General features: G+C 45.3%; 5 protein-coding genes across 10 annotated transcripts in view; 3 read left to right on the forward strand and 2 right to left on the reverse strand.

Moving 5' to 3' along the window:
* Positions 1-6,530: 6,530 nt before the first annotated feature.
* Positions 6,531-25,170, reverse strand: SNX5 (sorting nexin 5). 3 transcript variants are annotated; one of them, XM_027696947.1, is made up of 13 exons: positions 25,040-25,170; positions 17,374-17,478; positions 16,784-16,894; positions 16,069-16,190; positions 15,625-15,748; positions 12,307-12,402; positions 11,381-11,486; positions 11,227-11,302; positions 10,372-10,411; positions 10,191-10,277; positions 8,955-9,114; positions 8,104-8,189; positions 6,531-7,099 (listed from the first exon to the last, which is right to left on the reverse strand). In XM_027696947.1, exons 1-13 carry the CDS (start codon positions 25,070-25,072, stop codon positions 7,052-7,054), a joined length of 1,194 nt encoding a protein of 397 aa, XP_027552748.1. In that variant the 5' UTR covers positions 25,073-25,170; the 3' UTR covers positions 6,531-7,051. The 3 variants fall into 3 exon arrangements, with proteins under 3 accessions (XP_027552748.1, XP_027552751.1, XP_027552750.1); XM_027696950.1 differs by lacking the exon at positions 25,040-25,170 and adding an exon at positions 24,154-24,174; XM_027696949.1 differs by lacking the exon at positions 25,040-25,170 and adding an exon at positions 23,327-23,426.
* Positions 25,171-25,428: 258 nt separating this feature from the next.
* MGME1 (mitochondrial genome maintenance exonuclease 1) lies at positions 25,429-36,633 on the forward strand. 3 transcript variants are annotated; one of them, XM_027696951.1, is made up of 8 exons: positions 25,429-25,508; positions 26,400-26,451; positions 26,638-26,801; positions 28,218-28,264; positions 30,122-30,722; positions 31,855-32,077; positions 32,525-32,657; positions 35,196-36,633. In XM_027696951.1, exons 5-8 carry the CDS (start codon positions 30,200-30,202, stop codon positions 35,328-35,330), a joined length of 1,014 nt encoding a protein of 337 aa, XP_027552752.1. In that variant the 5' UTR covers positions 25,429-25,508; positions 26,400-26,451; positions 26,638-26,801; positions 28,218-28,264; positions 30,122-30,199; the 3' UTR covers positions 35,331-36,633. The 3 variants fall into 3 exon arrangements, with proteins under 3 accessions (XP_027552752.1, XP_027552753.1, XP_027552754.1); XM_027696952.1 differs by lacking the exon at positions 30,122-30,722 and having other exon boundaries at positions 25,431-25,508; XM_027696953.1 differs by lacking the exons at positions 28,218-28,264; positions 30,122-30,722 and having other exon boundaries at positions 25,432-25,508.
* Positions 36,634-37,844: 1,211 nt separating this feature from the next.
* On the reverse strand, positions 37,845-47,099 carry OVOL2 (ovo like zinc finger 2). Its single transcript, XM_027696954.1, has 4 exons — positions 46,976-47,099; positions 46,130-46,320; positions 43,793-43,982; positions 37,845-40,094 (listed from the first exon to the last, which is right to left on the reverse strand). The coding sequence occupies exons 1-4, from the start codon at positions 47,073-47,075 to the stop codon at positions 39,784-39,786; spliced, it is 792 nt and encodes a 263-aa protein (XP_027552755.1). The 5' UTR covers positions 47,076-47,099; the 3' UTR covers positions 37,845-39,783.
* Positions 47,100-59,249: 12,150 nt separating this feature from the next.
* PET117 (PET117 homolog) lies at positions 59,250-64,510 on the forward strand. The gene is made up of 2 exons (XM_027697065.1): positions 59,250-59,363; positions 64,339-64,510. Exons 1-2 carry the CDS (start codon positions 59,268-59,270, stop codon positions 64,486-64,488), a joined length of 246 nt encoding a protein of 81 aa, XP_027552866.1. The 5' UTR covers positions 59,250-59,267; the 3' UTR covers positions 64,489-64,510.
* KAT14 (lysine acetyltransferase 14) overlaps positions 64,459-69,059 on the forward strand; it is an 18,113-nt gene continuing 13,512 nt past the window's right edge. The window contains exons 1-2 of one of the 2 annotated variants that reach the window (XM_027697057.1): positions 64,459-64,999; positions 67,419-67,537. In XM_027697057.1, the coding sequence (XP_027552858.1) occupies positions 64,744-64,999; positions 67,419-67,537 (375 nt within the window). In that variant the 5' untranslated portion in view covers positions 64,459-64,743. The remainder of the gene's footprint in view (positions 65,000-67,418; positions 67,538-69,059) is intronic. The other variant, XM_027697058.1, reaches the window with a different exon arrangement.

A 69,059-nucleotide genomic window follows, 5' to 3' on the forward strand; every position in this document is an offset into this window, starting at 1 on the left:
AAACTAGTCCTAACCAGATGCTTCCACTTCCTTTGTCCAGCTCTTCTTAAACCCACAAAGCAGCCCACTAAGAAACAGAGCAAATATGTGCAAAGATTTGCAGACAAAAATAGAGACCTTTGGAAAACACCCCATAGAAGCAAGCTCGCTTCTCCCAGCACACAGGCAGCTGTGCTTTTCAGTAGGACAGTTTCCAATGTTTTCTTACTCTGTGCAGACGAGGGATTTCCTGTCCTCCATGGCAACAACCTCGCATTTACTGAAGGAGGCTGTGCCAGTAATCTCCAGAGCAGAATGAAAAATTTTAAAGTGGCACTGCCTGTTAGCTCCCAGCTTTGACTTGCTGATGTTTTCCACGCCCATGGTCCAAATCCACTCTGCTACCCTCCTTAAAAGGTTTGCAAGTGGGGGTAAATCTCCAGTGCTGCACTGCCCACACAAGGGAAATTTCTCAACCACTTCTTTCTGAAGAAGTCACTAACCACCAGCACCTTCCAGCAAGAGCTGTCTATGCACCTTCCAAAGGACAAGCTTTTTGCCTTTTCCAACAGGTAACAGTTCCCAGTTCAAAGACAGTTCCTGTCATGCAGACAGCCCTGGATTTAGATGTCCCAGGTCTTCCTGCTGCAGGTTTAGAAGTAATGACTGCCGCTCTTTCCTGAAAGGGAAGCACTCACTGGACCAGTGCTGGTCCCACAGTTCCAAACCACAGCTGAGCTAAGCTAAGTGTCCCTAGCAACGTGTCCCCTCTCCATCCCCTCTGAGTCACCCTTGCACAGGTCAGCATGCTTCTCAGCTCCAGGAACACAGATTCAGTGCACTGACTTGGCAAAAAGCCTTTTTTTTGTTTTGGCCCACCTCCATTTTGGTCCATCTCATGCCATTTTAGTGAGTTATATCAGCTTGGCACAAGGCCACATGAACATCAGGACCAGCCCAAGGGATGTAATAAGAACAAAATAGGAGGGGAAGTGAGGCCATCCCCTTTCAGTGGCAGAAGGCTTGTGATGAAACTACATCCACTGCTATCTCAAATTTTACTTTACTAGAACATTACTGCTAACCTACTCATTAACCTCTTATGCTTAAAGAGGTTTTGTTCAGCAAAGCTTTCAAGGAGGAGCAGTTCAAAAGAACCAGAAGCCCCTGACTAAATTATACTAACCTGAGGTAAATTTTCAAGCTGAGCCACAGGTGCAATCTAAACCTGTGCTGTTTCAGAGTCAGGCTTTCTTCTTTCTACTTTTTTCTTTTAAAATCCCTCAGAGAGGGAGCAGAACAAAGTTGATCATAACTAAACCAGACAAAATAAAGCAGTATGTTGTTTCCAAAGCAGGCAGTAGGCTAGCATTAAACAGGAATCTTAAAGTTCTTTTTTACTCTTATTTTATATCAGTCAGTCAGACTCTCAAGGGCATTTCCCCACACAGAACAGGCTTAGGAAAGTTTCTGAGCAACAGCAAAGCAAGATTAAACACAAGGAATGAAAAGGGAATAAGAATCTCTTAACTGATAGGGAAGAATTCTACAGTCTTACCTAAAAGAAGTTAAGGTGCTTCATGTGATCCAGCCACTGCACTCTACCTTTGAGCGCTGACAAGAAGCCAAAGCACCAGCACAGCAGCTCTCACAATGCATTTCTACCTGCCTAGGACTTCACCACCCTCTCTTGCAGAAAGTGAACTTGCAATTCTGCCAAGTAAAACAGACTCACAGAAGAGAACACTAAAAGTCATTTAAAACTACATGTTTTACTGCACTGGAGCGAAGGCAGAACGGTCACACTGGCAGTTACATCTCCATAGAAGAGCAGTAAACCACAGCCAAGGGACAGCCAAACTAAAAATCACAAGCACTAATTCGATCGCTTTCAACAGCACCTGATCAAGACAGCAGGAGCCCTGGAGTGGAATTTCAGATTAAAGTTAAATTCCCGGCTCTGAGAAAAACTCCCTGTGGAATGACAGGCAAGTCACCTTTTCCACACACTACCTGAATCCCCTCCCCTGTAAAACAGACACTGTTCCTACTTGTCTATTTAAGTTACAAAGCACTCCTGCCAGGGATTACTTTTAGAATGCAAGCACATAAACCCAGCTGAGCTGAACTCTGATCTCAGCTGGGCCTTCTCATTGGCTTTGTAATATTATAAAGTAAAAAAGTTAGGCTGAGCCTACACCATAATTCAGCCACCAGACAGCATTTTAGTAGCAGATGAACCATAATTTTTGGGAAACAGTGAGCTGCAGGTCCAAAGATGGAGCCAGGCAACAATCTGAGGGATTAAAATGAATCACCAGTGCCTGCAGTCCTTCACTAGTGACTAGTGAGCTGCAAATGGACATATTTCAAATCCATTTCAGATACTCCACCAAGTGATGACGCAGGTGTTTAGGAGTACAAATTAAAATAACTCGTAACTGTGCTCTCAACCATAGCATCAAGTGCAGGGAGTGCAGGAAACTACTGAAAATTACATCCAAGAATAGGAATTCTGCAGAGCTCTCTGCTTCACAGCATAAACAAGCAGTTTCTCCCAATCTTTCAAAGGAGAGGGCAAGTGAAAAACTATCAATACCTGCTGAGAAAACTTTCCCATCTCCATGTTTTGAGAAATTCACATTTGTTATCAGAAGCGTAGCACAAGGCAGGGCCTCAGATCAGAGCTCCCCTACAGAGTGTGCAGTACAAAAGAAACAGAGTGGAATGGAGAGGAGCAGAATAAATTGATAGCATGTGAAAAACAAAAACAAATAAAGAACCCCCCCCAAACAACTAGTCATGTGAATTTCTAATTAAAACATTCATAATCATCCCAATGATTATTTGGATGGCAGCTGAATTTCTGCCCCCAGTCTGGCTAGAGTGTTAGCAGAGTTTCTCAGGCTTGTAAAGCCAGTCTCAGCTGCAAAACCACTGCGGGAAGCACAGACCAAGCAGCAACTAGCATAAACAGTACAGGCCCACAGCTCTTCCAGGCTTTCTGTATCTCAAAGGCACACAGAATGTTCTTTGTTTTGTCTTGCATCAGGGATGTGTCTTCCTAGAACCAAGTACTTTCATAAAGCAGGGCAGACCAGTTCTTTCTTGAAGTACACTCAATCCTTAATCATTCCCTTTCTATGGCTACAAACCTGTTTTATTCCACCACCTGGAATCACAGTTTTGTGCAACAGGACACATTTATGAGCCTCTCTTATGTGATCAGGTTGGTTTCCCATCTGCAATTTTTCAATATCCAGATACTACCAACTCCCTAAGTACAACCAACACCTGTTTCACTCACCCCAAAAGTGCTCTTGTTTTAGTACACCTGACCTGCTACAAGCATCATACCAAGACTGCAGCCTTCTGCATCCAGCTATCATGCTGCTACTCTCTCCTGGGTTTGCACTGCAATCCAGATCTACTGCTCTGTGCCCATCTTAACTGCTAGCTCTGCTCCGCTGGAGACAGGCAGCCAGATACCTGCAGCTCGGTTCTAGCCCATCTTACCCGAACCATCACAACAGTCATCATTGCTTCTCTGAAAGTAGATATATGCTACTGCTGTCCAGAGACACAAATCATCTCCTTACTCTCTAATGGAAGATGGAAGAGAAAAAGCTAGACTCCAAACTCATCCTGTGGAGAAGGGAGCACAGTATGCTCTAATACCCTCTACAGCCCAGCAGCTGCATGCCAGCAGGAGCATTCTCCCTTGGAGGGCAGCTTCTCTATGCCATTTCCTGTAACACAGGCCTCAAGCATAGCACCAAAGTGCAGGGGGATGCACCTCTGCTACCAGCTGCGTTAAAGATTATACCTTCTTGTCTCCAGGATGGAGATTTGTACCTTCTGTGCTGCTACTGGGAGAACTCCTAGCTCATTTCAGGCAAGGCAAGCTGACTTAGCAGAGACCTGCTACTTATTGGAAGGAACATGGCTGGAAGGGATTGCATAGAACTAAAACAAGCACTGGTGCTGCAGGCCATGGCATGCTGAGCTCTAGACAGTAGCAGCATCTGCCTTAATCATCAACACCATGGATGGATGTCAAACAAACCTTAGTAACCTAGACCAAACAGTAGATTTTCTTCTGACCTCATTCAAACAGAGGAAGGAGAATTGACATCTGTGGTGTGTGGCTCTTCACATCAGTTACCACCAGAGCAGCAAGGCTTATGCCTGTTCTCAAAAGCCAATTTGCAACCCATAAATTAGAGCAACAAGCTTGTAAAGGTATGCTGCTTTAGAGATGGGATCAGTAAATGTACACTAGTCAGCCTTTGTTTGGGACATCTATGAAACTCTGCTCTCATCCACCCCAACCAGCCTTTTAAATTAAGCCTCAGCAACATTTCTAAAAAAAACTTACTTTTATATTGACGATAACCTGTCTTATGACACTGATCTGCCCATGCTGATTTTTGTTCTGCTAAGGCTTTATTCAAGGCCCTGCTATAAGAAAAGTCAGGTCCAGTGATATTACATTAGTTAAAGGAAGATTTCTGTCCTTTCCTATGAGCAGACTGCCCACATAGGCAGCTAATTTCTCTTACATATCAACATATGTCCATCTACCAGGTAAGAAACACGTATGCAGCAGCCTTTCTAGGACTTCCTTACAACTCGGTCTGAGGGTAAATGTCGAGAGTAGGTTACCAGTGGCTGTTGCAGCCTGCCACCCACTGGCCTCCAGAAGTGTGATCTGTGCTGACTTATTTTCCAAATCAACACACTGAAGGTCACTGCAATGCACTCTGCTAGCAATAGCTGACACACAACAACTTCCTTCAGAGCAACAGTAGTATTGTCACAGACTGCTTTATAGCTACCGTTTCTTGCAGTTATTGTAAATTACCTATAACTACAATAACTACAACATCAGTATAAAGCCATAATTACATCCACTCAAAGTATTTTACATACTTTCAATCTGTTCAGACTAATGCTCTAATTGAGATATGTCAAGAATTTAGAGTGCAAACCATACAAGAACAAACATCTCACAAAAAAGCTCTAAAAGGATATTTGAAAAAGGGGGTGTCAGCTTCAAACACACTGTTAATGGCAGTGCATGAAGCCCAACATAACCTGGACTGCTTCTGGAGTAAGGACAAAGTATTGCTTGCCATGTCAAAACCAGCTGCAGCCTTTCTCTGGGAGAAGTAAGAAAAGCCTTTGAACCAAGTTGAAGTAGTTTAGGATAAACTCAGAGCTCAACTTCTTAAGCTGAAGACAGTTAGGTGCATAGGCTACTGACTGATTCACAAAGATCACCCAGCTACTGGAGCTGGTTCAGAAAGACCCAGTATAGAACAATATTTTACTGAAAAACAGCATAAGCAAGGTGCTACTTCTCCCATGTAATAGGCAGTAAGTACAAGAGGACATGAAGCAACCATGACTCCAACCAGTCACAGCACGCTAGGAGAAATTCATCCTGGCACAGCTGGCATACCAGCAGAGCATAGGGTGAAGCAGTCAGAAGTGAGAGTGTGAGGCACAGCATGCCTCTTTAGAAAAAGCCAAAGTTTTGCCAGCATAAATCGTTCAGTTTGGGTCCAGTAATTGCCCCAAGACAAGTGGCTAGGAGCTTATAAGAGATCTGTCAGCTATCAGCTATATAGAGGTCACATATGCACAAGCAATGTGTTTATGGCAAGCAACCACAAGTTGAAACTGTTCCTGCCAAACAAAGGTAAAAGGAGACATTTCAGACATTTTTCAGCGAGACCTCTGCAGGATTGTGTGGCTGGTAAGAGCTGCTCAGTTTTCATGGGATACCAAGAAGAAAAAGCAATAGGTCAGAGGAAAGTAAACTATTGAACAATCCTTAGATACTGCCACTGAGGTGCCCATTCTCAGAGCTTCTCTGGTTGAAGCTGCTTCAGGCAGTCTGCCCAGAGCACAAGCACAGAGCCTACTTTCAGCACGATTAGAAGTTTAGTCACATGAAACTAAGCAAGGCTGAGACACTCATGTAACTCAAAAAGTTGCCTTTAGAAGGATATGACTCATTGACCTATATCCACATATGCAAATGATAGTAAACTGTCAAAAGACGACCTTGGGGTTTACAGCCTGAGCTGCCTCTGCTATGGCAGTGTGCATCCATTTAGCCATGCAACATTTCGAAAGATTTATCTTATGGATGACTGTCTAGGGCTGTGCTTCCAGAAGCCCTGAAGTTTTAAACAGCCTCCTGGTGCTAGCAGGAGATGTAAAGACTACTATACAATACTTCATTTTTTGTCAAATGTGAAGAAGTTCAAGCTATCTATATGTATCAATGCTTTTGAAAGGTTTGGTTTCCTCATGTACAGCATACTGGAAGTAAAAGCTACAGACACCCACTCAAACAGCAACATTACTGGAAGTCCACACATTTCATGTCAACATTCATTCTAAGAACAATCCTATTGTGTCAAATATTTATCTCTAGGTATCTGAAGAGCTCCAATTGATGAGCAATTTCTGGTAGTTCTGTGTCTGAAGCCTGTTTTGTCATTTTAGATCCCACACAAATTCTTGCCATACAACAACAGTTTGTTGTATCAGACATCTTTATTTGCTGTATTGCCCAAGTGTACAAATAGTGAATGCAGTTATAGAAATTCAAAATATATTGTAGTAGAAATCTGTCTGGCAAGTGGAATGTTAAGATATTTACTTTATAAAATTACTACATTTAAGTCACTTCCATTTGCAAGTCTTAAATATATCAGGGCCATGAAGAGGCAGATAATGACCCTATCAAAAAAAAAAAAAAAAAAGAGTTCACAGTACACTTTTTCTGCTAGATGAAGTCAGTCAACAGCAAATTAATTTCTTACACTTGACTCATTTTGAGTTATCAGCCAACAGGATGTTAGCTACATCCAGACAATTCATACATAATTCAGCTCTCATTTATAAAGTCAATGTATTGCTATCAACATATTTAAGTATTAGTCAAACAGAATCTCAGTGACAATATTTATTTTAAGCTAATGAAGTCAAGCCAATAAGTTGCCCCTGGCCATTGAGTGCAATTGATGCTTTTGTCACATTTTCAGAATAAGGCGCCTTAGCTCTTGAACAAGTCAATACAGCTTTGCAGGAGAGAAACATTATTCTGGAAGGAAAGAGAATTAGTTTCAAATGAGTATAATTAATAATTTAAATCCTGCCTTTCACAATGAAGATGCTTCCAAAATAGCAGGTCCATCCCAGATTCTGTAGCCTGTGCCAATGCAAAAGATCTTCTACTGCAAAGACAAGCGTTCAAGCAGTAAAAAAATCAAAACCAGATGATAGTTTGCAATCTACCTCTTCCTGCAGGCCTTCAACCATGACTCAGTTTGTGATAAGGAGAGGGGCAAGAGGCAGCGGTAAGCTTTTAAAGTGGGCCAAACTGAGCAGTAATGTCAAGTTGTTGGTGTCACATTCCAGTTCAGCACTGAAGTAGCTACCTGTGGTAAAGTCCAGTACTCTTAGGGAGTGAGACATTAGATTTTTGTTCTTCAAAAGAAGCTGAGGATGCACAGTTACCTCTTCTTGCTTTGTTCCCTACACTAAGTTAACAAACCCCATAACTTGTGTATATTTTCCTAGATTAAGCTGTGGTCCCCGCAGCAACCTTCAAGCCTGCTCAGTGAAGCTTAGTAGAGGCTACTACAAAGCCAGTGTCCCCTTTCAGTGACAAGCCAAAGTGAGAATGATTGACAGCTGGATCACAAGCTGCAGGATGTGCTCTCACAGTGCTCAGGAGCACTGGAAGCAGCAGCTGCCTCCAGACACAGTCAAACCCACAGACGAGGCTGCCTGATGGGAAGTCAGGTGACCTGTTGTGTACCACCAGCAAAACTGAGACTTCTCACTTACTGTGGTAGGCTAGTGTCCTAGGAGTGACAGCTTGAATGCAGACTTTCTGCATGGGACAGATAAAACTGTCAGCATTTGTTCTTTCTATGCACTTTGTATCCACTATGCCTACAGCTTCCTCTTAAGATATCAGCTGAAGAGCCTAGCTGTTCTATTTCACACTTCCTAGTTTTAAAGGGAACCCAGCAAATCGTCCAAGTTACACAGTACTTACTTCTCTGAACCTATGCCTGTTAAATTCCAAAAAGAACACACCTTTGCATGTTTTATTTCCAGTTCTGCCATTTCAATTAAGTTTTTGCGGAATGCTGCTATTCTCTTCTGCTTGAAGCTCATCAGTTCTGTAGAGAAGAACATAGGTAAGACATATAGAAAATGTGACAAGTTTCAGTAACGCCCCTTATGTTTTATGAGTTCTGTTATGCAGCTCTAGTTACAATATTTGGCAAAAGAAAAAAAAGGTTCAAGAGTTAGTCCTGCTGTTTTCTAGACAGAGATTCATTCATCACATGACACCAACATCTTGGTGAGGAAACAGGCAGCCTAAGAGAGAAAAGCTTTGTAGGAAGACAACTGGAGTAAAACAGTAATAAGCCACACAAGCTCTGTTGAGAACACAGAGCATTTAAAAGCCAAATACACTAAAGGAAGAGCACATGTGCCATGAAAGCACTTTTCCTCTGCTTTATATTGTCCATATATATACATATATGTATATTCTTCTACAAAGAACCAATGTTTGAAACTCTGTATAAGTCACTCAGTTATACGAGGACAGAGCAAAAGCCTGTTTGCACAGTTCTGACAGGACAATTAGAAGCCTGAGTAGTTACCTTCAGGTGGAGGCCGAGATCAAGAGTTCAACCTAGAAAGCAAATACTAGGGGCTTATAAATAAGGCTGGTCTAGCACTGACACTGCTTTGCTAAAGAGAATGGTTTTAAAAAATGTTTAGCTGTTTTAATTTTACAGGCATCTATACTGCCATGCAAGGTACTACTTGTTTCAGGAGAGTGTTCAGAAGCCTGCAGTAGTTGAAGGGCAGATGGAGACCCAGACTGCACTAAGATCTCCTTTTAAGCATAAATACAGCAACGCCCGTTTTACCTTGTTTTGCAGATTCTGAAATCTTTTCAAACTTCTGACAACAATCCTGTTGATGTGCCTCAGCCAGCCCGACATCCTTGCTCTTTAGTCTGGCTTTATCTAGAGCTTTGTTCGAGTTTTCATAGTCAACAAGAGCCCTTGTTCGTCTGTACAGAAGATCCTGAATGTAGACAGAAATAGCACACCAAAGCCTTAAGAGGAATACTTCCCAAACTGAGGTTACAACTACCTTAGCAGCAAGAGGTTTCATTTCTTTCAGCACCAGACTCTGCTTCCTTCAATAAGCTATTACAGCCTGCCACACTCTTGGCATAGCAATAGGAGCCTTTCACCAGTGTAGTACTAAATTTTCAGGACAGCCACTTACACCTTAGTCAAGGAATTCTGATGGCTACTGTAGGCATAGTTTTTTACCTTAAAGTAGTTTATCTTGCTACAAGGTGAGTTACTCCACTAAGGAGGAACAGCATTTTCTGAATTCACTCAGTCCATTTCCAGTAGACATTTAATTTGTTGGAGATCTGACAGTTTGACTGGAGCACTGCACTAACCTAGACATGAGAAGTAGTACAGATCTGAGTCAATTCCTTTCTAATCTAGCAGCAGTGTAGTCTTGATATCTAAATAACAGTACACCACACAGTGGGAGCCTGTAGTGAATGTTCTAGGATTTCTGACATTAAAGGTAAGACACTAGATGAAGAAGCCCAGTAAGTTACACCTGGATACCTTTTTTCAGCATAGACACCTCCGTGTCAAATGAAGTATTGATTAGAAAAGAGTTGTTGGCAAGGCTTTTGCAGTCAATCAATCTACCAAAGCGCTCTTGGAAGTCCAGGTTCCAACAGCCTTCACGTGTTACAGCATATTTGTGCTAAGGTACTTTAAAAATCCTGAAGCACATCCCAAGTACTAATTAGTCATCATTGATTTTATGACAAGTCCATGAGTATTCAGGCAGGGGATGGGAAAGAACGCTGCTGCAGACTTAAATTCAGTTTGCTCTAACTTACAGAAATTTAAGAGTTCTTCCACTACAAAAACTGGTCCAAGACCTCCTGTAAGTGGCTGGACTCCAGATAATATATAGTTTCTATATTCTGCTGTGGTTCAAGAGTGTCAGGTTTCTTAGGCAAAACAATGGCTCATCTTCCTGTCTTCTTAAAGCACAAAGAATACCATGCGTGAGTCATGATGCCTATAACAAAACAGCTTCAAAAAGAAAACTGTTCTCACCTTAGCAGCTTCTATATTGAGCATGTAGTATCTCAACAGTTCAGAAAGTTTTAAGTCTTCATCAGATGAAACTCTGCTCTCTACCTTCTGCAGAAGAAATAAAAATAGTTGGTATGGAACAGGTAACAGCAACATACATATTCTTTCCCCCTACTCCACCCCCTGCCAAAGTTTCCCTTACCCTGAGTTTCTCAAAGAGCTCTGCAACTTTCAACAAGTACCTAAGTGGGGGGAGGGAAAAAAAAAAAAAGCATAAGTAAGGCTTAGATACTTCTTAGTCTGAAAAACACCAGGATCAATTGTCAGGAGACCAAAAAGCTGAAGGTTGGAGTTTTCTCCTGCATACAGATCCAGACAAGCGCTTGAAAAGAATTTAGGTCTGGACAAAAGGTTCAATATGCTGGATTCCAGTCTAACAGCTGAGCAGCTAGACACCATTTAAAGTAATAATGCTGATCTTCAGAGCATAAAGGTCTTGTGGAGAATTTCCTTGCTGCTATCCTCCAAGAAGGATGAACCAACTTGTTTCTTCAGCTATACACTGTTTTAACAAGGTCTTGGTAAATTGACAGCAAAGTTGAAAGATGGAATTCACCTCAGAAAAGGTAACTAGGTTTCTACAGCTTAAAAAAAATTTCCTACTATGCTGGAACTGCAAAGGTCTAGAAGATAGTACAGATTTAGTGTAAGCTGTGGTTATATTTAACAGCACATCAGAACACACATGCATAAACCCTTACTCCAATAGTCTCTGGGAGTTTATGACCTGAAAAAATGCAAGGAAATTTCTGCTAAGAAGCTTTGACAACCAGCACAATTCTACTCCAGGGTACAACTGGCAAGAGATCAACTAGTTAAGTTGCAATTGATAACATTAGGTTTGCCGCACCAGGAGTGCTAGAGGAAAGAGTTTTAATGCTGCTTGCCTGCAATTCAAGAAACTCAAACCAGTTATGATTCAATCCTCTGGATTTTACAGAAGAAACTTGGTATTCCCAGACTCATGATATGTTTATGAACAGTTAGAATTACTTACTTTTTGATAGCTGTAGGTTCTTCCAATGCCAGGCTGCTCAAGCAAGCTGAAGTATAAATATAATCATCTGCAACATCTGCAAGAACAAGACAAGGTTTTCAGGCTGAAATCAGCAAAACTGCATGATTTCTCAAAGGTCTTTGAAAAAATTCACTTTTATGAGATCTTGTCATCTTATCTGCTTTTGTACATGCGTCCTTGATTCTGTTGTAGTAGTTCACAAGAAAAGTCTTCTCTTGCTCAAAAAAATCTTCTACTTCCTGAAAAAGAGTATGACCTGTTAAGTTAGTTCCTGCAGAATACAAACTCTTCCCTATTTTGGGAAGGGCCAAAGAAACAACCATAGCCTGGACCTGAGCATAGGCCCACCAATCGCTACTGAAAAACTGAGTTCAAGGCAAGATCCTGAGACAAGGGTTTAACACACCAAGCCATTTGGCAAGTTTCTTTTTCACTGATGCAGACTGTCTGAAGCAACCAGTACGTTACTATCGGACAGCCCTCAGGGCTACCAACTGTTGGAATTTTATTTCCTAGGCCTGCTGCAACACAGCAGCTCAGGAGTAAACAGTTTACAAGCTTGCTTCACATCCACATCAAATATGATACATATCGTAACATTTCGTGACATTGTGTTTAGGACAGCAAGCCTATTGGGAAGAGCTACCATGGCAATGTGACAGAATAAGCTGAACCTGGACCAGTTACAGGAGTTCTTAGTATTTGATCTTGTCTAGTGCAAGCAGAAACCCATAAATTCAGAACTCCAAAGTAGACAAAAGCCACAAGCATGTTTGCTGAAGGTGTAATTCCTTCCTCCCCACCAGAATCAGGTGTTAAGGCAACTCTTTTGCATCCACCAGAAACCTGAAGTATACACTGAAATTTAACAGCCTGTAGCTCCAATGTATTATCTTTACTGAAGTCAAAATTAATAGGCTAGGACAGTAGTAACAAGGCAGGCTGACATTAGTAACTGAGCCTCATGCGCATCAAGCCTGAAGCAGACATGAGTAACTGGAGCAGAAAGCACAAAACAATCAAGACTGGGGTAAGTAAGAGGTTAACCAACAACCTTACCTTGACTCCAGAGAAAAGGACCTCATCAGCACTCTTTACTACACTTTTTAAAAAGCCACCAAACATCTCTTTAGTGTTTTTCCTCCGAACACTCAGCTGCAACAGAGAGGCAAAAACAGCTTTAATGTCATCCCCAGCGGTGAAAAAGTGACTATTCCCACTCTTGAAATGTAATAACATCACTTACACCTAGCATATATCAGAGCAGATTGATTTCCAAGCCCTCCACAGTAACAGCATAACGAATGTAACAGGTAACAAAACGATTGGCTAGAAGAAGTTCAATTATCCTGTGCCACAGATTTGTTCTCATTCCCAAAAACAGCTCAGTTCCTCCTTACATATTTTGCTGGTTTTAAAAAACAGCTAAAAAGTTAAATTCCAGTCAAGCTGCTCCCTTTCCACCTCCCAATACCTCTCCTGGTGAGAGGGAGATAAAATCCACAGATTTTTTGAGTTGAGATAGGACAAATTTACTTGAAAAGCAGCAGTGAAATAACAAATAGTAACAGTAACTATATTAATAACAAAAGATACACAAAAAGATTTATATACAAACAAGATGTTCACTGACTGAGGCCCCGCATGGCCCAAGACAGACAGAAATGGCCACAGACCCTCCACACGGCCCCCTTTTTCTACCAACCTCAAGCCAATGCCCCTTTTTCCACAGGAGTGAGAATCCCTTACTTTCACCCCCCAGCAATGATATGGCTGGTTATAGAATACAACCTAGGTGCCCCATGCAGACCTCCACCAGCCCAGCCCCTTCCCTGCTCTCCCCCACTGCTACCACAAGAAAATTAACTCTGTCCTAGCTTAAACCAGGACACTATCCACCCCTCATTCTATACCATCTATGTCATGCCTAGATCTGACACCTTCCAACTACATACACATATATATAGTCAAGCACAGATATTATTCCCATAGTCAATGGCCATCCCCGCAAGATGTCTGTTGAGTTCATTTAGTCCATGACTGTGGGTTCTATCCATCCCATTTGTCTTCCAGGTCAGGAGAGCTGGTGTGTTGTCAGCTGGTTGTAAGCTGCATCACGAGCTCCCAACTGGTGTACTGGGGGCAGTCCATCCTCATTGTCCATGGTAGTTATGGCACACAGTGGCACTGTATTTCAGCAACCAATATAACATATACAATTCAACATTACAGGTGGTTCTTCCACAAAAATCAAATACCCTTGAGGTACACATAGTGTTTCCCTGTCTCTCCGCATTATCCACCAAGTGCATCAAAGTCCTAGAGCAAATACAAGCCCTTGCTTGAGGCAGGACTAATCCAAGCTGTCTTCCTTAACACATTTCTCATATGCACCACAAGGACTTTATCTCCTGATACAGTACATAGCAGTTCTGATTGGGCAGAGCCAGCTCGACCGGTGGAGCCTCAGGTGTTAACTAATCAGGTGGCACCTGCTAAATGTAGATCCCAATGTTTGAAGGTTCCACCACCCATTGCTTTCAATGTGGTTTTTAACAGTCCACTGTACCCTTCAACTTTCCCAGAGGCTAGAGCATGATAGGGAATATGATACACCCACTCAATATCATGTTCTCTGTCCCAGGTGTCTATGAGACTGTTTTTGAAATGAGTCCCATTGTCTGACTATATTCTTTCTGGGGTGCTATTCTGCCACAGGACTTGCTTTTCAAGGCCGGAGACGGTGTTACAGGCAGTGGTGTAAGGCACAGGATAAGTCTCCAACAATCCAGTGGCTGTTTCGACCATTGTAAGCACATAGCACTTGCCTTGGCAGGTTTGCGGGAGAGTAATGTAATTGATCTGCCAGGCCTTCCCATATTTATATTTCAACCATTGTTCTCCATACCACAGGGGCTTGACCTGCTTGATGGCAGCACGTTTCACAGTTATGGATAACCTAGGAGGTAGTGTCCATGCTTAAGTCCACCCCTCAATCATGAGCACATCTGTATGTTGCATCTCTTCCTTGGTGACCTGAGGCAACACAGGCCCACTGCACCAGAAATAATTCACTCTCGTGTTGCTAGTCCAGATCTACCTGAGACACTTTAATCTTGGCAGTTTGATCTACCTGATCATTATTGCAATGCTCCTCAGCAACCTGAGTCTCAGGTACATGTGCATCTACATGATGGATTTTCACAGTCAACTTCGCTACCCAGGCAGCAAAGTCTTGTCGCAATTCAGCAGTCCAGATGGATTTACCTCTGTGCTGCCAATTGGTCTTTTTCCATTGGTCTAGCCAATCCCCGAGAGCATTTGCTACCATCCATGAGTCAGTGTAGAGTGTTGGTCATTTCTCTCCTTCGGTGATATCTAAAGCTAGCTGGACGCCTTTCAGCTCTGCAACCTGACTCAATCCACCATGTCCCTTGATAGCTTCTGCGACTCACTGCGTGGGACTCCATATGGCAGCTTTCCATTTTCAATTTGTCCCTACGATACGGCAGGGTGAGAGCGTGTCACTTTTCATTTTTGGGTAGCTGACTATATGGTAGGGCCTCCTCAGCAAGTGTCACCTGCTCCTCTTCCTCTTCTGATGATAGTCTGAAATTTTCACCTTCAGGTCAATTTCTGATGATCACCAAGATCATCATTACAATGTTTATAACAAAAGGTATGCAAAAAGAGGGTAATTTACATACAAACAAGGTGTTCACTGACCAAGGCCCTGCGTGGCCCAAGACAGATGAAAATGGCCATGGACCATCCACATGGCCCTTTTTGCTACCAGCCACAAGCGAATGCCTCCTTTTTTCACAGAAGAGAGAATCCTTTACTTTCACTCCCCAGTAACGATGTGGGTGGTATGGAATACAACCTAGGTGCCCCATATGGAACCTCCCCCAGCCCAGCCCCTTTCTTGCTCTCCCTCACTGCTACCACAAGAAAATTAAGTCTGTCCTAGCCAAAACCAGGACATACATCTTGGATCAGCATCCAATACTCATAATTAGGTGTGATAAAACAGATGCAGGACTAACTTCAATATACCTCCATTCTTCAATTTTAGGACTATGCAACACAGCACAGCACAGGTACACCTGAACGTGTTGGTTGTTCCCAAGATAAAGGCATGCAAAGTTGGCTTCCTAACCAATTTGACAAGGATTTATAAACACTGAGATTTATAACAGAAAAAGGTTTAAAGGTCAGGCTTTCATCCTTTCATCTCACAGAAGTACTTACAATATCTACTTGTTGATGCTGCATATAGATTCACATAACATTTTGACTGTGCCCAGAAAAAACAACAGTACTCCTAACAATTTGCCTCACTTGGAAAGCAGAGAGGAAAAAATAAAGAAGTCTTACATCCTGGTCATACTCCAGGAAAACATGAAAATTGCGATCTTTGCTGAGCACAGGATGAGAAGAAATCCGCTGAAGGAAAATTTCATGTGACGATACAGTCTTCTTGAAGACAGCAAGGTATTCGCTGAAAGGAAAGAACAGATTGAGATTCTCTCTTGTACTGCCTTCTTCTAATACAAAGAATTACTTTAAGTTATCCAGTGAAAATATTTGACAGCAGGCTTCTGAAATAGCTACCTAGTGATAGTGAAGGTATTTTCAATCTCTTTAGCCAGGAAGTTTTCTAGTTTGAAAGAAACTTTTGTCAAGTCCTCAGCTCCAGGATTTTCAAGACATTCTTCAAATCAGTCACACTCAAGATCAGTTATTACCAAATAAAACAGAGAAGCCTCCTAGGAGAGCAACTTTAAGTGCAGCTTTTGGCAATAGAGTCATTTTACTTACGCTTCTAGTTCTTGCTTCATTTTGGCAAATTCTTCTTTTGTCATAGACACTTCTCCTTCTCCTAGCTTCTGCATCTTCTCTCTGGGACCATCAAAGTCAGGCTTTGAAGGTGCTGGAGGTATCTAGCCAAGGAAATGGTTAGTGATAGATACTAGCAAATACAGTTTTCCAAAATTACTTCTAGCCTTCTCTGGAAGGAGGCTCTTTTGCCTCATCATGGAAAAGTGTGGTAAAGAGTGCATGAACGAGGAATTCTAGAGCGTGTTGACAGCTATGTCCCTGTTTGCCCCTCCCAGTTCTGTGCTATCCCTGCCCCAGGAGGGAAACCAACCCAGAAGAACAGCCTCTATAATCCACCCCATAGCCAGCTATCTTCTGTGGCCCACATGGCCTCCTAAAGAATCATGATAGGAAGGACAGACCATATTTAATAGATTATTTCACTGTAATCTTCAGGCAGATATTAATACCACCATGGAGTCAGGGACTCTCGGAGCATCAAGTCTTTCTTGCTGCTCCTAGCTATATGCAAAGTTAACATAAATGCCACACACCGCTCAAGTTGTTTGGGAATTAAGGCAACAGGAAGCATAGGGAATACCCAGGCCATGACACACTATTAGCATTGATAAAACATATTTCACATCTTTACTAGTATGCACTTTAGATTGCTATAGTTTTTCAGTTAGAATTACATTTTTTAGGAAGTACTTACAATGAGACCTGCATACTCTTCAGTTTCAGTGAGCGTATCATGCAACCACACAAAGTCTTCATGCTGCCGTGTAACTGAAAACTCAGGGCTTTGAAAAGCTGGCAATGTAGTCTGGAAGAGAAGATAGACAAGCCCCTACTGTTTTGTAAATCAGTGCTTTTAGAAACAGCTCTGTCCATTTCCAAAGGAAGCTATTCTGCCTAGTAAGAGCCTTGCCCAATTCCTTTTAGCTGAGCTGGCACTCACTCAAGAGCCGTACCACTAAGCAGACTGTTAGATAAAAGGCACTGTCGTGGAACAGCATTAATGCAGTTTATTTTGTGACGTTTCCCAGTAGCTGCTTTCTTATCCACAGCCTTCTGGTGTCTAGCTAGGATTCCTTAGCAAAGCCAACTTAATGATCAGCTAACCTTGTCTCTGTTTAGAGTGTTCAAGTCTTAGGGAATCTGAAGTTTTATATATACACCTTCAAGCCACCTTTAAGTGGAAAATCTCCATCTAATTAGATTTCCTTCATTGCCATCTTTACAGGTAGGTGTACTGCAAATACACATATTACTTGCATAACCTCTTTTTCCCCACGACCTTACCTTAGTATGCACAGTGAACTTCACTCTGTCCTTTTCACTTAGGGCATCAGGGATATCAATTTGGAGAGAAGGATCAATATTCAGGTCTACAGATACAGACCTCAGCTGCAACAGAATTCACAGTATAAGCCTTGGTCAAGCATCAGGTAGGCTTAATGAAGCTAGACTGATCATCAGCTGTCAACAAGAACCACTGCACTACACCACTGCCTTCAGAAACAGCACATATGGCCAAGCATGACAGACTTGATACTACCTGCACATCACTGTAACAAGCCTTCCCTTCCAAGTACAGGAAAGAAAAGGGCTTGTTAGCCTAAAGTCTGAAGAAATGATTATTGGAATTCACACTAGAGGTATTTGGGAAGTCTCTTCTTGAAAACAACATCCTCCTTCCAGTACTTCTCCAACTTGTTTACTTGGAGCCCACCAAGCCAAAGCCTATTATGTCATTCAGAAGACAGCAACAACCCTAATAGTTCTCTTCATTATCCTATGCCTCCACAGGATTGTGGAACATTAGCTCTTAAGAGTCTAGCCTTATGATCTCTTTCCTCACCCTTAGATCAGAGAGCTGTTGGGGTTTCTGAGCTTGCCATGTGAGGCACCATTTACAGGAGACCTCAGAGCCCACCTGGTTCAATAAAGATCTGACTTGCCTTCCCAGCACTTCAAACAGGCCTTAAACTGAGCCAGCATCTTCCTTTGGGGGTTTATTTCTTCATTCCAACAGCCTAGACCCAGAACAGAATTTCAACTATACTGAAACTTCCAGAGCAGTGGAATAGCCTTTTCAGTTGAGGATCCTCTAGCTTACATATGAAGCCTGTCTTCTAAGAGGCCCTCCCTTAAGGGCTGCAGCCTAACAAATCATTCTTGTTTTCTGCATAAGGGAGAAACAACCAGAGATCAAGGTCACAACACAGGAAGCTTGCTGAAGAGTGTCCGTCAGAGCCAGGATGAATCCTGAGGTTATCCTTTGGAGACAATTCTGAAGGCCTTCCCAGAAAAGCAAGCTGGAGAACTGGACCATGACTGATGTTGTTGCACCACTCTGCAGCACACTAGTGCACACAACACACCAGTCAGGAGCCTGCTCCTACCACCTGCTGCATACACCAAAGCCCACAAACAAATGGCAGACAGCATCTGAGCAATCCTGTCATATCACAGGTTGCTTGATTGTTGCCTTAAGCCTCTGTAAAGCTGCTAAGAACTGTTGATAGGTTGCCCTTTATAAGGTAAAGCTTTGCTTCCAAAAGGCTCTGGAAACTCCCTCCCCCCCTAGGCTGGCCATCTGCAGCCCAGATCTGGTAGATAACAATTCTCTCTGGCTGCCTGCAGAGGACACAGCTGCTAGGCCAGCGTGCATTTGCCTCTATCCAGCCTGCCCCCGATGGTTACTGCTACCCTCTATGATCAGACTGCCATGTGTAAATGAGGGATATCCCAGTCACTGTACCCTCATCCATTCAGCCACATTAGAAAGACTTACCTGTTGCATCCCCACTGTTAGACAGAATTAAAAGAAGGTAGATGAGATAAACTTTTTAAACCTTATGACTATGGAATGACTTCGTATGCAGCACATTTCCATTCTGACTTCTGTAGGACATGAGACTTTTAGCCCATCCTGGCTATTGCCTTGGCAAGAAGCATGCTTACAGAACATGCCCTGGAACACAGTTCCTAGCAGTCCCAAGCACTGCTCACATCCAAATGGACATGGTGGGACTCCAAACTCTACAGGGATTCCAACAGTACAGTCACACCTTGGGACACACTATTATGTTCCCATACAGGCATGCAATTCTAAAACTTTCTAGAAAGGCACAGGCCAAACAGCACACTGGTTTGGGCAGAAGCCACCCTGTTAAAGCACTACAGGAAAGACAGGTAGTCAGGGAGCACAGTTCACTGTGTGTTGCCAAATGAATGAAAGGCAAGTTGGTCAGTGTTTCCCAGCCAGATAACACCAGCAGGCAAAGCAGCGAGATACAGACCTCAGTGTTTTACATCCTGCTTACTTATCTTTAGTGTCCAAAACAGGATCAGCAGCGCTAACAATATGAACTGCTGAGTCTGGAAAGTATTATAAGCCAAAGGAAACAGTTTCCTCTCAGCTAAACTGAGGAAAGGATTACACAAATCAGCCAGTCCTGAATTTGCAAGCTTTCTTATTGTCTTGTGAAGAAGGTAACCTGTGATTAGATGCTGTCTGCACACCCTTCCATGCCTAGTAGTTGCCTATGCAAGAGATGGACAGGTATGGACATAAGGTGGTACTGCTTTGTCAGATTAAAGCAGTTCACATGTCACAGGCATGTCTCCCCATCACTCTGCACAAGCTGCAGAGACAATGGGGCAAGAACATGGTAATCTGCAGCTTCAACAATTCCCAGGAATAATACTGCGGGTGAGTTTATGCTCCCAGCGGGGCCTTATTTACACAGAATCAACTGGGAGTCAGCAGCAGTGTTCAGCTATGCACTCCAGAGCAGTATGTACTACACACAGGGCCCAAAGTGAGAGACCTGCTCAAATACAGGACAAGGGTCAAGAACACCCCTATATACATTGGTGGGATTCTGCCCCTCAGAACTGCGTGAAGCCACTTGCTAAAAAAATCTTGTACTTCTACTGCCTTAAACATCTGCTGTAAATGTACACAACCCAGCCTTAAGTGCCACTGGAGTCTCAAACATATGAAGACAGCACAGGATTATTGACCTCTACCCTTCAGGAGTTGGTCTTCAGTAAAGAACCCGGAGCTATGTGAAGCCGAGAATCATAAGACCACTGGTCTACTCTAGTCCTGTGAAGGTCCTGTGAGCTCCTAACTCCAGGCCAGAGCCCTTTAGGATTACACAATCACGGCAGCAAGGCTCAGACTACAAAGGAAGCATTCACACTGCCTGACTTCAGGAGGAGGTAGTGCTTGTCTCCCTACAAAAAAGTGCTGGAGTAGCACTTCTGCACTGAACAGAAAGCAAGAGGCCCCCCTCCTGTCACCACAGCTGTAACTCAGTGAGCATCTAAAGCAGATGTTCCACACCAACCCTTGATCAATGTAAACATCGGCTTCTTCAGCATTAACAGCTTTGCATTCAGGACCTTTCCTGCCATCATCTATCCTACACGCATCCTACAAGTAGGAATTAGAACCAATTTGCTTATGGTCACGTGAAGGCTATGCAGAGAATTAAACTGTCATCTCCAGGCCCCAGGCTTGTTCTTTTACCACAGCAGGCATCCAACCCAAGGCCTTCCACCTTAGTTCTCTAGCCTACCATGTTTGGCAGGTCCTTTGTATTCAGAGGCGTCATTGTAGGACGTCATTGTTTCTTCCCTGCACTCCAGGCAGTGGGCAAGTTACCAGTTACCAGAAACCAGTCTGTCACTTCACACTCTCTGGGGGCTATAATTATAATCCAAGCTCAGCAGCTGGGAAGGGGTTATTCCTTACTTGCAGCACATGACCAAATAGGTACAGAGGACACACAGAGGGGAAACAGCTGGGCTGGACTGCAAACAAACACTCACCCAAACCCAGCACAGTATTCCCACTTTCATTTCTCTTTCTCAGAAACCACTTCTGGTTTGTAGTGACTACAGAAGTCGACGTCTCTGACTACTAGGCTCAGTCTTGTTAGTGACTTGTTTCAGGATCCCCGGGTTTTCTTGAGGATTCAAGAAAAACTTTCCCTGTTCAGTACAGATACTGTCCACCACAACTGTCTAACCTGGAAATTAAAACAAGACATCAAGCAGAGCCCTCCAGAAGAACATACAGTCATCATATTGATTATTAACATTTCTAGGTTTCAGGACCAGAAGACTAAATCTAGATATTATGGTACTAATTAGGACATCATGATAAACATCTGATCTAGAAGTCCAGGAAACAGCAGAAAGCATTACTTGCCCAATCCAGAGAGAGTTTTAAAGCACTTACTGTTTTTCTATTGGTTAGAGATGCTAGGGAGGGGGAAACAAAACAAAACAAAAAACCCAACACCCAAACAAACAAACAAAACCACACAAAAAAACCACCAAAAAAACAAACAACCCCCCAAAACCAACCAAACAAAAAAGAGTTGCATCATTTACGTACAACTCAGTGAGGACCATCAGCTACCCAGGCTTCTACTTGACAGACATTTAGTTTCTGATCAGGCCTCACCCAAATGCAAACGTCTTGATGCCTGCAGGCATCCCTGGAAGGAAATGCCCTGAGCCACTGAAGCCACTCAGTTCTGTTGAGTGGCCTGAACTGCTGCTTTTCAAATTACACCCTTTGCAGTTTTAGCATCGGCTCTGGATGACTTGATGTTACTTCTGCATTCTAACAAAAGAATCTGCCAGTGCAAGCAACTGTGTACAACATCTGACTGTTAGTGAAATAAGAATATGTATTTGTTCTCAAAGACAGGTGAATCCAGGGATTTTCCTCATAGCCAGGCTCTTGGAAAGAGCAAGGAGCCCTTCCACAAGGGCTCCCAAGTCAGAGCTTTCTGCTTATTGTCAGATATCTTACAAAACCCCTCTCCCCTTACTGATCACCTCCTGCTGTCATTCAAGCAATAGCCCACAAACAAGACTTCAGTAGTAATTACATCTGCCACTACCCAGAATTCATTACTTTTTACAGAACAGTCTTTTTAATTAATCCAGTTTAAGTGCTCTCCAGAGAGCACTAAGAGATCACGATGTTTTCTGGCAGCTTATACAGAGCAATCAGTTCCAGAGGGCCTTTTTCGACACCCAGGAGTTAACCAGCAGACTTGCAGAGTATCTGGCCAGCAGATATTAGCAGCATCGGTTGCTGGAACTACATTTCAGTCATATTCAGCACATGTACCTCAAGTTTCCTTCACTTAGCTCTCTTGTCAGCAGGATCCCTGCATCACTCTCTACAGAAACCAAGTAGTCATACACCTCCTTACAGAAGGAAGAACATAGAGGGAGTAATGTTTATAAAACTTCAAGGACCGCATATTCCAAGCAAAAGCCTTGCTAGCTCACCCCGATCCACCCAGCAGCACATAGGGCACCTCCACCCAAGACACTGATTCCTCAGCTTGAGGGTTCAAGAAACATGCAGGCCAAATCCACCATGCTGCAGTAATGTGCCTGTAGAGCATGGCCTGTGGCTGAGCACTCTTAGCCCATATGCCATCTGTAACACAAAGCACACCAGAATAAAATGGAAATGGTGCAAAGGCAGCAAACTCATAAGCCACAGTCAGCATCCACAAGGATTGTTTTGCTGCCCTCCAGCAGTGAGGCCAGAGCTGGCCTTCGGGAGTCTCAGAAATACTGCCTCACCACACTGGCTTCACCTTCCACGGTCTTGAACTTCTGTCATTAGCCCAAACTGCTGGGGCAGCTTCATGGAGGCTGTATGTCCTTGACAGTACATTATCCTTATCCAGTAACTTTCACCTTGCTAGCAGTTCATCTCCCTATTTGATTTTGGGCCCAGCAGCATGCAGCAGCAGTTGTTTTGCTAAGCATAGGCAAGACCTAGTATGCCCTCATTCCTTCAGACCATGTAGCAGAATTTGTCCAGCACGGAGAATCACCATTTGTGAGTTATAACAGCAAGTCTCAGGCTATGACACAACATGTCTTCACTGACTGCTTTGAGAAGGAGGGGTTACAATACTTGCTCTCAGTATTTTGATGTAGAATATTTTAACCGCAGACTGAAGCCTTAAAATACTATCAAGCCACCAACGTTAGGAAATACCAGGGTATTTACTCAAGCTTATCTTGGCAGTCCTACTACTTGCTTCACATTCTGAAGTGCCTTTTCCTCCCTCATGACAGATTACACCTTCTTTCCCACTGCACTTCCAATCACCCTTATTCTACCCTCCCTTCCTCTTCCTACATATCCTGATCCTCTCCTGCTTTGCCACCTCAGGGTCAGTTTTTAGTTTATACTTACCAGTGGTTCCTATTCAAGGTTAATACCTAACGAAGCTTTCTTTACAGGCACAGGCTTTATCTACTGGCCACACACCAGTTCCCTGTTGCTGTTTCTTTACCTAAACAGGAACAGACAAGACAGGAGTATTTCTATCCTCCCCCGTGCTGCTGGAATCCCAAGACAGCCCTAAAACCTGAAACAAACTAGTTAGTGTATGTCCATTGAACATCAGAGTTTAAAGCTACTCCAACCCTCACCATGGGAATATTTTCCCCTCCCCCAATATTCCTGCCTGCTAAGTTAAAAAGGCACATAAACACTCAAAAGTTACCTATTGCTGCAAGAGAGTTGATATTTGACCTTCCCCTCCACCCATCACCTGCAGATCCTGCAAGACTATAAAGACTCACACTCGCTATTCTTAAAGTGCAGACATTTTAATACAAATAATTTCGCATGCAGCAGAAAACAGTTAAAGCACTGGCCAGCTCACAGCAAACTACTAGAAAACACTTGCTCTATAAACTTTTGCCTGTTCTACTGAATCAGGATTGTTTCAAAACGAGATTCATATGGAAGGGAAAGACATGAAAAGAAAGTATCTATAGAAGTTACTAAACTGGTAAACAAGCCTGGTGTATTTCTAGCCCTCAAGTCAGCTAATATAAATGTTCCAAAGAGCTGGAGAAAACACAGACTGAAGAGACTTAAGCACACCTAACAGTCTGAAACAAAGTCATCTTCCTGCAAGTGAATTAAGCTTAATCACAATGCAAAACTACATTAAGATGCAACAACATGAAAGGCAAATAGGCAATTCACTGACTGTTACAGGGCTGCCTTACCTTCTATTCAAGGTATGTTGAGGATAGTTATTAAATCAGGTAGTTTAGGTAGATTAAGCCAGGTAGCTTGTCCAGTAGGAGAAATAATTTCAATCACTGTCTACATTACATACACATTAATTCACAAAGTTCCTATTTTAGCATTTAACTTGTATTTTCTCTGAGAAGTTAAGAGTCTTAGAACATTAGGTAACACCCCACGCTGCTATAAAGGCTCCTTGGCACTTAAAGGTTCGAACACTACTACAGAGAAAGGAAAACTAAGTCAGCTGCTGATGTGACAGCCAAGGGAAAGAGGCACCGCAGCTGATGTGACAGCTGACCTAGAGCACATAACCAGGAAGGCTGGTCACAGACATACTAGGCAGTTGACCCACTGAGAAAGAGCAAGTTGAACCCTCGGCAGCACAATTGCCTACAGCACTTCGCCGCTAGTGCCCAGAGACAGGTCCTCATGAGCAGGTCCTGCTCCTGCATTCCTTGCCGGGCCCCGTTCCTGCAGCTCCAGAGCCCTGGCTGTCATCCTGCTCCTGCCACAGTCCAGGAGTGCAGCCCGCACTGCTTCACGGCAGCTGCACAGCCCTTCCCTCCTCCTCCTCCTTCCCACTCCGGCTTTAAGCCTGCCCCACCCCCTTATCTCCCCCTAGGCCTCTTCCTTCAGGAGCTACACCCCACGTTCACCCTGGGCACCCTGACCACCTGCCCTCAGGAGAGCTTAGTGCGACTAAGGTAACTAATATTTAAAAAACAAACTCTAAACGGAGCAGAAATAAAAGCCTGTCACTGTCCCAGCGCTATCGGGGGCAAAGGGAGCGAAGAGCTCCCTCTTCCCTCGCGGGGCCAGCCCGGCTGCGCCCCCGCCGCCTGCCCCAGCCGGGCCGCCTACCTTGTCCTGCGCGTCCCCGCCGTGCAGAGCCATGTCTCCGATCACGAACAAGCACTACCCACCCTCCTCCCCGCCGCTTCGTCATATACCCCGAGGCGGAGCCGCCACCGCCTCCCGCCGCCGCCGCCACACCCCCCGCGGGGCGGCCGCCATCTGGGGTGAGGGCAGGGTGCTGCTTGCCTTCATCCAAGATGGCGGCAAAACGCTATATTTTTTCCTTGCATTTAGAGATTTGGGTTGTTTTCCTCAGAGCCTTTCAAATAACACCCAAAGAGAGCGAGACAGAGCAGGCATGCCTCTCTCGCAGCTTTCGGGATGCGCCAGTGGAGGGGAAGGGGCCGGGGGCGCAGGAAAACTACAATTCCCATGAGGCGGAGGGCGGCGCAGTGCACGGTGAGCGCGACGGCGGCGGCGGGCGGAGCGCGCCTGCGTGCTGCTTCCCACGGCGGTGGCGGGAAGTGTGTCTGAGGTAACGCGGGGCCGTGGGTCGTGAGGGCCTTGGGGCTGGGCTGGGGGGTCATGAGAGCGAGCGAAAGGAAGGCGAGCCGGGCCCACCCTGCACCCCTGGGGGGTGAACCCTGCTCGCCCTGCCCCCAGGTCCGTCACCGAGCGGGCCGCATGGCCAGGCTGCCGTGGCTAGGTGGGTATGCCCGCGTTCAGCGGAGATTCTTGTCCAGGGTGACTTATCCGAGAGGGAAGCCCTGCACAAGAGTGGGCTATCCGGCCCTGTCGCGTTTCCAGACGCGTGATGCCCATGTAGAAACGTTGTCTGTCTGCTAGAGAGCACTTGGTGGTCACCGGTGTTAGCCCAGCTCGCACAGATCGCCAAAAACGCTGACGTTGTGTTACAACCCTGTTTCCCACTAATTCCATTCCCAATGCTGAGCTGGGAATGAAGCTTGAACTTTTTTCAGGGTAGCTCTGTGTGCTTGTACTTTAAACTGGGTTGCTAAATTTTCTCACTCCATGCTTTGAACTTCCCAAAAGAGGGAGGTGTATTTTTAACCTGGATAGGTTCAATAATTTAGTTTACAAACTGCAGGGAACCAAGGAGAAGAGATTGGGGGCAGGGACTGGGCAAGTGTGTAAGGTTCTAAAAGTGATACAGCTGTCAAAGCCCTGCCTTATTAAGTTGTAGCCAGAAAAAAAGAGGAGAATGTAGGGTACTGTTGCCTTTCTACATGACTTAGTAATACTTCTTCAAGAGAAAAGCCTGTGATGTTAACTTAAAGTTATACCTTCATCAGTGCATTTGTTCTCCTGGAGTTAGGGACACAAGGGCAACAGATCTGTAGCTGTGTTTAGTGGGGCTCTTTATTATTATCTCTGAAGTAAGCTAGTGCTTTTGCTTGCTGGACAGGTGGCTGTGGAGAAAAGGCCATGGTGGTTATTTTCCGAAATCATAATTAGAGGTAGGTTTTTATAGATGTGAACTTTTTCTTAAGTAATCCTTTTGATTTTCTTCTGTTAAGCCACTCATTCCTATCTGGGAAAAAATTTCCTCAGTTTTGTTAGCTCAGTTATTGTTGGAGCTACAAAGTCAACTTGCTTGGGAAAGTTAAGTCCTGCTTTTTTTTCCCCTCTTTTCTTTCCTCCAGTGTGGCTCATCATGCAACACTTGAAGTAATTCTGCCAAGCTTCAACCACAAACCCTTTCAGAGAGAAGGGAGACACTTCCCCAGAGGGAAATATCAATTAAATTCTGTTCTTTGGGGGCGAGAGTAGATCCAAACCACTCCAACTCCATTTCTTTCTTGTAAATGTAAGTTATTTGCACAGAAATGCCACTGTGATTTATTGAAAAGCACATGATTTTTTATTTAGCTGGACACAAGTGTTCCTTATTTCTTAGCAATCCTAGAACCTCTTTCTTTTTGTAAAACAGGACAGCAGCGGACAGACTCTCCTGGTGGTTCAGTTCATAGAGTGCACAAACATTTCCTCCAGTGTAATATATGCTGTTAAATCAAAATTTATACTAATCACTGAGGCACTGCATCAGTGTTGCAGTTAATTAGCTGTAGAGCTCATAATATTCCATATTTCAATAGCCTCATGGTTCAGAACACTGAGCTGGTATAAATTTATTCCTTAAAAAATGTTGAGGGGGCAACTTACTGCAAATGAACTTTATGCTAAATCAGGTATCATCTTGCTTCCTGCGGCCGACAAAAAGCCAGAATAAACTTTTTCTTTTGTGCTGTGGCTGATGTAACAAATACACAGTCATTGGCCCAACATGTGTTCTGTTCTGATTAATGCACATACACAATGACCATTAATGCACATGTTAATGGTCTTCAAACAATAGCCCAAGAAACTACAAGCTTGGACACTATTACATTGGAAAAAGAGTATATTTTTCCTGGTTTATTTTAAATCACAGCTTTATTTAGAGGTAAATCTCTAGAGAGGAGAGAATAATTTTTTTGCACTGCTTTTTATGATTAAAAAATACAGTGAAGCAATATTCTTACAGTATTAAAGCCTCACCTTTATCTCTTTGCTGCTTCTACTGTTTTTTGTTACCTCCTATAGCAAACTGACACCTGTTGAAATGTGATACCATCGTTCATTATTTCTTTTTTAGCAAAGGGCACATTCTGCCAGGTAACCAATCCCATTCCAACACTGAAAAATCTATTAAAAATGTGATAGTCTCTGAGAAGAATGAGTTGCTGCAAATCCTGGTGTAGCAGATTTGCAGAAGAGAGCTGCTTCATGATATTGAAATGACAAAACATGGGGAGCTTCTTATATTTATTGAATCAATTGGCAGTAATAGTGAAGACACGCAAAATTCCCTGACTGAAAACTCAGGGTGAACTGAAGAATTGAGACATGTATAATGTAAAAACTACCTCTTTATGCTGTTACAAATTTCTAGCAAGCTGAGCTGTAGAAACAGCTTATGACATCATTTAAGAAATTACAGGAAACATAACATTTGGTTATGTTTCACAAAAATTTGTAAAACTTCCTCACATGTCCATAAAATGAAGCAGGGCAGGACTTCAGTTACAAAACACACAGTCCAATTTCTTGCTGCTGTGTAAACTGTCTGAAGCAGGTGGTTCTATTTTTTGGCAGAACTTGCATACTTTTGTGGCAGTAAATGGTTTTAATTGTTTGGTTTGTCCTTTCATAGCACACCTAACTATGCTTTTCTGTTGTGCAGGCAGGAGAGTAGTTTTTACAGGAATCTGAAGGTCAGAGGATGCTCAAGTGATCACATCCATTCTTGCTGTTGAATATTGAAAAATGAGAGAACAAGTGCAACTCCACCCAGCCCAGTTCTGCTGGATAAGGAAAGCAGTTCTAGAATTTCCTTGATATTAAATATAATGTAATTATTAAAAAAGGGAAGTGACATATTCAAAGTATCTTAACTGGTAAGGTTTCCCTTGTGAGGTGGCTTGCTTTATGCCTAACCAGACTGTAAAAAATCAGTAGCAGAACTAACCAGTTGGTACTTTCATTATTTTCCTCTATTATTCTCTTACGAACCTTGACGCAGTTTTAAAATCATTAACTGTTTTGATTGATATGCATCATAATTACAGGAAACCCTTACTAAAGACTGAGTGAGACCATTTGACAACAGGATGGCAAATTTGGCTGCAGGGCACCTGGTACTGGGTCACAAATGCTACGGCTACATGAGACAAAGTTCTTATTGTGTTTTCCTGGTTTGGATTTGCTTTTGAGTGGTTACTTTTGTATCAGGTTGCATGCCATCGGGTTACAGAACAGTTTTGACTTGCCTGGATCATACAAAGTCAGTGTGAAAATGTAAAGCCAGTGAAGAAAAAGAGCAGTGTATCTGCCTACTCCTGATTAAATTTGTACAGCTGGATGGTTTTGTCCTTTACAGATGAACAACAATATTTATGGAACCCAAGTCCAAGGTCTCAGCCTCTTGCTATGAGATGCTTTGATCTAATCAGCTGCAGCCAGTACAAACCCATTTTTGGAAACTGTTCTGTGTGACAGATGCCTGCACCCCCACAGCAGTTGTGCATGAGCATGGGATCTGTCCATACAAAATAACTCCCCATAGTACATTTTTGTTTCCTGTGGCACACACAGCTCGGGCAGTGTGTGAAGTACTGTGTAAGGAGTGTGGGGAAGGTAAAGAATAACGTGAAAGTATTGTCTGGAACAGAATGCTGATGGTAGCTGGCAGATTCTTTCTTTGCAGTGGGTGGAGGGAACTTTCTAATGGTAAGCAGATAACTTTCAGTAGGAGAGTAGGGCCTCAATTCTGCATATATTTAATGTTGAGTGAAATGCCACTATGCAGGTGTTATATTTTATCCATGTGCAAAAACTTTCCTAGGACTTAGCACTGCAGTTACCATGCAGTACAGTATTGCTGGTATACTGTTCTTGCCTTTAAATTTCCTAAGTGTCTCAAAACACAACTATATTTGAAACTCACTTTAGAAAAATACTTTTATATTTTATTCTGAACTTTAAAAGATTTCTTTGAGTCTGAAGATATTTGAAGCACATATGGTTTCTCTTTTGGCTTTCTTAGTCTCAGGTCTCACAATTGTATGTACTGCTGCTGTCTGCTTTCTCCTACAAAAGAAAAATATGGTTTTATTCTCCATAAGGTACCTTGTCCGCACAGTCCCCTAAAGTTGGGCATTCACTATAAACTTAAAAGTTTTTAAACCTCATAGCAATAGATTTGCTTCCTTCTCTTCTGTGTAGCTTTTTCTAATTTCGCTCTCCTTTTGAGGGGTTGTTTGTGGCAGATCTGGTTTTTGTATCTACTTTCATGGAAGTTATGATACGGTTCATGTAGGAATGTACTCTGCTGCAGCTTTTGCTACTTGCAACATCCTTATGTGCTTACCCCCTTTCAGATTTTACAGACCAGCACCTGTTCTTTTCAGGACCGTTTCCTCTTTTCATTGCTTATTGGTTCTTTCTCTTATTTATCTGAAGATGTTTTGGTGGCATGAAGTATATGAGGACACTTTGTCTGTAGCAATTCTTTGTTTGGCCAATGGCAAAAATAAGATGGTGGTAAAGTTTTATGATTCTGGAAATCACATATGTCTTTTTCTACAGGGGGAAAATATTGTAACCTCCAGATGTTCCTAACAGAAGAAAGAAAACTCTAACCATTCACAAACACTTCTTGTCAGAATGCAATTCCTACAGATACTGTCCAGGAAACCAGGGAAACTGGAAATGCTTTTTCAAATACCATTTTGTCAAAAGCAATTCCCATATTCATGTCTGGGTACTTCTGCATGTATTTATAGTAAAAAGAAAAAAGCAAACAGTTATGAACAAGTTGACCAAGAAAAGTACAAAAACTTGGTCTACTCTGTTACATCTTACAAAACCAGCGCCCAAACACCAGAGACAATATTTGAAGAAGACAATTTGTTATATGGGCCACCGGATAAACACAGACCTCCAGCTAAAGCTGGGACAAAGACTCCCAAGAACTGGGTTCCTTTAATAAACCCCGACAAGAGAATTTCCCCTCTCAACAGTGATTCAAACCTCCCCAGGAAAATCATGTTACAAAAAATGAAAATGCCCAGTGTTACCCATATTCTTCAACAAACTCTCTCTCCACAGCAAGTCTTTTATCTAGAAAGATGGAAGCAGAAAATGATAGTGGAACTTGGAAAAGATGGTTTTGAAAAGTATACCAAAAGTAAGTCTAACCACAGTGCCATTGCAAAGTAGAAGCAGTAGAATTTAACTGGCAGGTATATTCTAACATAGTGGCAGTATCAGGCCCTACAGGTCAAGCATTTTGGAAATCCTATAAGTTGTTTCCGTTTCATGAGAGCATGTTGTGAGTGTACCTGTTATCAATGAGCCTAAGCTCTGGTCTTTGTTCTAGAACCATTAAAATGGATTTAGAAATCTGTGGGAAATGAGTATTAGACTCTTACTTGATCCTGTCTGCCTCTATTTCTCTATTTGCCAATACCTATTTACAAGTAGATATTTTCCAGCTGATGTTACTGAGCCTCTTTGCAGATACAAAGCTACTTTGTAACAAGATGGAAATAGGCATTTTGAAATCATATCTTGAATGTTTAAAAACCAATATGTCCTGCTATTTATGGTGAAGTTTTTCAGTACCTGTTTAGTTTATCCAGTGTGTGCAGCCTCTTCCATGAAATTGCCATGCATTTAGAGGTTTTCATTTCATAAGACATACAAAGGTGATTTCCTCCAAGCTGCAGGACTGAAAGGGATCTGGGAGGACCTAGGGGATAGTAAGTAGCGAGGTTGATAAGTACCCGAGTGCTCCTTACATGAATTATTACGCTTTTTAAAACTAATATCCTGCGATTATGCTTTTTTAATTACTAAGGACGTCAGTGGATAAGGTGGCATAACAAACCTTATATAACAGTTGAAAATTTATCGTTCTTGGAATCATTTCTGAGATAAGCCCTTACTCCTAGAACTGTGCCCACTCATTTCATGAGATCAGTTCCATTCAAATTAACTGATACAGCAGAATAAGCAAGTGCAGCAAAAGCAGCCAAGAATAATGTTTTTAATTCCTAGAAATTCACAAATGCTTTTATATACAATAAATTAAAACTCGTATTTTGTTTCTGAGTAATTAGTGAGACTAAAAAAGTAAAGTAATATTAATATAAGAGATACTAATTTCACTGTTGACAGTTTATTTTCTGTCTCCCTTCTCCCCACATCCTCAAGCTTTCAGTACAAAAACCAGGACTGGTTTAAGAGCTACATTGTATAATATGTAGAATATGAATCTAAAGTAATGTCTAAAATGTGTTTTTTCCTATTTTTCTCAGATCTTTTCCTCCAAGGAGAGCTCTTTCATTCAGCTTTGGAATCTATATTCCTGTCTGAAGAGATGGCAGTTAAGGAGAAGAGCGAAGATGGTGTTATTTCTGGTTACTTATCAAGTGTGGAACATGTCTTAGAAGATATCAGCGAAGTGAAAGCTCTGGAAAGTGGAGTTCATCACGAGACCCTTCAGTATCTGGGCCTGGTAGACTGCGTGGCGAAGTATCGGTGAGGTTCCTCTACCCTAAGGCACCTGTAATGTCTGTGGTGTATGGGAAGCCATGTCCCAGGCTGCAGCTGGTATGTTGTTGAGTGGCTAGGGGGAAGCTGGGCAGATCTTCAGGACCAGCAAAACAGATTAACTCCCCTGGATGAACCTGATGACAGAAGTGCTGTTTTTTTCTTGTGGAGAGTTCCTTACTGGAGCAGGGTTTGAGTGGGACAGGGTTAATTGATTGTCAGCATTTGCCAGGAACTGCAGCAGGTATTAGTAAGTGTTAGTTTTTGAGATCTAAACTGCCAGTGTGAAGAGAAATATTTAGACATAAGAATGAGCAACATGACATCAGGGTGAAACAGGCTGAGTGATAAGTCTTTATGTGCTGTCTCATCCCTTATTTCTTACTTGTGACTACTTAAGTTTAAAACATTGTTCTATCTTGTTCTCCTATGCAGAGGCCAATTGTGTGTGATTGACTGGAAAACTTCAGAGAAACCAAAGCCATTTCTGAAGAATACTTATGACAACCCATTACAGGTTGCAGCATATATTGGAGCCATAAATCATGATGCCAACTATGACTTCCAGGTCAGTAGGCCTGCTACCTGCCAAGACAAGTAGCAGCACCCACGTCATCTTCATTTCTTCCTGCCTACTGCCTTTAGAACCTGCTGTCCATCATGGAATTGTTGGTAGGATTTGTGACAAAGGAGCCCAGTCTTAGATCAGGTTAAGCTGACAGACTGTGAAATAATTCTGCTACTCCTGCTAATCCTGCTGCCTTTGGCTGTTGGCAGTGTATTTTCAGTGATTTTAAGGACCTGCTGAGTGGGACCAAGGGAAGCTCAGAGTCTTAGGAGGTCAGATGAACTCACAGTGACTTGGCATGTGGGCAGTCCCCTGTGCTTTGTTCTGTGTGGTTTTTACTTGTGTCAAGAGTAGGAAGGGACAGGAGAAGTAATAAAGCAAAAGAGCCTGCAAACAGGAAAATGGTGTGGGAGGGTGTGTCATGGTTTGAAAAGGCCCAAAATCCAAAATCCAATTCTGATTCCTAGCCCCCCACCCACATCTCAACCCCATGTGAGATGGGTTTTCCAGACAAAAACACGAGACTCAATATGGGGAAAGGAATATATTACAAAGACTATACACATAAATAAATACTATAATACACTGCATACAATCTTAACTCTATATCTATCTCTACCATGACAATAATATTTACAATGGGCCCAATCTCTTCTCCCTCCAAATAAAAGTCCAGGAGAGAAGAAGAAGAAAAGACCCCTTCCAGTCTGTCAGCAGCAGGCTCTCTCTAGGCAGCAGGCTCTCTGTGTCTTCTCTTCCAGGCAGCAGTAGTAGTTGCTGGCTCTCTGCCAGCACACACGAGGGGGTCTCCAAGCCCCTCGGCCCTCCGTCCTCAAACGGGGGTCTTTCCGTGGACTACGTAACCCCAGACAAGGTCGCATCACCACGGTCATATCACGAAGCACGGGGGTCTTCGTGACAGTCTGGTATCCTCAGGGGAAATCAAGCCCCTGTGCAGAGCTCCCATGCTCTGCCTCAAAGATGGCTGCCAGCTTCTCTGAAGCTGCAGCAAGGAGGGGGGAAGCCCAAGGTCACCCCCTCCACACACATTCCTTCGGCCGTCCTGGCTTATCTCTCAGGAGGCCATGAGCTTCTTCGCTCCTCTCAGCAGTGCATACTGCACTTTAGGACTCCTCTCAGTCCACCACCCCCTCCTCTTTCTCGGAGGGGTCTCTAGCGAGTTTGGGGGTTTTGGTTTATCCAGTTCTTACCCCGCGAAACTCTGTTCCTGCTGCTAGCTTGGTTCTCTTGTCCTGTTGCTGCTTTTCCTTCTCCTCAGACACCTCTGTGTCTGCCTTAGCTGCATACCGGCTTGTGTTGCTCCTTTTGGTCCTTATCAGTTGGCTCTTTGCCACTGCTCTTCGGACGCTGCTGTCTCCGCTGCTGCTCCGTCGCTGCTCCCAGCGTCTCCCACTTCTACTTACAGGGGAGAAACTCCCCCAGTTCCTAGCCACAGGCACTCAGTCCAGTCTGACACTGTTCCGAGTCCCTGCAGCCCCCCAACCGGGGGCTGGGGGGGGCAAAGCCCCCTAAGGGGCCGGAGCCCCGTCTCCTCGTGGCCTCACCACAACATGGCCACCTCTTCTTCTCCAACCAGTACCACTGCTTCTTTTCCGGTCTCCCGAGATATGTTTATATTTTGCAGGAGCACTGATTGGGTCAAGCCCCAAGGGTCACCACCCCCTGGGGGTTACCACTTTCTTAGTTTCAGGGGGAAAACCTGGCTCAAACCACTACAGAGGGCCTTGCTTGCATCGTGTGTTGCTATATCTCACTAACAAATAAGGGACTAAATGATGGACTTGGTGTTTGGAAGCTGTACCATGTTTCATCTGGGGAAAGCAGTGTGTTGTGAATCACTTAATCAGAAGACAGTGGGATAATGTTTTTAAAGACTCCAAATGCAGTTCTAGCCTGCTTGGCCTGTAGGACTTTTAGTTCAATACAAACATTGAAGGGGAAAAATATGAAGCAGAAGAGAGCAGGTTAATTCATAGGTTGTGCAAAGGACTTTCTAGAATAGTGTAGAGGTCAGTAAACACAAGCACTTAACAGATGTCATCCTTACAGAGGGAAATGTGGGCAGTAATTCTGGAATTCTGCTATTAGCCTCCTGCCCCCCACTAGCACTCGTTGTTTGGGATTGATTTGGGATTTTGGATTTGTCAGGTATGAAGAATGTCTGAACATACCTAAGTACCTGTTTCCATTCAGACTGATGCTGGAGAGTGCATCAGTCTGGTTATATAGCCCCAGGCAAAACCTCATCAGTCACTGGGGATTTTACCACCATCTACAAGGTTTAAATATCACTCATACTGAAAGTTCATGTCCTCTGGTCAGAGCTTTGGTCTCTGGGTTTTTGGAGCATTTGAATGTTAGTCTCCAAGTATTTTATGGTGAATTATTGCCCTTTTTTATTCCCCATTTCTTATTTAAGAAACATATGTATGTGTTGTTATGTTTCGTAGTGAGGTTTAGTTCTTAGAATTTTATCTGAATGTGGAATTTCTGACAGCGCTCTGTTTTTGATTGTAGGTTCGCTGTGGACTCATCGTGGTTGCCTATAAGAACGGCTCCCCTGCGCATTCACATTTCATGGATCCTGATCTGTGCTCGCAGTACTGGAATAAGTGGCTTTTGCGCCTTGAAGAGTACATGGACAAAAACTGAGAAGAAAGGAAGAAGCAGCAAGTGGTCTGAGCACAGAGACAAAACAAGACTCTTTTGTTTATGTATACCACTTTTATTCTTTTTTTAATAACTTTGGCTAATTTCTTACCATCAGGGGTATTTTTTCCACCATAAAGAAAACCAAAAACCAAAAAAAATCCACATGTGAATTTCGAATGGAGAATATGTATTTGCTTATGTTGTAGGTGACTTCAATGGTCTGTGCAGGACAAAGTCAACTTATTTAGCCTGTGTTTCCCCCCCACCCCAGTTTATACAACCTAAGGTTTATAGAAAAGTTTTTATTATCAAATAAAACTGTTCAATGAAGTCATCCTTCTTTGGTAATTTTTGAGAAAAAAATTGTTGCAGAACTAAGACTTTGAAAAGTGTTGGTGAACTAAAGCAAAAGAACATCTGCATTGTCTGAGCTGAGGGAAATGCAAATGATAAAGAAATTGATATAGTAGACTGGGTTTCAGTCAGTTTAGTTCTTGCTCATGTGAAAGGTCTCTATTAACAGGCTTGTTACTATTTGTGGATTTTCTTACAACAACAAGTGGAAGACCTGTGCTAAGAATTATAATGAAAGTTCTCATTAAGTCTTGTTTAATATACTACAGCAAAGTGATAATTTAACAGAAGTGGCTCAGTAAGAGAGGAGCAGAATTGTAAACAATACTCTTAGAAATTTCCAGCAAGTTTTCTGAAAGGTGGGAGTTTGGCTACTCGTAGTAGCTCCTCCTGCAGGTTTCTTAACGCACAGCCTGTGCAGCCCACAGAAGAGCACTGGGAAATGGGCTCTGTACTTTGGCTTGCGAGCTCTGTGCAGGCCGAGGCTGCAACTGCCTTGAGCTCTACTGACTTGGTATGGGTCTGAGTCGACAATGAGCCCACCCAGGTGGAAGGATCTCCAGTGTCAAGTGAGAGTGTACATCAGTGCAGGTGAGTTTTTGTATAAAAGCAGGCTTGTAGCTGTGAAGCCAGGCATTCTGAGGGATGAAGAGCTGCTGGTTGGTTTTTGGGGGGTGGGTTTTTTGTGGGTTTGTGTTTGTTGTTTTGGTTTTTTTTTCAGATAAGTTTCTGAATAAATGTTTTGAAACAGAAGTTAATTTTTAAGCTTATAAAATCAAGTCTGTAAGACATAGAATAAGCCTTGATGATGTCGGGCAGTATTGCTTTGTATGTTGCACACTTGGAAAGCTTTTTCCCTCATTCTTATTGTTTTATCCGAATTGTATGTATGAGTTTTCACAATACCACTGCAGATTACAAATAAAAATATGACCAACCCATAAGCTTCAAAAAAATCAGCCAGAATGATACCTAAAATAAAAATGGACAGGCTTGCTGCTGAAGAAACTTAAATAGCTATAGTGTTAAATCTGGTGCTCCTCCATATTACTGATCCAGGGAAACGTGTCAATGAAACTTATAGTGGTACTTACTTATTCAAACCTGGTCTAGTGATGTTATGATTACTCTGTGCTTAATTAGATTTCTATCTAAAAAGTCAAACCATGAGGATGGAAAAACTGGGTTCAGAAATGACTAACCAGGAAGACACAGCACAAGCTCTCAGAAGTTCTACCTGTTTTACAAGTGTCTTCCCACATCACAGAATTTTAGCAAGTGGATGGTTCAGTGTCACTGAACACTGCCAGTTTTCTGTGAAAGATAGCTCCATGGATACAAAGAGGGTGGGTATAAGCAAGAGATAAGATCCCTGGGCAGAAGCAGGAGGTGATAAAATGGGCTGAAATCCCTGTGTTGATTGAGATTTGATAGATCAGGCTAGTGGGGAACAGTTGAGCAATGTTTGGGTGGGATTGCTTTCTCCGTCAGTGCATCATACAGCCATTAGATGTCTCTGAACTATGTAAATGTTCAAACTCATCCTGTAGTGGTGGAAGTCACTCGTGTCAGGCACTTCTGAAAGCGTGGCTGCCTCGGGCATCCCTGGGTGAGCTCTGGAGCATTTCTGTAGTGGCACAGGCTAGCACTGGTTTGTCCTGTAACAGAACTGGCAGGTGGCCATTGCCAGTGTCACGCAAACCCAAACCCACTTTGTGATCAGTTTAAACTGACTTGCCAGACTGTTAAATTGATGTGCACAGGGCATTATCCTCTGCAGAAAAACTTGCCAGGCAATCAGGGCAGTTACTTCAGCTACAACGTGCAGCTTCTCAGAGCTTTGCTCTCCATCCAGAGAGGTTTTTTTTTACTTTTTTAACTTCTCCCTTTCTCTATTACTGTGAGTGCTTTTTGTGGCCACCTCAATGTGCCTGTGGTTCTTTCCACAGGGATTTGCTCTGGCAGTGATACAGGAGGGAGACCAAAACCAGTATGTGCTACAGGAGGGGTTAAAAAACAGCCCATGCACACACGTACACACACAAAATGTGTCTCTAGTTGCAGAGGGAGGGTTTCAGCCCTGGCTCCACTGCACCAGTGTAAGGACTGAGGTTTCAGCAGAGCTGAGCACACAAATCCTGTGCAATTAGGTGAACACTAGTCTCTTTGCTCAGAGGGACTGTCCTAAACAGTCCCGCCCTGGAGCAGAACTCAGCAGTTTCATGACTGAGGCCTCATTGAGCAGGTTATGGAGGAGTCTCACCAGCACAACTGGCTGAACTAGCTGTTAATGCTTTCCTTAGCCCAGCAGTTTTGTGATTATTTGCCAGCAAGCAAGCTTCGTTCAGAGTGAGCAACCTTCTCTTTATACTGTTCAGTTGTAATGGCATGATATCCAAAGAACTGGGGATCAGTGCATAAGCTTTTCGCAAAGTCAGGATCTTCTACTTTACCTCAGATGTTTTTTTCCCAGCAACTTCCCATTTATTATTCTGTGAACTTTCCTGAGAATGACAAGTTTGTTCTTAACACAGTAGCATCACTTTATTATCCTTGCTTTCAAGGTCCCAGGCACCGACAGTTGTGCTGAATAAAGTATTAATATCATTAGGAATGCTTTAAAACCCTTAGAATCTTTTCCCCACAAAAACCCAAGCAGATGCCTCAGAAAACTGAAGCAAATTGAAAAGATTTTTTACAATTCTTGCAAAATTGCTCAGAATCTCTCATTTTAGCAGTAATGACTATGAAAGTCCTGGCTATGCTGCACTCTGTATTTTAGGTGGCTTAATTTCAGCCGTTGTTTCAACATATATAGAATACAGCATATCCTCCCCAAATGTACAGCTTTATTTTTTTTAAATCTCTAAATTCACACTCAGTAGTCCCCACAGGCTACCCTCTTAACTGTCCTGGGTCAATAGGAGCTGGAGTGGGACTACAGAAATCCAAAAGCACAGAGAGGTAGTACCAGTCCCTCATCATCATCATCATATCCTTCCCTGGTAGCATCAGTCTCACTAGGACCCTTCTAAACTGACAGTGGATACAGATGAGCAGCCAGATTCGTGCCTGCAGTTTTGCACTGATCTGGTGAAGCAGAGACAGGCTAAGTCCCCCTTTTCACTGCATTGCACTGCTCTGTTGTATTAGTGACAAAGCATTTGATTATAAAACAAAAAAAAATCCCCAAACATCCCTCCCCCCCTCCATAAAATACAGACAAAACTGCATTTCATCATGACAGAAAATACTTATCTTCAAGTTTTCTTTGGGTTTCTGGGTTGATATTAATGTATGTTAAAAGGATGTGGTAATAATCCTCAAAGCATGACAAGTCCAGGAACATCAGAGTTAAGGTTCCACTTGCATCTAAACATAAGAGTAAGTTCATGGCTTAAAGTACCTAAAGCAAAACCAAAAGTCTGCCCTGGAATAATGTAATTTGCCAGTAGAGAAAGTTTGGGAGGAAAAGTTCTGCATCCTTTCAGAAGAGTTTCAACTCACCTTGGATCACCCTTCCATAAATTGTTAGCTACTGCACGGGGGCAGAGTTAAGGTTATTTGCACATTTTAACTTATTTACCAATACAATGTACTCTTGCTCTTAAGACACTTTAATTAAATTTGCATAGAACAATGTACTAGTAGCTCTTCTTACCTGGCACTTTTTACTCAAACCTCTCAAAAGTAATTGGTACAGGAGGTAACAGAAATTAACTTTACAAAATACACTGGGGAAAGGTGAACTTAGTGGCAGGGGGAAAGGTGAACTTAGTGGCAGCTGATGTGTGGTAGAGCTGAAACGGAAGACAGATTGCCCAAATGTCAGTTCAGTAAATATTCCATCTGAGAGGTGACAGCCTCTTCCAAGCTTTCCATTTTTATTGGCCAGATAAAAAAAGTTTGATGTTTCCATCATAAATGGGAATATTTCTTTCCAGTTGAGGTTCTACTAGCAACAAGAGAGTCCCATCAACTAAAGCATCCCTTTAATTGCAGGTACTTTTTTCAAAATTGTTTAAAAAAAATAATATATATATATATATCTCATCCTACATGTAAACTTCATTCCTGTAGACCACTGTAATCCACTGCATTACTCATCTTTGTCATCATCCTTGGAGTTCCTCTGCAGGACAGGGCTCAGTTTGTTTTGCAAAACTGCTGCAAGTTTTTTTGAGGTTTTTTTCAGGAAAGCACTTCCAGGGTGAACGTTACTAACGTGCAGGTATAGGTCCTCTTGCGTGGGGCCTGTGTAGCCGCAGTCTTCGCACACGTAAAGTTTATCTCGCCTCTGTTTGTAGGCATATTGCTGCTGCACACCGTGAATCTTCTTGAGGTGGGACTCCAGGGAACAGCGCTGGGTGAACGCTTTGTTGCAAACCTCGCATTTGTAAGGACGAATTCCTGCAACAGTAAAAGACTGTTCTGATTTACGTTTCTTAAAGCTGGCTTAGGAGCAAGGCTCTGGCAGCTACTGAGCACATATCTAGCAGCGGGGAGCTACAAGCCCAAGGAACTACCTATCTAAATAAAACATCCTACTTTCAGGCTAAGATTTTCAGGAATGGGTTGACATATTTAGGCATAGAAAACCTAGAAATGTTTTGAAAAGGTGTAGGCAGATGCTGAGGATCACAGGGGCCCAACTGTGCTTTGGTCCTAAGGACGCCATTACAGCTCTTGCAAAACTTACTCTTAGACCTCTTGACTTTTTGAAGTCCTGTGATTAGGTAAAAATTTCAGCTAACCTGTCATTTTGGGTTTTATAATGAATGAAAACTTCTATCTCGGTAAGATTTTGATTTTTCTCTTTTAGTGAGCAAAACTTACTGAAGCTTAAGTAAATGGCAGCCTAGTGTGAATGCCCAGCTATTGCAGTGCTTCAAAGGAGCGAGAGCACTTTTGTACAATATAGAATTAATTACTGAGACTACAAGCTCAAATTCTAGAAGAGAAATTCAGTAAGTTGAAAGAAGGGTTGGACTCAATCATCCTTGTGGGTCCCTTCCAACTCAGCATGTTCTGCGAAATAAATCTGTGAAATAAATTTGTGTGTCTCCAGAGGAGGCAGAAGGAGCTGGCTTGTGATTTGAATGCCTGGGCAATTTCGTTCAGTACAAACAACCAACATTACAGAAATACTGAGCAGTAAAGGACATCCATTTTACCACCAATCAACACTGATTTAACAACAACCCTCCAGTACTTAAATAGCTGAGGATTAAGCAACACTTGAAAGAACCTAAACCAGTTGGAATTTTACTTAGTAGACTAGATCAGTAAGTTTTCAAGCAAAGACCAGCCTTAAAACTGATATAAGGAGTTACCTAACCTTTTTTCCCCATGGAAGGTGATACATGATGATCTGGAAGATCAGACCTATGGTGAGCCAGGCAGAAATGGGCAAAGCACGTGTGTCCATTCAGACAGATGCAACTTTGTGATTGCACTGTGTTACCACTCAGTTGCTGATGCTTCTTCCAAAAATCCAAGCTAAACAGAAGTTCCAATAAGCAGCATCTCAACTGTGTTTTTGCAAGTCTTGTAAAAAGAGGTTATCCCAGTGCACCGGATTTAACTATCAACACTGAAGTTTCCTAATGCCTACTGCTGTGAGACTGCTTCAGTTACATTAATCTGCAATTGGAGAGAAAGCCCAAACCTTCATTAGGATTCACACACAAAAATGTATTTTTTACAAACGGTAGTCTGGGTGCAGTTTTATGCTCCTCTGAAGGCAATTAGGTTTAAATTGCAGGCACCATCCTTGGTGCCTGCTCCAGTGCTCCACAGGCGTGCATACAAGCACAAAAAGGATAGCGCCAGGATGGCACAGCCCATCGGGGCTGTGGGAACCTCTTCATCAATTAGGAATCATTTAAAAATTTTATTTTACCGTGTATCTTAGATGCTTTTTAATGTTTAAGTCTGCTCATACCCTGAAGCTAGACTGGGATGCCTTTACTGTCTCTGACACTACTGTTGCACAGTCTCATTTCAAATGCTGCATGACAGTTTCCACTGAAACACCCACACCCAGTAAAGCACATGTAGATGATCACCTGTAGCTACACAATAAAGCCCACACTACCACTTCCAGCCCATTTGCCTTCTTTTTAATATTCAAATATAGCCCAGCTTTCCTGAACAACAACCAACTTTGATATGAAGAAGGTCACTGCTTTCAGAGATGCCGTATCTCAGCCTGGAAAAGATACACACCAATACAGTATTGGTACCACTGCTGCAGCCAGCCCTCACCCCTGCCATCACCCAAGGCACCAGGCAAATACAGTGTATGTGTGTGTTCATCCTGGTTTTAAGATGGAGAGGAGAAATAGTGACAGCAGATTTCTTCTAGTAAATTTGGGGACAATCTAACTATAAGATTCACATTTCCAGGGTTTTCACTCCTGTCCAGTAAAAGGATCCTTCTCCCCTTCCAGTGTTTCACAAAATTGGTTCCAATTCTGCAAAGAGATTTCAACCCTACCTGCCACAGCTTCTGAACAGAGTGTCTTGGATTAAGTTTCTTAGCCTCAAAGGATGAGGATACAGATTGAAAAATCGCTTCTTTTAGAAGCACTGACTCCCCACTTCAGCCATATCCCAATGGTAGCTCCCTGCTCGCACTCAGCAGCTTTACTTTCCAAATGAAAGCTTTACAAACAAACCAAAACAGCCCAAAACATTGGCTCTAGCCAACGCCTTCCCATTGAAATGGGCATCATTTTTATGAGTTCTACTGCTCTACTGCTAAGAAACAGCTCCTACCTACTAACTATACTTGTGTCGCCTCTAGCAGTTTGCCTGGTTAATGGTGTCTAAGCCAAAGAAAGGGCACTGCAGAGCAAGCCCACATAGTCTCCAGCTCCCATTGGGTAACTACACATCTGAAAAGATGGAATGTGCCTGGGAGATGTGGTGGATGCATCTTCTGGGTCCCCAACAGTGCAAAGTCAAAGCCTGCTGAGCACAGCCAACCTGACCTGCCAGAAAGCATTGCCCTTGGTGAGGATGGGGGTTGACATTTATTTAAGCCATTGCTTCCACCAAGAAAAAGGAGGCAAATCAAAATGGCAGCCTTCTCCCTGCTCCAGGCTGGGATAAGCACTTCTGTAGCAGTGAGCCAGATTTGAGGCAACAGATCTGGTTCAAAGAAACACAACTACCATTATTTCGGATGGACTCGGGAGCTCAATCCACAGCAGAGTGGCCACAGAAAGCATATCCCTCCAGTCTGAGAGAGCAATACAAGAGCAAGAGCAGGAACTGCTGTCAGCTGATTTTCAACCCACTGCTCCTGATTTTTAATGCATGCTGTGACCCCATATGACAAGTGAATAAAAATGGTTTAGGCCAGTGGTCAAAGTGATCTGGACTGCGTGACGTACAGAAGGAAACAGCTCCAAAAGGGAGTTGGAGGAGCTGGTAGCCCAAATCAGGAAGGGATGCAGCATTTAGGGTTAGCAGAAGTCAGGTATGTTGCCTAGTTTCCCTAAAGAAGCTGCAGGCACAGCATGAACAACACTCTGGTTTCTCCAGACAGTGCCAAAAGCAAGCCACAACCCCATCCTGTGGAATAGCCAGCGGGGAAGGTTCTCAACAGCAAAAAGAAAAAAACCAAGAAACTGCTGCTCGCTGCCTCTAGAGGGCAAAGCACTTTCATCCACCTCTTGCCTCTGCTTGTCTTTGTGCACTGGTCTCACAATAATGTGCGGTGATTTGCTATCTCGGGCGGGTTATCCCAGGTAGGTTATTCTCAGTGGGTTATCCCAATCTTGCTGACCCAGGCATTGCAGCATGTGGCTGTGTCTACATTGAATCTGGATGTCAGGCTGTACACCTGCACTACTTCACAGAGATTTCACTAGTTGTTCTCCGATTTCATCATTACCAGGATTTTTCTCTGTCCACACTCATGTCTTCCCCTTTCCTCCACTGCAACCCCACTATTTTTTGCAAACGTTGTTAACCTGGGCTTTGTATTATGGTCTTGATAGATTACCCTCACCCTCTCCTTGTCCTTATTCCACCTCACCCCTCCTCCCACCTCCTACTCCTCAGAGCCTCCCGTGAGTCCCCAGGGAACGCATTCTCACCAGTATGGGTCCGGACATGTCTCTTCAGATCAAAAGTGTCATTGAAGCCTTTTCCACAGAAGGTGCACAAGTGTCTCTTCACTTGGCTGTGGCACTTGATGTGACGGTTGAGCATTCGCTGCAAGCGAAAGCCTTTGCCACACAGCTCGCAGCTATGCAGTGCAGCATCATTACAGGTGCCAGTGGTAAACTGAGGAATGGAAGATGACTGGGTGAGTGGGCATCGAGATGAACAACAGAAAACCAGCAGAAGAAAAAAACCAAAATAAGGAGAGATGGCTGTTGTGGCATTAAAAAAAAATCTTAGATATATTAAAAATGAAAAGTGAAAGCATTCAGGAGATTCCTGCTGGGTGAAACATTCGCATTTTCCTTGCAATCAAGTGGGGTATTTAATGTGCAGGGGGACTGATGCAATGCTCACCAGCTTGGAATCAGTGATTAAAACAAAGCCTGTGTAGTGGATACCTTCCAGAGGCAACAACTTAGGCTTAGGCTACAAGCATCTTTCCGTGGGGCCACCTGTATGTTTGCTCCTGCACTCAGCTAATATCCTGGATGGAGATGGGAAGTCCTCCAAGGTATGAGAAAGTTGTATTATGTGATGCCTTTGCTAATCATGCTTCCAGCTGCTATGGGTCCCAGCAGTGATAAAAAGAGTGGGTTTGGAGAGATAAACCTAAGGCACCTTGTGCTAACGCAACAGAGACTGAAACAATGGCACTAATCTCCTTCTGTTGGTCTCCCTGGCTCGTTAATTAACAGCAGAGTGACATTAAGGGGTAATCTCATTCCCACTCCTAGCACCAAAAGTAATGTGCCAACACCATGACCTAACTTGACGAAGGGAGACATTGATGATTCAGCTCTGGGGAAGATCGTTCCTCAGAGAGAAAGCTCAGTTTCTGGAAGTTGCAAATACTTCACTGCTAGTTTACCCATTCATGGGAGAACATAGAGACATGCTCACTGATAGACACTCGGGATGTGAGAAAGCCAGCAGAGCAGGCAGCACCATGCACACACATCCATCAGCCCTCATGGTGGTTTTGGGGAGTTTCTGTGAAACTCTGAGAAAACCCAACTCTGCTGAAATGAGTTGAATGCTGTGACAGTTGCTAGTAGCCCAGGTTAAATTATACAGAGTAGGTTAAAATCAAACAGCAGCAGGGCAAGCTCTTCACAAAGACAGGAATACGTTTGGGTTTTTTTTTCCTGAAGAGCCAGTTATTTTTCCTAGTCCTCCTCCTTTGCTTACTACTGAAGCAGTGCTACTTGAAATTGTAAAAAACGGCAGCTGTGAAACCACGAGGTGTGAAACTAGAGGAGGAGCCATCTGGGAAGAATCTGTTGGGCAACAGGGGTATAACTCCTCCTCAAGCAGCTGCATATAACCAGGGTGAAAACCTAATGTTAATCATGAGAATGCAATGATTGAAAGTCTGTCATCCCACAGAGACAATGGGAATTTTTACAGCTCTGTCCAGCAAAGCAATAGCCAGGGTTTAAGGAGGTGTTAACTACCAGCGGTGAACACATCTCCTTCCTAGGCTGGGTTGGCCTGTCTCCACTTCTGCTGAGGGGACCCTGGATGTTCAGTGCTGTTTGGGAGGTCAGTGTTAAGTTCTCGGTACCATGGGGACCTGAGGCACCATGAGCAATTTGCCTTCTCAGCCTTGGGAGGGAAATCACGTCTCTGTTCTCCTGGTTCTGTCCAAGGGACACCCAGAGATCCTGCCCTTGCAGCAGAGAGGCTCTTCAACAAAGTCAGTGGACAGATAATTGCTTCATTTCGCCCAAGGCTGCCAGTCGACCTCAAGGTGGAAACGGCCTTTCACAGCTTCAGAGGAGAACCTTTAACTAGCTGCTATCTTGATAAGTTAAGAGGGTAGGGGAGCAGTGTGAAGCTTCACCCCAGCCCCCCTTGGTGAAGGCTTGACTACAACCTAGAAGGCAGTCTTTAAGGAGGCCCCACATTAAGGAATGAGATCCACCCACGCACCATGGGGCATGACTCCTAGCTGCCAGGGCTGGTCCTTCCTGGCTGAGTTCAGAGCTCCTGCGGGATCCGAGCCAAGCAGGTCAGGGGCAGCACGTCCCAGGCAAGGATAAGAGAAGGCAAAGGGCACTGGAAGATTACAGTATATCGCTTACGAAGCTTGCCCTGCAGCTGCCATCCTATGGCCAGCATGTTCACGGGCCTCTTGCTGTCATCTCTTGCAGAGACAGCCCAAGGGACTGCTGGCACCTGGTGCCCCCGATCAGCAGCCAAGCCTTGACCTTGAACTGTGGTCACCCCATCACACGTGGTAAGATGGTTGAGGTGCGGGAGGTTACCTTGATTTTCGACCTGACCACGGGGCGCTTGACGGCCAGGTCTAGCAGCATCCCTCCGGTCATGCCCAGGTCGCCGCAGGCAGGCTGGGGCGTCGGGGGGTCGCTGGGCTCAGCATCCCGGGTCCCGCTGCTCCCGCTGCTCTCCAGGCTGCAGCTGTCCTCATAGCCCAGCAGCACGCAGCCGATCCCCCCTGCAGCGAGGTGGGGACGCGATAAAGAGGGGGGACCACGGAGCCGGGGGCAGGGGAGGGGACGCAGAAGGCGGGAGCCGCCGGGCCCCGGTGTTTAACCTGCGGGCGGGCCCGCAGGCGGCGGGGGAGGATCCCAGGCTCACGCTGCAATCGGAAACTCAAACACGAACGGTCCCAAAGTTCAAACAAGCCAGCTCCGCCGCCTTCCCGTTATACCCCGGACAAGGGCAGGAGGAGGAGGCCTAGAGTACATCACCCCCGCCGCCCCGGGTCCGTCCTTCTCCTCCCCCCGCCACCTTTCTCATGCAAACGAAGTTTCACACCTTCCCGGACACACACACATTCCCCTCGCCCCGCCATCCCCGGGGTTGGTGCCAGTCATAGGGGCGGCATCTCCCGGCGGGGGCAGCACCCCTGCCGCTGGGAGGGGAGTTTTCCCCCAAGCGTTGCCCACGTCCCCCCCTCCCCGCGTTTAGTACAGTTCTCTCCAAGCCACCGCCCGCCCGCACGCCCGCTCCTTCGGGGCTCCCTCGGCCCAGCAAAGCCCTCTCCCCAACTCTCCCCGTCCGCAGCCCGCGGGGGCTGGCGGGGACCCCGCTCCCTCCGTCCCTCCCGGCGGCGACGGGTGCGGGCAGGCAGCCCGCCGGCGCCGTACCTGGGATGTAGGTGTCGGCTCTCTCCTCGTCGGGCAGCCCATCCCAGCTGCGCACTGCCGGCTGCGGGCTCCGGCGCTTCACCAAGAAGGCTCTGGGCATAGTGAGGGCAAGGGGCACGGCTGGGCACGGAGCGAAGCGGCAGCTTCACCTCGCCGCCCGCCCGCAGCCCGGCAGGGCGCGGGCGCTGCGCTGCCGTCCGGGGGAGCGGGACCGCACGCACCGGGCAGAGCCGCCGAGGCACGGGGAGGGGAAGGGGAGGGGAGGAGAGGGGAGAGGTTGGGGGGGGAGGAAAGTTTCATAAGGTGGAATAGAAAAATGCACCAGGAAACTTGGGAAGGAGCATGCGTGCTGCAAACATAACGGTGTCAACAAGTCTGCTTACCTGTCCGACCGGTTGGAGCAGCTGAGCTTTGTTCCAGCCCTTCCTAAGGCATGAATGTTTGCAAAAGAATTTAACGTCTGAAAATTAAAAAAAAAAACACACGAGGAGGGAAGCCCCGCCGCTGCCGCCTGCCCACCGCCTCGCCGGCGGGGACCCCATGGGGCCGGACCCACTGCCCGCCCCCCGCACCGGGATGCCGCAGGCAGCCTAGAGTGCTCACCACTATCGGGTGCGGGTCCCGCCGTCCACGGGGGGCTGCGCTGAGAGCCCCCGGGACAGCCCGTCGAGGGGAAGACTCCCGAGGGCGCCGGGGAAGAGGCCCTCGGGGCAGCAGCCGGAAGAGAAAGTTGTTACTATTTTTCTTAATGACAAGCCCTTCTTCTGTTAAAAAAAAAAAAAGTTTCATTCTTTTTCAGTCATTGATTTAAAATCAAAAATGTCTCAGCCTTTCCTCTCCCCCTACTCCTTGTTTTTTTATTTGCCTCTTGTCCTTTACCCCTCTTCCCGAAGTGGAAATGAAATAAAGACAAGAGGCTGGGGGTTGGGGAAGGAAGCAAAAGAAGCAGAAGAAAACCCACAAAACTGCACTGAAAAGTCTGCAAGCGTAGCAAATACTATGCCTGGCGTGGCCTTGGGTATTTAACAGGAGTACCTTCTCCTGCCTAATATTCAATCTGCTTTTTAATTAAATGCAGTGGAAACACACTTGGTGCCTTCCTCCCCAAGCACATCTTTGCAGTAAAGCCAGCACAGGGATGGAGCAGTTGAGGCTGGTGGGACTTAGCACCCAGAGCTGTTTCCCCACATGAAGGAAGAGGCCTTTCAAACTTGGTCACTCTTCTCTAAGGTTTCGGCTCTCCTCCCTAAGGGCAAAGCACAGGCCAGGGGGAATTGATGGGAGTTTCACCATTTGTTTCGTCGAGACAAAAGTTTAACTTCAGAGGCTGGACCTGGAGCCTCTGGAAAGGACACACCTTCAAATGTCGCAGCCAAGTGAAAGACTTCAGCTTGACTCAGGTCCTCACTACTCTTTTGGGCTCCTGAGGTCTTTATCCAGGGGCAAAGAGGTGTGAGCTCTTGTGTGGGTCTGAGACATGGGGGTGTGGGACTGGCTGGAGCCCCAGAGATGGAGAAGCCCCGGCTCCAGCCCCGAGTGCTGCATCAGCTGACACATTGTCAGAGATCTCCTCCAACAATTGGTATTTTCAGCCAGGAAATCTCAACCATGAGCCACAGCAGCCCTACCCACTGTTTTGATAAGGTCTAATTGAGCAACACACAGGCACAGACATCTTTATCCCAGCAGAGGAGTTACCCCACCGCTCAGCACTTTGTCCTCCAGAAAGGCTTTTAAGCCCTGACCGCTGACCCATGAGATAGGCCCTGGGAGTGACAGCAAGGACTGGGGGCACTTACTTGCTGCCCCTACTCCTGCAGGGAGTCTCTGCAGGTAGCAGTAAGAAGCCACCTCAGCATGCCTTCGGGTAATACCTCAGCAATACCACAAGTAAAACCTTCTCTTTCTTTCTCTTTAAGGCTGTGTAATTTCTCTGTTATGTCTGAGATTTTGCTCCAGGACAAAACGCAGCTATGTGGGGTTTAATTGATTTTTTACAATGCTTTCAACTTGAAATTTCTTTTATTTTAATGATTCCTTGTCTTTTAAGCCAAAAGAGGTAGTAAATGACATTAATCACAATGCTCCCAAACCAAGAGACAACTTCACTGTCATCTGGGCTTTCTTAAATCCTGCTTTGAGGTTCCTATTTAATGAGGTCCTGGAGGACACACTTCACTTACAATTCAGATGTGTGCACACAAGCACAGCTGAATCAGGAACTAAATTATTATTATGAGCTCTGGAGCCTTGACACGAGTGGTCAGTGCTGAGGTGTGCCCACCACCACTGTAGACACAGAGTGGAGAAAATCCTGCAGCCTCTGGCAAGGCAAGAAGAGCTGGATGGAGAGACATCAACTACATGAAGTAGAGCATCTCAGTGGTGGTGGGCTGCCTTCCCCCTGAGCTAGCAGGTAGAAATACAGACTGTTGACCAAGTCTTGTTGTTGCTTTTCCTAAAAGTACCATTCCTTGGTATTTTCTAACCTGGAAGAGCCTGGGGAGCATGCTCACAGCACAAACCCACCAAAACCATTGCAGGGAGCCACATGCAGCAGCATGAAGCGGAATTCTTGGGGCCACACTGTGTTCGGCAAGGCAGCCCACAGACATGTCACTGTCTGTGTCTGTGGGCTGCTGGTGTCCTTCTCCATGCACCCACTGAAGCAATGTTGCACGTAGAGCCCAAGCACTGTAATCACTCAATAAATAATGACACTAATGAGATAAGGGCACACAAACATTTCTATAGGATCTTGTTTAATTTTCAGCATTACTTAGGTGCGGGAGAAAATTCAGTACATTAAATTAACATTTTGGGTGTAAATCAAATTAGGCATACAGAATGCCCTGTAGGGTCAAAGCACAATGGGACCCCCCCTTACAGATTTGACTACTAAAATGTATTTCATTTCACTCAAATCATTTGCGAGTGAGGAGGGAGAGATGGAATCAAACAATGAATCGGCCATGTGTTGCAGTCACAATCAAACCCCGCTCCTTCCCAAGCTAACCCTGTGGGGAGATTAAATTGAAGGCCATGTGTGAGGAGCAGGGGGACTTGTCCCTTCTGGAGGGACAAGACGGAGGACTCCATCTTGCTGCCAGCCTCACCCTGATTGATATGGCACCTAGAAAGAAGTGGGGAAAGCATGCTTGGGGGCAAGGACCTGGGTGCAGGGAGCAAGGGAAGGAGGCTTGAAAAGAGCAGAGGAGAGATGTTCAGTAAAAGAGGTGTAAGGAATATTTTAGCTGTGATCCTGAGGAGCCCTGTCCTTTCTTCTTCTTGCCTGGGCTACTTTTCATCATGATCAGCATGATGCAGCCGCAGAAGGACATGGCCTGGGCAGGGACATAGGTTTGATTGCACAGCCCAGCAGAGATGAATGCTGTTGAAAGGCCCAGTCCCTCAGCAATGCCATGGCAATGTCTTAGAACTGGGCCTTTAGCATGGAATCCAGCAAAGGGACCTTCACGCTCAGCCCCCAGTGGGATCTTGCTCCCAACCATCACTCCTCCTGCGCAGAAGTGGAGGGACTCCAGCAGGTACACCTGCAGAGGCTGGGGATACTCTGCCCACAAGGCTGACAGTAGTCACCCAGGGCCCTATTTCTGTTGATTTCTCATGATTTTGATCCAAAGCAGGCCGGATAGGGATGAGACCCTGGCTGGTACAGGAGCCTGGCAATGCAACAGTGTAACCTTCGGTTTCTGGCTCCCACCAGAACTCAGGTGGTGGGATTTATACAAGTTTACTGACCATGAAAGAAAGGCCACAGCTTCACATCCTTGGGAAGATGAACCTTTATTGTCTATGTTCTGTGATGTTCTTGAAACACCAGGGCTGGGACATCTAGGCTGCTGCAAGTCACTCAAACACCCAGCTGACACCCCCTTGGCTGGTGAACCCTCATGCTACTCTCAAGAGATATTTTGTGAGACATGAAGAGGAGGCTGGGTGTCAAAACTTTGCCCAGTTCTCTGCAGGAAACACCCTGGTGTGACACCCCTTCCTTGAAATGCTCTGCATTTCTCCATCCGAGGTGGGATGCTGAGCATGCAGCTCCTTGCAGCACCCAGGAATGGGCATAAGACCACCAGGAGCCCTGGGTTTGCATCCCAGCCACATTACAGAGAGAGGGTTCAAAGAAGGAAGTATCTCTTTCCCAGCCTTTCCCAACCTGCTGCCTCCCTGGATTATCCAGTGGAGGTCAAGCATGCTATAGGGTCTTTCAAGAAGGATTGTGGGGACCTCTGAGGATCATGTCTTAAAAGCCCACAGAAAAGCACAGAGGAAATGTCCCCCTGCTCTAGAAGAAACCTTCACCTGGGGTACATGCTGTTTCCAGCCCCAGCTTTCCTTCCACCTGCATGGCTGCCCTTGGTGCTGGAGCTCAACATCTGCCTATGAAGAGGCAACACGCTCCTGGAGACGCTCCCGTCCAGCCCGCCCTGCACCCCATCACACGCCTGCAGCACCAGCGTGACTCAGATGGGTTTCAGCAGACGCCTGCAAACACACATCATGCCTTGCTGGAGGGGTTGCCGTTGTCTCTGAGAGCAGGTTCCCACCCAAAGCACGGCATCTCCAGGAGGTCCGGGGGATGTGAGCATTGCTGGGGGTGGCACAGACTGACAGAGCAAAGCTACTGCCCTGGTCATGCCTGCGCAACACCCTCTGTGCTGCCGCCTTGGGGCCAAGCCTGACCACTGGAAAGCTCTGCTTCCAAGCCAGGTTTTGGCAGCTCTCCTGCTTAGATGAGGAACCGCAGCAGATGGAGACAGAGTGGCTGCACACCAGCATTGTCTTGGAAGGAGAGAATAGCGGCTCCACAAGCTGCCCCAGTTTGGAGGGTGATCTGCTTTCCTTGACTGAGCAGGGAGAGATCGAGAAGGTGCCAGCTGGGGGAAGATGGCTCCCCAGGCTGCAGCAGAACCTGCCCTGCCTGTGCTTCCCTGCTGAGTTTCAAAGAACCCCACCAGGCTGAGTCACCAGGCTCCTGTTTCCCTGCCTCCCACGGCCCCTGCCACTCCCGGCGTCTCCCTGTCTTTCTCCACCTATACCTCCACTTCCTTCCCACTCCCCCCGTCAGCTTGGCGCTGTCTCTCTGGCTGCCCACTCACTGTAGTTCTGCTCCCCTGGGGCACCCAGCATCACCCCAGGTTGCCTGGTTGCTCCCCAGTGAGCCTCTGAGTCCCACTCCCTGTGGAAATGGCATCCAGCCACCCTTGTAAAGTCCTTGTGGAGTGTCAGACCCCAGCAACAACCCCTGAGCATCCTCCCCATGGTATCCATAGCCTTGATGAGGCTGCTGGAGAACCCTGTGTGCCCCTTATCCCCTGCACACGGTCCAGCACAACTCTGTGAGGATCATGACCCCTTTGGAGAGATGTCCGCTCTCACAAGGTGGTCAGCAGAGCCCTGAGCTCTCAGACTCTGACATAGAAACTTGACTGAGTAAGCATCTGTCTCTGGAGGTCTCTGAAGTCCCTTACCAGCTTTAACTGCACTGTCTAACTTTTTTTGGTTGCTTGGATCCCTTCAATCTCACTGCCTGGTTTCCTCCCTGAGAACTTCAATGTGTTCCTACCAAGCCTAATAGAGCAGCAAAGGTTGCAAAGGTAGCGAAATTCCAAGAGTTCCCTTCAAATTGGTAGCTAAATAGAGGACAGAAAGCTACTCCCTCTGAATGTTCCTGTTGTACTTAAAAATACACCGCTTTTACTAGACACCAACAAATCCACACGGGCTCTAACTTCCCAAAGCTGCATTCATGTAAGTCAGAGCCCCGCCAGGTCTTCAATTAACCAGTTGCTGCTGCTGGTGGCCCTCAAACCCCAGGGTTTCTCTGATATTTTCACAAAAGACATCTCTCTATGCACCAAACTCAACAGCTCTGTTAACAGCGAAGAAATGGGGCAGCAGCTTCTCGCTCTTTTTGTCCAGTGATTTGGATTTTGGATTCTCTCTGGCAGGTCACAGAAAGATTCAGCCAGGTGGGTTCAACCAGATGAGCAGCTTCCCCATCTGAGCCCAATTCCATCTCCAGAGGGGGCCACAGCTACTGCTCAAATGCAGTGGAAAGGCTACCACAGGTTGTCTGCCGACATCCACTCCCTGGCTTTATCCTTGAGAGAGATGATTTCCCTCCTTATGTTCAACTCATCATCACCATATCTCCATGCTACCATTTTGCTGCCCAGCAGGGTGACCCATGCAGATGGGAGGCATTGCCCCAGAAAAGACATTTTCCCTAATACTGGCATGCACTGCACATCGGGATGTGCTGTTGTCAGGATGCACTGCTGTCAAGATACACTTGACACACGTCAGGATGCGCTGCTGTTGGCACGCACTGCTGTTAGGATGCACTGCACCTTGGGATGTGCTGCTGTTGGGATGTCCTGATGCTGAGATGCACGTCACATCAGGATGCACCGCCATCAGGATGCACTGGTTTTGGGATGCACTGCACACCAGGATGTGCTCTGAGGCTGAGAGTTCAAGCAAGGCATGCAAAGCCTGGCTGCTGGGTCAGCAGCCTGTCTTATTATCTGACTGGGATTTATCAGGGGTTAGGGAGCTGGCAGTCACCTGGTTCACTAGGGAAAGCTCTTCATAGAAAGGTGGGTGTTGGCTGGCGCTAGTGAAAAAAAAGCTGAATGAGCCACAACTGGGGTCTGACCCAGTCAGTCCCTTTCCAGGTTCCTAAAAATAATGAGTGTGCTTTTGAATCACCTTTAAAACCCCAGGTTCCCACAGCTGGCATGGGCTGATAAGATGCCGCAACACCTTGGGGGGCTGCAGGGGGCTGCGCTTCCCCCCTTCCACAAGCCCTGCCAACACTGCCATCCCCCTCCAAGCTCCAGCCTAGGTGGTAGAAAATCCCCTGTCCCCTCCCTAAGGACAAATGGCACCTCTGGGGCCCCCAAGGCTTCCTCATTCCTGCCAGATGATGGCTGCCATAAACCCCATTGTATGCATATGGAGTTGGAGCATTTCTTTACCATTTCAAAAATCTCCAGGAGAGATTTTTGACAGGTGCTTTTGAGGGAGAACAGAAAGATTAACAGAGTGAGGGAGCAGTGACCAGGGCAGAGAGGGTCAGTTATGAGCTGGAGGAAAGAATCTCACCAGTTGGGTGCTCAGGATGGTCCTATCGCTGCCACCCCTGGCCAAGCAGTGCAACTCCCTGGGGGTTATGGCAACAGTAGAGAGAGAAGATGAGGTTCCTCTGGGCTCCCCTCAGCTCCTCTCCATCAAGGAGAATCACCAGGACAGCCTTGGCTACTGGCAGTGCTGATGCCAGCCTGAGCACAAAACTGCTCTAGGCAGGGCCAGGGGACAGGACAGGATGTCCCAACCCCTGTTGGGAGAGTCTTTAATACTGCTGTGTTAGAGATGGACCTTTCCTGCTCCTTGTCTTGGTGCCACGTGTGCATGTGGAGGGCTGGCTCCTTGCAAGGATCCAGTGGTGCTGCTGGAGAGTCCTTGCCTGTCCTGCCTATGCTACAGCAGAGCATCTGCTCCAACAAGCCCAGGATGAGTTAAGCACCAGGATATACACCCACTGCCTATGAAATCGCCCAGGGAGCTCAGTGGTGCTGCTTCCAGCTGGGCTCCTTTCCCTACAGCTGTGGTTTGACAGCTGGAGGGACATAGTGCTGGCTGCAGCACCTATGGATGTCTCTTGCCCCCTCCACGAACACCTAGATGAGGCCAAAGCCTGACTTTAGCCCTCCTCTCCCTGCTCCCTGCACAGGAGCACCACTGCAGCCCAAGAAGCCTTCTTTCTCCTGGGGGAGCCCTGGGAGGGTATGAGCTGGGGGATGCAGCACCCCACAGGGCTCACCTTGCTTTGGGGCCAGAGACTCCCACACCTCCCTGCCTCACAGTGGCCCTAGTGCTGAGGCAGGGTTACCTTTGCCATGCAAGCTGAGGGTGACTGCAGAATTACTCTGCCAATGCTATGGGGTTCTATAAGGGTTTTTATCTCCCAGTGCCTTTTACAATGATTTCCAGGAAAAAAAACCCCAACCCCACGCCTGTAAGCATCTCTGCCCTCAATTCCCAATGGCACTGCTAAAACACCTGCCTCCCGCCATCCACGGGCAAGGGTCTGTGCAATTGCCACCAATATAATTATAAAGTGCTGGGTTTACATCCTCTCTCTGCTGCTGAGCAGATAGACTTTGTCCTCCACCTGCATTTCAACTGCCCCTCCTCTCTCAGGGGAAGCACACGCAGGAGGGAGCCAGGGTGCATTCCCTGAGTTGGGTACCCTCCACAGTGTCCCAAAATGAAGGGCACAGACAAGCCGTGCCATGGGTAAAGCGGGGAGAGATGTGGTAGGGAGGCACCATCCAAACTGCTCTCCCCCTTCCCCCATCCTGGTGGTGCGGGGTGTCTGGGGCCATGGGGGACCCCTTGCCACCCTGCGGCCAGGGCAATATGAGGTGGCAGCAGTGGTGGCCGAGCCCACACCTTAGTTTATTTACCTGGAGGCGACCCACTGGTGTCCCCAGGGCTAGCTGGCTAACATGTAACTAACATGACCGATTATAAAATCAGCAAGACTCCAGGAGTGGCTGCCTCAGGTTTCTGCCCTCACCACTGGTAGGAGGAAGTGCACAGGGAATTTAAAATCAAAAGTAACTGTTTTTCAGACTGCTCTGCAAATGGAAGGAAAGTTTTAATGCTTCCTTCCTCGTAATCTTGCTCGTAATCGTGCAATCCTCCATCATTAAAACCTCAGGACAATCATACTTGCTTCCCTCTAGCTCCCTGGGAAGAACTATCAGAGCCCTGGGGCTTGTCTGCATGGGAGGAGCAACAAAATTCATCCAGATTGCTGGTGAGAGCACATCAGAGGCTGGTGGAGCTTCCATATAAGCGCTGAGGGGATGAGTTTGGATGGCTTTCACTTCATTCATGCCCAACAGAAAATAAAACTTGCCCAAGCCAGCCATACCTCCACTTGCCTGGAGAGGAGGCTAACCTGGTCACAATAAGGCATTTTTAATACATACATTTCATTAATTTAAACTATTTTTTTAGTTTCTGTGCACAGAGAAGTCCCCAGTGACCATGCCTCCGAATTACAGAGGAGGGACACAAAAATTACCACGTTACAGTTTTTCCTCTGCATAATGCACTTTTCAATACCAATAACACAACCCTCCCAGCAAATCCAATAGAAACATTTACTGCAGGGCCAGAGCAGCTGCACCTGGACGACAGATGCCTACACTGTCATAACCAGATCTGTCACTGTTGTGGGGGGACAGGAATAATTCTTTTTCTCAAAGTGAAAAAGGCATCACAGTGAGATAAAAGTGTCTCTACATCATAGCAATTCTATATTTTTGCTGCTATTATTAGCGCTGCCATAGGGAGAAAATCAATGCTAATAAGAGCAGGCACAGTGTGCTCCTCTCTTTGGTAGACTGTCCTGAGTGCTGAGCTTTGTATCTATCTGGAGACCTTGCAGACTGTTGTGCAGGCACCTGCATGCATACCTGCACTCGTCCGCCACATGTGGCTTCACAGAGAAAATGGAAACTTGGTTTAGGTTGAATTTGGGTTTAGTTTTTTTTGTCTTCTTTGCCACTAGGGTAGCTGAACCACTGTGTCCTGGTGGAGTGCTCCAGGTGAGTGCAAAGTCTCCTGTGTGAGCACACATGCCTTCCTGTACATGCCCACGCAGGAGGGAGGGAGAGCTGCCTCTGCAAAGAGGGAAGGATAGCTAGCTCGCCAGAACCCTGGGGGAAAACCCTAAAAGCTTTGAGAAAACATATCTTTAAGATTATTTTTGTTTGCAGTTTGATGAGTGAGAGTGGTTCCTCATATTCCATGGGAGAAATGGAGCAGGAGGGGGCTGTGGTTCAGGACATGAACCTGGAAATAGGCTCTGTTCAAACATTGTCCTCCTCCTCTGCAATATCTTGCGGGCTTTTCCTTAGGCTTTTTCCTTTTTTTTTGTCGCTAAGGCAAGCCACAACTGAGCAAACTGTTTTCTGGATTCTCTGGTGGCTAATAGGGTTGAGCTGACACTGCCACCCCTTCCCTTCAAGGGATATTACACTGCTCAGCATAACCACCCATTACACAAAGCTCAGCCTGAACTCCTCCACATCATCAAAATGGTTGGAATGGAGAAATAAACAAGGAAGTCTTAATGAGATGGGGCCTGCAATGCAGCCTTATCAAGGAGGGTGCCAAATGCCTGTGTAAGAGCACAGAGGCAAGGGAGGGGGTGGATGAGGCACAAAGGCTGCACAAGCTTAATTTTCTTTGAAATTCAGGAAAAAATACCCCCTAAGGATGGACTGAAGATATGTTATCCAAGACCACTATATAGATCTGAGCTCTTTGCCCAGGGGAAAAATGGCCTTCAGCTTTTCAGAGTCTCCCTTTAGGCTTTGCCAGTCACACATGCCCCGTCAGCCCTACGAGATATCTCTGCAACAGGCTGAGGGTCACCAAGCTTGTGTTCATTGGGGTAACTCTGATATCTTCTCTCTTGTACTCCTCCCAACCACCACCTAAAACAGTTGGTGTCACCACTGGGCACTCCTGCCCTCTCTCCTCCACCACCCCCACTTCCGTGCCTCTGCAGTGTGCCTCTGGTGGGCTTACCCAACCCAGCTGGAAAAGTGTCTCAGAAAAAGGAAAATGGGCTTTTCCATACTGTTGCTACTGCAGGGTTTTAAACCAGACCATCTGGTCCGTGGCTGGGTTTGGAAAAGGTTCCCTCCCTGAACGAGCTCACCCTAAGCATGGAAAGGGAGTAACCCCCCAAAACAGAAGAGCAGGGCCATGGCAGGGAAGGCGAGCCCTTCAGCAAGGCCCAGCCATTGGGAGGAAGGGAGAAGAGCAGGAACACCTGACCTACCATGGAAAAAACTCAGGCACCTGCTGAGGTTGAGATTCCTTGTGCCCCACCATACTGCCTGGCAGTGAGCTGTGGCAGATGCTTGGAGAAAAAAAGCACAGGAAGGAGTCAGGAATAAGCCTACACCTACAAAAACAGCATCCAGACATCAAGGGCACTCCAGGAATCTGTACAGTTCCTTTCTGAATTCATCGATAGGTTAAATTTCTGGAGTACGAGGGCAATGACTTCCACAACTTAGTCCCACATGGTCCAACCTTCTTCTACTTGGTTTAAGCTTGTTATCCACTGGCTGTGGGAAACAGTTCCCTGACTTCTATCAGGGTTTTAGAGACCTCGTGGTATATCCCCCCTCCCCACCAGACATCCTTTTGTTTGATACATTCCTAAGAGTCACTCTTGTGCACCTCTGCTATGCTCATTTGAGTGGCAAGGCAGCAGATAGTGAGTGCTGACAGGTTCTCTGATGCATGGCTGAGCATCTGTCTGCTCCACAGAAGCCAGGGAGAAGTTTGCTTTTAAGTGTTATGGGGTGAAAGTGCCCTGAAAGGCTGAAGTCTTCTAGTTGAGGCCTGGATCACCTCTGAACATGGTGGATCAGTATCATTCATGACAGCCATCTGTTGTTCTCACACTGGAAATATAACTTTGTCTATGAAGCACTCATACACTCCAGTGAGGAGGTGCCAGGGAAAAGCCCCCAGGGAGAGGAATAATTCTGTCTTCGGAGCATGAAAAAGTGCCAAACACGGGGCTTTAGAGCCACACACTGAACAATGAGAAGAAACCAAACAACTGAAGAGCGTCTTTCTCCAGATGCTTGTCTTATGCAATTCGGGTTTTCTGGGCGAAGAAAGTGCAGAAGTGTTTTACTTCACACAGTAAAACCAAAAATCTTTCTTGCACTCAGAAGAAACCTCCTTTCTTTCGTTTTAGAGCTGCGACCGCACTGGAAATGCAAGCGAACGCCGGCAGGAAGCTCCAGCCAACAGCCCCTCCCGAAAGGCATCGGGAGCCACGGGCACAGCCGGGCACGGCCGAGCACACTCAGGCACCGTCTCCCCAGTAGGGGCGTTGATGAAACAAAGGCCCGTCTTTAGCACCCCAGGTCAGAGTGTTTAACCAGAAGGGTGCAAGTGCCCAGCCTCGGCAGGGCGACAAGCCTCCCGCGGCCCCGAGGAGCCCCGGGCCCCGCTCCCCGTGCCGTGCCGACAGCCTCTAGCGGCCGCTCCGGAATCCCACCTCCTTGCGCTCAGCCCCGCCCCGCATCGGCGCTCGGTTGCTCGGGCCTGGCTCGAGGCGCTCGGCGCTCGGCCGGGGGCGGGGCGCGCCTCCTCGCCCTATCCCGCACCCCCGCCCGCCCGGCGGTGCCCTCGCGCCGCCCGCCCCGCGGGGATGTCGCGGAGCTCCCGGCTGGCGCTGGCCACCTCCGCGCTGCTCTCCGCCGCCATCGTGGTGGCCGTGCACGTCCAGCAGCGCCGGGAGCTGGAGGTGAGTGCGCGTCGCAGGGCGCGGGGGGGAGGGGGCGAGCGGGGCCCTGCCCCGCCCCCACGGCGGCCCCGCCCCCTCGCCCCGCCCCCTCGCCCGAGCCTGACCTGCCCCCGGACGGCCAAGCCCCGCCCCCGCCCCCGCCCCGCCCCACCCTACCCTGCCCGGTGCCCGCCGTGGGCCCGCAGCCTCAGCTCCGCGTGTCCCTGCTGCAGCCCGCCTTCATCCCTCCATCCCTCCATCCATCCGTCCCTCCCTCCCTCCCTCCCTCCCTTCATCCATCCATTCATCCCTCCATCTATCTATCTGTCTCTTCATCTGTCCATCCATCCATCTATGCATCCATCCATCCCTGTAGTGCCCTGCTGCACTCGAGGGCAGCCCAGGCCTCTTGTGCCCGGTGGAGAGCCAATGCCCCAGCGTCGTGCCACCCTCAGTGCCCCACACGGGGCTGCAGGCACTCGGTGTGCCCAGCCTGGCGCCCAGGGGCCAGAGCTGCACCTGCACTGCAGTGCCCCACCAGTGCTGCCTCCCCTGTGCTGCCCCCTATGTTTCTCTTTCCATGAACTACCTCTTCTCCATGTTTTCCTGCCTTGGTATCTGCCCTTTCCATGCTCTTTTAGCTGCACCAGCTCCCTAATCTCATCCTGTGCATTTCCCTTCAGGGGCTAATAGCAAGGAGCCCCGGTGTGAGGCATGACAGGCACGGTGGAGGCACTTCCCTCCCTCTCCAGCAGCCAGCATGCAGGAAGGATGTAATCCTGCACCCTCTAGGCCCAAGGCCACCACCCTGGCAGTGTTTCCAGGACGCTTCCCTGTCTGGCTGTGCTGTCCCTCTGGTGCTTGTTCCTCTGGCAGTGTGTGTGCTCTGCTTTTCTTCAGCTCCTCAAATGCATCCTGATAAAGGGCTGTTCTGTGCCATGCAGCCTGGCCTGGCTCCCTTCTTGTTCTGACAGGACAGGCAGAGTGCAAGCTATCAGAAACACCATGTGGTAATTAAACAGGGAAGTTTTTGGTGCTACATTTACAAAGATCAGGTAATTCCTGACAGGCACCCTGTGTGTGAGAGCCCACAGCCAGAAGTGTCAGGTCCGATGATGGTGAGTCCCAGTACAGAGAAATCCTGCCCAGGACTAAAAGTTGTACAATTGTGTAATGAACGTATTGCATGTGACAGATGTTTGGGCAGTGAGTGTGCTGGTTTGGACCCTGCTGATGAGCCAGGGAGGTACTGGAATGAGGGCATCCATCTGATTTCTCCCCCCTTAATTACCAAAAAATCTAGAAAATGCACACAAAATGTTAAATGATGCTGAAACAGAAGTTACAAAACACCAGAGTTGAAGTTCCTAGTCCATAGCCAAGCTCAGTTGGCTGTCGTGTGGGCTTTAAATGCAGTCTGTAATTACAGGATTATATTTTTTCCCCTCAAGGGGTTGTCTCTGTCAGCTTGAGAACGGTGGATCTTGGAGGATGAGACTGGTCTGGGTAAGGAAAGAGGCAATTTTATTTGTGCAGGAGTTGGAAAACACACTGAATGACACAGGAGAGGAAGGCTGGTCTCTTGGAGTGGCAACCAGTAACGGCTTTACATTTGCCAGAGCTGACATATATGTTGGGTGGATCACTAAAGATCCCATTTTTGTAGGTCGTTGCTCTCTAATTCAGTGTGCCTGCCTTGAGCCACTGAGGATCTGACAGGAATATGTGCTAAATACTCATAAACTAAACTACAGCTGAAATTAATCAGAGCTGTACTTCGAGCAGTGCTGCAGAACAACACATGCTCTGATGAACATAACCTTTGCGTATTTCAGTGAGACACCCAAACTTAATGGATGTTTTGACCTTAATCCTTGGCTAATATCTCTCCTTCATCTCATTGAGAGACTGTGAAAATAAATGAAGGTTTACAAAATGTTCCTATTCTGTAGAGATAACATAAAAGAATCTACAGGTAAATAAGTGATACCACCGTCAGGCCAGGATCTATGTATCATGCAGTCAGTAACACCTCGGGCAACAGACTGAATTGCTGTGGTCATTACAATTGTGGTGGCTGCTGCAAGCTTCTACCTGGAGAGATCCTCTGCTTCCCAGACAGGTGGGCAGCTTTCTCCCCATAGGTCTGGTTTAACTTATTTTTCCAGATCTGGAAGCAGCCATTGCTGTGCAGGGTATCAGTGTCACTGCTTCCAGGCTGCTGGCAGATAGGCAGGTTTGCTGAGTGTCCTAGAGATGGAGGGGCCAAAAGATCGAGTTGGTTTTGGACGACAGATCCAGTGTCTATTCTTTGCCAGGCATGGGCAAGCCCATAGACTCCACAACCCTGAACTCTATGTAGAGAACTCATGACTTCAGAAGTGCCTGGCCTGTACATATGGGGATGGGTTCACAAACCATTTCTCTAAAATTCAAAGTGATGTCTCAAAAAACTGAATATGGTGCTAAACTGTATATGTTTGCAGGATATTAACATCCCTTATTATGCTGCTGCTGCAGAAGTGAATCCAAAATACTCAATTCTTTTTTTTTCCACAGCCATCAGTTTAACTTAATTTTAAATTGCTATTCAGAAGCGCCAAGACTCAAAGCTTATCTTTTATAAATGAAATCTCAGATTTTCTTTTTATAATTCTTTGTGGAAGTCAGACAATAAGAACTTAATGTTTTAGAGATCCAGTTATTTAGATAATATAAAGCAAATAAATAATGAGGATATTTTACAGTCCTCGTGTGGGGATTATTTCAGATTTATCTTTATGCAGATTAATAAACTTTTCACTTTTATAAATTGATGTGCCAGGCCCAAAGTGATTTGAGCTTGCGTGTGCAAGCTGACGCAGAAGACAAGCAGTGCTAACTTCCAAAAATAGAGGAAGGTGAGAAGATTAACTTTTTCACAGCTCTTTGTCACTTGTGATACTCAAATTATAAAGATGTCTTTTGCAAACTGTGCATTTTCAAAGTAAATGCATTCACCATCTCAAAGATTGCAGAATAGCTGTGTTTTGTGAAGGCAAAAAGATTACATTCTTGGTGTAATTGTTCAATTACATTGTATCTCCCCACTTCTTTATTGTTATTAACTAATAGTAATGTGATAATAAGTTGATGAACTTTGTCTTCAGCAATTACTATTTTATAACCTGAGTGTAGCTGATAGAAGCTGATGGGAAGGAACTGGTTTTATTAGATTAATTTCTGGAGAGAGTTTTGGTTATTGGCTGACGTATGCATCTGTGCATTTTCTTAACAAGGTAAAATTACTTCTTAAACAAAGCCTTCCTATTTTGATCTTAACAGGAGAAATAATTGCCTTTGAAATGTGCAGTTATTGGCATGCTAGATGAGGAATAAAACTCTGTGAGAACATGTCAGATAATAATCACAGACATCTAAAGTAACTTCAGGGTCAGCTTTCAAATAAATTATTTGCAGGTGCATTTTGGCATCATTCAAATGGGTTGAATAAATTAATAATCTTTTTTTGCCATTAGGCTAAATAATTTATTCATATCTCCAGTGTCCAGTGGCTAACCTTGATACCTGTGGAAACTTTCTCATTCCTGAGTCCAAGCTGCACATGAATTGGTAAATTAGGCAGGTAGATAATGCTTTAAGCTTCAGCTAAAGATTGAATCTTTAATTGTGCTAAGCATGACTGTGATCACACAGCATGATTTAGATGTGAGCCAGGGCTCTCAACAACCATTTCATGTTTTTACTGATTTATAATATTTCTATCCTTGTGTATCTTATTTTCTGACAAGTTTATAGCTATTGCTTTGAAATCTATTAAGTGTCTGAATATGTGAAAGCACGTTGCCTGCCCAAGGAGTTTAAGCCAAACCACCAAAGTAGACTGGGCAGAGCATTATTTTCTGCTGTCTGGCCCTGGGGTGGGACAGCAGTGTTGGGAGCATGGGGCTGGAAGGATGGCAGCAGCAGTACCTGTGCTCAGCTGAAGTTGCTGAGGAACTGTATCTCAGCTCCATGTCTTGTGCACAACCGATTAAACACTTCATGGGCTCCTTGTTTCCTTTCAGAGTTAGTGTCACCTATCCCATGTCTGATCTCATCAACCCTCCACTCACATTGCTCTGCTGCCTCACCTGTCCTCAGAGGTGCATATCTGGAGTAGTGCAGCCAGTTCCCAGCTAGTCCCTCCTGTCCTTTACCACACTCCAATCCATCTCATCAGTTTTGGTTTCACTTATTTAACATTCCCCTGGTGAGATACAAAGGTCAAACATTTCACCTAATTATCAAAGTATCGATGGGAATAAAAATGTCCAGGTAGCAGAGAGAAGCATATGCAGGAAACAAAGAGCACCTGGGATTTTCTTAGGGCTTTTTACACCCTTTGGGGGGCTTACATACCAGTTTGAAAGCTGCTGGTGTGTGTTGCACATGTTATGTATTTATATGATTTATAATGAAAATTTTAGGTAAAGGGGATATTTTTTGATGAAGTGTCTTGCTTTTTCAAGAACTTGGCATAAGGAGGCTGTGGGTATTTTTTAAGATTAACACATGAGCAGAATGAGGCAGGTGAAGACACATGGCAGTTTTTCTCAAAATAATTTCCAATTTGTCACAAAATTCTCTCCAAGAAGAGAAGTTTTGAGGATATTATTCCAATTTGGTAAAGATTTAGGGCAGAGATAATAGGGTGTTATAGATGACGTCCATCCTGCATGGCATGGGAATTAAAGGTGCATAGCATTTACTTGCTCAATAACTTTACCATTTAGTAAAACCACCCATCTGAACCAAGTGCAAATAAAGCATTTTTTGGTGTAGTGCTGTTGGCTTATTGATATTGATATCAGCTCCTGAAGATTCAAACCACATTAAGTGGCTGTGGCAAAGGCAGCGTGGTGAACAGCCCTGCAGGAGGGATTGGAGCCTGGGTGGGGGTTAATCACATTCAGCATCACAGAGCTGTGATAAATCCTGAATCTTGTGTTTTCAGAGGCTGCGAAGAGGAGTTCTCAGAGATCTTGAGCGTCAAAATCAGAAAAAGGAGAATATTCGTCTGTTAGAAGAGCAGATTGCTTTGACAAAGCAGCTTATGGAAGAAAGAGACAAGGCGCTAATGCAAAAAGATTCCCAGAAGTCCTAGGCACAGGCCTGGGTCCTTAGAGGCTTGACTGAAAACGTTTGGAGATCATTCATATCTAACTACTTGCAAGTTTTTTAGCAAACAGAGATAATCTGTGAAAGACTGTTTATTTTGTACAGGTTATAATCCACTCCCTAAAGCTATAGGGTGGACAACAAACATTTCCTCTGTCATACTCTGGAAACTTGGTTGGCACATCCAGTGTGACTGGTCAATGTGGGGAGGAATAGCTCATTATTGCAAACACGATCTAGGATGGCTAATAACGTTCACATGAGTGGGCTGCTCAGTCGCCATGATGATGAAGCCACCAGGACCTCCACCTCAGAGGGCCTGGAGGAGGGTGAGGTAGAAGGGGAGACTCTCCTGATTGTTGAGTCTGAGGACCAGGCTTCGGTGGATTTATCACATGACCAGAGTGGGGACTCTCTAAACAGCGATGAAGGTGAAGCATCCTGGATGGAGGAGATGTCCTATTACTGCGAGAAATGCCAGAAGTGGATCCCAGCAAGTATGCCTGCCCGTTGTGTTGTGTCTGCCAGTTGTGTTGTGCCTCACTTGCATTCCTGTGGTGGTTGTTTGCAAGCTGTTTGTGCTGTCCTGCATACCTGTTTTACGGGGCAGCCCTTGTTTAGCTGTATCCTATCATATGTTGGAGAAAGGCTTGGCATTGCATGGAGCCCTGCAGCCCAATGGCAGTGGTGTGTGTTAGATACTTTGATCCATGAGCTCTATGTATGTCCAAAGGTGGCATTCTCTGTAAGGAAGTCGGACTGTCTTCTTTAATTAGCAGAGAACAAGGGTGTGACTTCAAAACCACACACATCCTCCCAAGTCTTGCAGCTGTTCAGGGAACCTTAGCCAAGCAAATTGGCCTCTCGGCTCTATCAGATAAGAATAATGACCCTTGCTGTAAAGCTCTGTGGAAGAAAAAAACTTTGTGATGGTGTTGCTTTTTTATTTTTTCCTATTGATTTGTCACATCTGTGGAGTAAATGCCTAAATCTCAACCTTAATGGTTTTCTCATTAATGTGAATTTGAGTTGGCTTTCACAGAAACATGTCCAGCCTGCAGCAGCCAGCTCTGGAAGGTGTTAGGAGCAAGCTGCAGAACTCGATCCCTCTGCTCTGGCGCTTGACTTAAGATATATGCTGTTAGCAGCGTAACAGATGACTTTACTTATTAAATTCTGGGTTATCTGATCTATTATTAGATCCAAAAGCCAGATATTGCTAAGCACTGATTGTTTTTGGTTTTGGTGTGAGGTTTTTTGTTTGGTTTGATTTGGGGTTTTTGTGGGGTTTTTGTCTGTTTGTGGATAGAAATAGTGAACTCTTCAGGTGGCAACTGCCTTCCAGATATGTCAGAGCTGCCCTTTTTGCCTTCTTAGAATTTGCCAAAAGTTAGAGGTTAGAAATCTCTCAAGGCATGTTAGTATTTAGATGTTAACGCAATGGAACCAGCACTGTACTATTAAGTTACTGTGCAGTAAAGGGAAATATTAACTTTAAATGTAATAATAAAAGGAGCAGAGTTAAAGGTAGCACGAGTTACACCGGTGCGCTTGATTTAACACTGTTTGTTTTATTTTACAAAGATGTTCCTCTCTCCAGTTGCTGTGGAACAAATCCAAAGAACAAAAAAAGCCAATTGCAAAGCAACAGTAACTAGATACAAATGTGCAACATAAATGTAAAAGGGAATTACTGTACTCTCCCTAATCACTCAGTTATATGGAGTTCACTTGTCACTTCTGAAAATTGCCAACATGCTCACACAAATAATCACTTCTTTACATTAAATTGCCATTTAGAAATTCTGTTAATCTACGAAGTGTGGGTAGTTAAATTCTGCAATTCACTATGGAAGTAGAGCATCCGTACATTAAAAATGCTTGATCTGGTGTTGTTATACAGTAAAAGAGATTACATACTTGCAGTGAAATACCTTTTGTGTGCAAGTTTCCAGAAACACTGTAGTCTTGAACTGTTTCCCTGTCCTGTGATGTCATTTTTCAATTTTTCATACTTTTGTAAATTAACTCTGGGTGAGTTTGGAAACCTTGATTCATGTGTTAAATCTATTCTTTTTTCTCTTCTGAAGAAACATAGAGTTAGAGCCTGTCACTTTGAATGTGTATGGTTTTACAGGTGGCTCTATTGCTTTTGTTCAGACAAACTTTTATGCAGGGCTAGCTTTAAGGAGCAAAGTGTATGCTGACGTACTTTGCTCATTTGGGATCTGATACATCAACTGCACAAAGAAAAAGTGTTTCTTGATAGTGCTGGGCTGTTCTTTTGGCTCTCAGTCTCAATAAAAGAAGATGTTCTCCTGATAGGAGAAATAAACACGTTAAAGGTTCACTCCATGTTCACTGCAGTGTATCCTGGAGGCTGCTGGAAACAGGGACTGGCAATCTGACTTATATATCAGGGAACAGAGAACTGTAAAAGAACATAGCAGTGAGTGGAAAGATGACGTGGAAGAGAACAAATATATATACTGATAGCCTTTGCAGTGGCATACCTTTTTTAACAGGTCAGTTTGGGTTTTTTCTCTGAGTAGGGTGGGAAAACAGTTATGTATTGAAGTCTATAGGTTATCTAGGGGAAGCAAGGAGGAATGAGAAATGCTGCAGAATCAAAGAAATCCTTGGCTTTGTACCTACATTCAGATGTTATGTAGAATACCGTTTTTGATGCCTGTGCTTTTCAGTTGGTCACTACTGGCTGCTGCAACAGTGAAATGAATCTATGCCTTCCATGACAGCAAGGTCCATTGCTTCTTGGGAACTGCCTGGGTCTTTGAACTCTGGGGAGAAGGGAAAAAAAGTACTTTTCTGCCTGATGTTGGAGGAAATCCAAATTTCCCTTGCAGCACTTTTTCTTATAAAAGGACAAAGAAATTGATTTTTGCTTTTTCATTTTAGGTCAACTGAGAGAACAGCTCAGCTACCTGAAGGGAGATAACTTTTTCAGATTTACTTGCTCTGATTGCTCAGAAGATGGGAAGGAGCAATTTGAACGTCTGAGATTAACGTGGCAACAGGTAAGTAAAATGTTGGTGCCAGCAGAACAACTTTAGGACCTCTAAAATTGTTTGTTGTGTATGTACTACACAGAAAAGGAGGATCAGTATCGGTAAGAAAGAAGCATATGCATGAACTTCAGAAATTAATTAGCTAAGGATTGCCTGCATATGTGAACTTGAGCATTTGGAAGGTAAATTGAAAGATAATAATACAAACAGCTCTCCTTACTGTTTCTTTTTTTTTTTCTCTTTATGTTGCTCATGAATTCATGGCTTCAGGCAGATTTTAGCTGCCAGGCATGAGCAGGTTTTTTGTATATAAGAAAATGTAAAATGACTGAGGTGGCAACATAGAAACAAAAAGCTTGCCAGCTCCCTGAATACAAAGCTCCAGCCTGGCTGCTTATGCACTAACAAGAGTCCTTGGTGTAATTCACTATTACAGTGACTTGCATACCTGAGCAATCAAAATAATCTGCATTATACAGCAATGACCAGGTACTAGACTGAGGCACATCATGTGCGGGGCGCTCCAGGGACAGGCAGGCAGTGCTGGCTGCCTCTGCTGAAAATGCATTTGATCAGGCAGTAGCTGTTGCTCAGCAGTGAGTGTTTCCACATCGGGCAGTATGTGCAAGACATCTGTTTGCATCCTTTAGGACAGTAGTGGTGTGTTGTCCCATAAAAGATAATTTAAAACATCAGTTATAACTCCTACAGTGCTTTCTCGTGGTGGCCAGTGCAGGGGAAAAGATTGATGTAGCAGTCTGTGGCTGGCAGACCAGCAGAATTTCAGCAAGCTTCTAATTTGGACAGGAAAGGCTTCTAGCATTATGCTCAGGTCTCTTCAGAGTGGCATGGGGAAGGGGCTGACAAAATCAAAATGGGTGAGGAAGAAAGCTGACTAATGACTACCCCCCTAAGCTTCCAGCAGCCAGACCTGCTGCTTCTTCTTGATAAGCTGAATTGAGGGAAGGGGTCAAATTAACTCATCTGAACAGGAAAAAATGGGGACAGTGATTTCTGTATTTTTTTTCAGAGTATGTGTACTCAACAAATCCTTATCTTTAGCCAGTTGAAAAGAGAATTGTTTTTGAAGTCCTGAGACTGTCTCACATGATTTAAAGAACCACAAAATCCTAAATAGTTACCAAACTAAGAGGGATTGTGAGACAGGGGACATGAAAGCTGTCCATGTTTCCTTATTTTGACATGTTCAGCAGTGCATCCCAGAAAGCTATGGTCCACTGTGAAGAGACCAATCTGCCTAAGAAAAACACATTTCAGACTCCTCTGAGGGTAAAGTATAAGTCCTTGTTGGAAGTAGTACCAAACTTTGTGGTTGTTGAAAGATGATCCCAGCCCAGCTGATTTTAGTTGTATTCAAATGAATTAAGTAAATGAAATTAACAGTTGGTCACCTGGGATTTACTTAAAAGAGGTGCAATAGTTTTCACACCTGCCCTTTAGTTTAAGTATGTAAAAGGTCAGAATGAATTTGGTTGTGAAGTGTGTGTAAACAGTTTCTATTTAATGAAGA

Source organism: Neopelma chrysocephalum, unplaced genomic scaffold, assembly GCF_003984885.1.
Source record: "Neopelma chrysocephalum unplaced genomic scaffold, ASM398488v2 Primary Assembly neopelma1_117, whole genome shotgun sequence".
Classification (NCBI taxonomy): Eukaryota; Metazoa; Chordata; class Aves; order Passeriformes; family Pipridae; genus Neopelma; species Neopelma chrysocephalum.

What these genes read in the sequence shown, in the direction of transcription:
- SNX5 (XM_027696947.1), bottom strand. Translation starts at nt 25,072, where the DNA reads ATGGCTCTGCACGGCGGGGACGCGCAGGACAAG. An exon ending in GCGGGGACGCGCAGGACAAG is followed by an intron (nt 17,479 to 25,039) that starts GTAGGCGGCCCG and finishes ATTCTGTTGCAG; the next exon opens with CTGAGGTCTGTATCTGTAGA. An exon ending in ATGAAGCAAGAACTAGAAGC is followed by an intron (nt 15,749 to 16,068) that starts GTAAGTAAAATG and finishes CTTTCCTTTCAG; the next exon opens with CGAATACCTTGCTGTCTTCA.
- MGME1 (XM_027696951.1), top strand. Translation starts at nt 30,200, where the DNA reads ATGCAATTCCTACAGATACTGTCCAGGAAACCAGGGAAACTGGAAATG. An exon ending in TTTTGAAAAGTATACCAAAA is followed by an intron (nt 30,723 to 31,854) that starts GTAAGTCTAACC and finishes TATTTTTCTCAG; the next exon opens with ATCTTTTCCTCCAAGGAGAG. An exon ending in ATGCCAACTATGACTTCCAG is followed by an intron (nt 32,658 to 35,195) that starts GTCAGTAGGCCT and finishes TTTTGATTGTAG; the next exon opens with GTTCGCTGTGGACTCATCGT.
- OVOL2 (XM_027696954.1), bottom strand. Translation starts at nt 47,075, where the DNA reads ATGCCCAGAGCCTTCTTGGTGAAGCGCCGGAGCCCGCAGCCGGCAGTG. An exon ending in AGCCGACACCTACATCCCAG is followed by an intron (nt 46,321 to 46,975) that starts GTACGGCGCCGG and finishes ACCTCGCTGCAG; the next exon opens with GGGGGATCGGCTGCGTGCTG. An exon ending in ACATGTCCGGACCCATACTG is followed by an intron (nt 40,095 to 43,792) that starts GTGAGAATGCGT and finishes TTACTGTTGCAG; the next exon opens with GAATTCGTCCTTACAAATGC.
- PET117 (XM_027697065.1), top strand. Translation starts at nt 59,268, where the DNA reads ATGTCGCGGAGCTCCCGGCTGGCGCTGGCCACCTCCGCGCTGCTCTCC. An exon ending in AGCAGCGCCGGGAGCTGGAG is followed by an intron (nt 59,364 to 64,338) that starts GTGAGTGCGCGT and finishes TTGTGTTTTCAG; the next exon opens with AGGCTGCGAAGAGGAGTTCT.